This window comes from Atractosteus spatula, chromosome 2 (assembly GCF_055471065.1).
Source record: "Atractosteus spatula isolate fAtrSpa1 chromosome 2, fAtrSpa1.hap1, whole genome shotgun sequence".
Taxonomy (NCBI): domain Eukaryota; kingdom Metazoa; phylum Chordata; class Actinopteri; order Semionotiformes; family Lepisosteidae; genus Atractosteus; species Atractosteus spatula.
Window position 1 is genome coordinate 73,618,002 of NC_142707.1, and position 72,089 is coordinate 73,690,090.

The window sequence follows — 72,089 nt, forward strand, 5'->3', positions numbered from 1 at the left end:
TGGATTGATGCAGGAGTTAAGATAAACTATCACAACAGGAAAATAAAGTAAATGTCGTCATACACATATTTCCTTCAATGAGTGTCCAGATATAATATGGTAGCCAGCAATGAAGAAAAGCAAAAATCACAATTCCTAATGTTTTTGCAGCTTTCCTCTCTGATGCTTTTGACATATTATAATTGTTTTTTATATGTTCCTTTGTAAATAAATTGTTTAATCTTGCATGCCTTTTTGCAACTATGAATATTTTTATGTATAGTGTTGTTATAGTACAGCAAGGAAAAACTAAATAAATGATTATGTCAATTATTCCCCAGGATTCACTGAATACAATTAAGCACTCTCCAAGACAGGAATTGAATGTACCAGTACTAAAAGAAATTATATTTATGTAATTAAAAGCCAACATGTATGAAAATGCTAAAAACCAACTGAGGACAATTAATCCTTGGTTTCTATTAAGGTTTCTAGGTAATAGGTTTCTATTAAGGTTGTCGCAGTTACAGGCAGCACAGTCACTCCTACTAGAAAGTCAGCCACAGCCAGGGACAGCAGCATCAGGTTTGAAGGTGTGTGGAGCTGCTTGAAGTGAGAGATAGAAATGATCACCAACAGGTTCCCACACACTGTTAGTCCAACAGCCACAGCCATCATTGTGTACAGAGCAGCATAGGCTGCTGTAGATCGAATTTCTTTATGACAAGATGCATTGTTAGATGGAAAACAATAATATGCAGACTGAGGTTCTTCTGAATCAGTGAGTTCCATTGCCTTAAGTTAAATCCACACCAAATTAGTGGAGGAAGAATTTCTACAATAATGTACCAATAAATAAAAGATTTTTTAACTTTACCCATAAGTAGATGTGTACCCACTAATAAAACAGTGTAATAAAATTATAAGTATCATATTTCTGTATGTTTGTCTTGCAGTCAAAAAGTAAATGAGATGTTTGTTTATGCTCCTTATTTTATATTTGTGGGTAAGTTGCAGGATATGCTCTAGGGTTCTGTGAGGAGCCTAGAGAAACCCTGCACATCAGAAACAGCAATCACATATTCTCTGAAAAATATTTTTAAACTTGTATTGCAGTTCGTGTGATTAAGTCTGCGTATTGGTACGATTTATTAAATTTTATAAATGAAACTTTCACAGTTCATAATCAGGTCATAATCATCTCACATAATCACAAGCTCACAACCCTTCTATTCTCTCAGAAGGCAGAAGGTCATATTGTTACATCTGCCACTCTGGTGAAAGGGAACCGATGTTGAGAATGGAGGTGTGGCTGGTTACCATGATGGCCCACTTCCCGACACTGACATATTAGTTTAGTAATGAGGCTTCACCTGAGAACATAACAAATTATAGCGACTGTATTCCTTTATAAAACTGTGGTTATTAGGTCAGATCCATCGCCAGACAATGACCAACAAGGGCGGCATCCAGTTTTCACAGGGGAGGAACTAATATTTATATGTTTATGATCTTTAAATGGATGAAATATAGTATCTACCCAATATTTCTAAATAGCACAATATATAGGCTACTATAAGTGAAGTCTTCCTGCCTTCTGGCCAACATACGAATTTCGGCTGCTTCAAAAATCTTTTGAACACCACCACAAACAGAATTCTCAACAAACACTAAGCGCAGTTCTGCGTTATTCCCAGAACAACAGACTCAACCACTGTCCCCTCGAAAACACAAGCACCTTTACAAAGAATGCAGTTAAATAACGCAAATCGCACAAAATAGGTGTTTTACTCCTCCATGGCAGGAGTGACCATCAGGACCATGGCTGGAAGCCTAGCTGATAAAACTAGTCAAGACAACGTGGTCATTTTGACCAGTGATGAATACAAATAACAGTAGAGGCTCATGTTCAGTGGGAAAAAAAAACATCTTCGTTACCATCAGTAAAGCTGAAAGCAATGCATGTGATCTGAGCTGAACTTTTAAGAATGGTGGTCTGAAAACAGTTTTGAGTGTGGAGAAAGAGTTTTCGCATGTTGCTGTCAAAGCACAACAGCACTAAAGTCAGTTTAAGTGTTATTAATAGGCTACTGCAGGTATTGCTTAAATGGTTTTGTGGTGTTCTGACAGCAGTCTTTGAACACTTGAACAGCCTCTTAAGAGGCTTGTTCTTCTTAAATAAGGGACATGAGGAATCGGCATGCAACTTGGTACACTTCAAAAATCAAATCCAATCAAAGATGAACCGGTGCACCGTCGGGCACTCCATGTGAATGAACGAACACACCCATATGCACAATAAAGCACACAGCACATAGCCTACAAAAGCCAATAGCCTATGAAAGTGAAATGCAACATGAAGAAAAAATAAAATATATATTTTTTAAATGGGGTCCCAGTGAACTCCTTCAAAGACTGCACCCTCCTCCACTTTCACATTTCTCAAACTACAAGGGGATTCTTAAATGGAGGAGAAGGGGAGGAGGGAGATGTAAAGACATTGTGTCACGAATCCTAAAAGTTTGTAGTTTATTATCTTTTTAATAAAGACACAGCTGAAGAAGGTTTCACAGCCGAAATGTTGTGTTTTCCCTCTTCTCTTTTCAGCATGGAATAAACCTATTACTTGTTCCTTTGCAGACTACGCATGCTGACGCAGCTACACACCTGAATCATTGTCTTTTTAATGCAACTTTCTTATTTTAGATTATAATTAGAAAAAACAGTATAGCTAGTGGCTTTAATGGTTAGTATTTAAAAGCAAATATGCACGAAAAAACCTCAAATGCGATTTCTGTTTAAGGGCATCTTTAAATTCCCTTACTCTCTCTGTGAAAAACCTGAAGATTGTTATTCTGACTGATAGAACTGTTTTTACTTCAACCACTGAGAGTGTTCATGCCATAATGTTGTAATAGTGTCAGGTTCAAAAAGGTACTTCCTGAACACCGGCAGAGTGCTTATCTTATGCTGGGTCAGGGAGTGAGCGGTGTGTCAGTGTGTATTCATCTGGAAAGGCAATTGTTTTCCGGCATAAGAGAGGATCGAATATGAAAGAGAAGAAATTCTCCGGTTCTAAGCTTTGAACACCGTTCACAAACTCTTAGTTAGGAGTAATTGTTTGTGTTGCCGATGAGGGAAACACATTCGGTCCTAAACTGAATGCCATCTGCAGGGGCTTGGGGATCTTAAAGCGCAGCCCTGATTAGCCTCAGGTGTGGTAGCTGCGCATTCCCATGCGCCGCGGAGTAGGGAGTGCAGTGGGAGGTGTGCTCCACTGTCACAATGTACATTCATGATATTCTTTTATTATTAATAATGTTTGAATATTTATTCTGCTGTGATAATTAAAATATCAAATAGTGTATATATATTACAGCTTTAGGGGACATGAAAGTTTTTCTTTATATAATGTGTGTAATACTTGCAGATTCTACATTTCTAGCTTCAAAGCAAAGGGGGTGTTTGCTCAGATGTAGGGGGTTCAGATCCTATAGTCAAAGTAATCATAACATCAACAAGTATGCCTGAAAAAGTTTCTGCCGTGGAGTCTTTAGTTGTGAGAAAGACAGGGTAGTAAGTAAAGCGGGAAATGTAGAGAGAGAACAAAAGCTGGGAGAGAGGAGAAGTGAAAAGCAGGAGCAGGGGACAGAAAGAGAGGCCAATCAAGAGGTGTGAAGTCAGAATAGGTGAAGAGAGGTGTGAAATGAAACCTTCAATGAATAGAGAGAATTTGGAAGAAAAGTAGTCTGTCGTTGAGCGAAGGGGGTAGGTATAATTCTAGCTGCAGGATAATTTTAGTTTCTGTAGTCTTTCTGATGTATGAGTTAGGAAGACTGTCTTTGAGAACGCAGACGGAGAGATTAGTGTGATCATGGCCGTCAGAGGTGAAATGAGAAAAGTGGGTTTGGAGAGATCTTTAATCTACACAGCCCAGACATGTTCTCTGAGGCGGTCTCCGAGTCTCCTTCCTGTTTCTCCAATGTAGATGGCTGGGCATTTACTGCAAGAGATTCAGTAAATAAGATTGCTGGGGGTATAAGATGCCATCTGGGTGATCCAAATTGTCCTGAGGGGCCTCTCTGAGTCTCATTTCTCTGTGACAATACACTTTCCCTATGACTCTCTCTGTTTAAAGGTTATCTGTGATAACATTTTTATTATGTATAAATAAAAAAACAACAAATGAAATTAATGAAATATTGCATTTTATTGCACCAAAACTTTTTTCTCTTTAACCTCTCTCTCATACAAATAAAAGAAAACACACAAACTTCCACAACATGACAATTTTCTCTTTTTTTTGCGAACTAAACAGTTCTATACACAAAAATGATAGTTTAATATTGCTAGTGTGTAAAACACTTGGTTACAACATCATGTGTGTTGGGGTTAAAAAGCTATTAACTCGTGAACAGCATCTCCCTATCCCAGTGCATAGTGCAACGTTAAATAAAAGCAGGAGAAAAAGAGATTCACAACGCAAAGCTGTGTCAATCTTCTGTGTAACAAAATCGGTTTGAACATCATGGGTTCTGTTTTTTAAAGCTGTTGAGTAAAGAATATGAATCTTTCTGCTGTCAGCAGTATTGTGTATATAGTTGACCCTTACCTGAATGAAAACAGGACATAAAGAAAGAGTTTCAGAAATCAAACAAACCTTTATCTCCTGCTTAAAGGCTAGATAACTAGAGACTACTTTGAGTTTGTTTTGGTGCTGTTCTGTGTAAAAAATGGTTTAAAAACGAGTGAAGGCTGTGACAACATTCAAATGAACAATATATACACAAAGCAAGTGTTTTCGTAACTCTAGGAGGTTTTGTGAAAATGCTACTGGCATGCTAAAATCATTTCGAACTTCAAACCAACTTTACCGCAGTAATTAAACAGAGGTCTGGAACACCCTGTCTCAAAAATCGACTTTTAATAAATTGAAGTTTGTGAAAACAGTGACAAATCACCCCAAACACAATACCATTTTAAAATACAATCAGTTTGAAATTATTAATTGTTATTAATACATCACGTAACTTTGAACATATTGTGATATTAAGAAATATCAAGAACTCATGGCGAGAGCTCGAATCCCTGACCTCCCGCATGCAAGTCATACATCTAACCCATTACACCAACATACCGCTTAAAAGCTTAAGCTGTAGCTTAAAAGGGCAGGCAAAATGTTTCCAAGTAATCGCGGGTGAGTGAGTCAAATTTATTTACAAAGAAAGTGTACTACTGTAATAATTTGAGCTATATGAATATAATTATATTGTTATTAATTTCTTTAGATACACGATTCCATATTATATTCCCTTTAATCAAAATCTAAAAAGTATGCATTTTTTACTGCGATAACAAGCGCAAGTATACATAGAAAAGGTTAAAACATTATAACTTTATATGAAGTATATAAACTTAATATACTCAGAAGGAGCACATAAAAGCTTTTCCAAAATAACTACAGCATGTAACCGAAATAAAGACTTTGATGCTTAAAATGTTAAGGAAGAAAGTGGAATACTGGTGGGTATTTTTTATTTAAACTACCCATACCAGCCATATACAGCTTATATAATATGTTTATGTTCCTAAATTGACATCGTTTATGACTTTCAGACACATTATCCTCCTCTTCTTTTTATGCTGAGCTACTAAAATTTCCCTTTAGTTGTAAAATTCCATACTGTATAAATATTCAATATTAAGCAGCTTTAAACATGCACAATAAAGAGATTAAAAGAAGCAATTGTTTCACTAACAGCCAATGCACCACGAGTGCTTCTTGTCATTCATAGGGCATGAATTTGATACAGCTTTCCCATTTTTACATGCTGTATTGTTGCTTTACATTTGTAGGCTTGAGTTCCGTTTTGCTGTTCTGTAAAAACCTGGGTTCAGGTACCAGCTTGTAAATAAATGTAGTTTTGCTCCATGTTCCTTTTCTGTAAATAGAATTTGATGTTTTTTTTTGGCTGCGTTAGAGTATGTTTACTTGAGTCATCCTATTTATACAGTATATCCCTTTATAACACCCCAACACCCATGTGCAAATGCAGCTCACATCAATGAACCAGTCTCTTTAAGATGAGGTTCCAAAGAACGAGAGGTAGGAAAAAAAGTTAGCTGTAATTGGCTACAACAGAAAAAGGAAGTATTTCCTTCACAGCTTGTACTGTAGTTTTAAAAAGTTGGCCATGTGAATCAAATACATGGGAAAGACTGCAATTCCCAATGCGCATATGTGTCAAACATTTTTTATTACCAAAAATCACAAAATATAGCTTATTTTAACGTCTGCGCAAAACTGAACAAAACCACATCGGGTTCACAGACTATAATAATAAAACTATTGTTTACATGGTATATCTGGCTGAAACAGCCCTACTTTTATTTTTAATATTAATTTAATGTTAAACATATACAAAATTAATAAAAATGTTCATATGATATACAAATTCAATTTTTTATATTCGATAAACCACCTGGAAGTTTTAGAGAACAGCGCACTCCTGCATCAAATTATTTGGAAAAAATAAAAAGATGTTGGACTGTATCAACGTTCCATGGTACGTTCTTTGTATTCTGAGTGGCTGCATCTGTTCTTGGGTGAAGGAACATGAGCTGAGTGATAGAAAGGTTTTTGAGAGAGTTTGATTAGCAATTTGATGTGCAGTATAGGAGGAACAGTGGTGCTAATCCACAATTGGTTTATTTCTTGTTTTTGGTACATATTGTATTATTTTGTATTTTACCTGTCCTTGTCTTGTGAAGCTTTCTTTTTGCCCCTGTTTTGACTATGTGGCCACACAATCATAATAAATCTTTGTAAGTCCTTGAACCTTGGTTTTTGAATCTTTTGATTCTGGTCCAGCTCGGTGGAGGAAACATCCTGGTCTCCACTACCACCACAGACAGGATTAAGTGTTCTAAAATGATTTCAAATAAAATTTGCCATCAATGTGATGGTATTGTTACATGTTTATGCTATTTATATTATAAATTTTCACTCTAATTCTTGTACATAGTCTGTAATTAAAAAAAAAATCAAAACCTTTGTGAATGTGGTCTAGACAGGGGTATACTCTGACAGCATTAAAAAAAAATTGGAGCTATGCCCTAGAAAGAACATCATAAGCACGGTGTGTACAGTAACTCCTTTTCTTGATATGTCCTACATGAAGCATGGGAAAACTGCTTGTCGATTGATGTCACTCATCAAGTTCTGTGTTAAGATACACAGGTTTCCTGAAGTGACCTGAAAATCATTTGCTTTTTATTTCCTGAAGATTTAGTAACCATCGTGTTCCTGAAAAAGAACTAAAATGCGAAGAGCTTGAAGATTCCAGCAACACCTTTGAGGTACTGTATGTTTACACCTGGCCTCATACTACAAAGTAGAAAAGAGGGCTTTGCACTCAAATTTGTTATTTCAGGACAGTGTATCCTGTCTTGCACCCCTTTCTTGCTGAGATAGGATATGATGGAAAAGTACTTCCATGTTTTTACAGAATATAAGTTGTTTCTCTGGTATTCATATGGGTTTTTAAAACTGTTAAGAGCCTATACCAGGTACTTCTCGGGTATGTGTCCTGGACAGAATATCAGTCCCTCACAAAACACACAAACAAGCACAGGGACAATGATTTACCAAACTGGTGCTTTTGGAAGGATGGAAGAAACGGAATCAAGTGACAAAAGCCAATACAAACATGGAGAGTGTCCATGCGTTGGTAAAGACCCTATGTGAGACATTATCATCCGGAACCGTCTAGGGAATGATGTTAGGGAAGGCACAGCGAGGTAGGTTGGGATGACAGATGGTAACTGAACTAATCCATTGTATGGAGGGAGCACAAGCGAATGAGTCCAAAGGAGGTCCAATACTGTTGCTGGGTCACAGTTCACAGACTAAAAAGCCAGGAGATCCATCCGAGACGAACAATTAAAAACCAGGGGAGAGGGAACGGGAACCAGGAACATGGAGGATTAAAAGGATAAAGGTGATAGGCGAGCCCTAGATCCAGAAGTCAGAAGTCAGGATGCCGTGCTGAAACCTATGCCCTCGGGCCACTCCTGGTAGGTGGGCTTCCGGACGTCCGTCTTCCAATGCTGAGCCCGAAACCACGGAGACAAGGGACAAGTGTGTGTAATGAAAGTAAATAATACAAGAAAGGTGGGAGCACCCTCTAGAGGAGGGATGATGACCGTGACAGAGAGTTTCCATGTGGATCTAATGAAAGACCAAGGGGTCTCAATTCCAATTACAACCAGCACTCTAAAAGGAGCTACTCTTGATTTTGGTATATTACCTTTTTATATATTTTATATATTTATATTACCTTTTTTGTTGTTTTTGACTGAAGGAGTAGAATGTGTAAATTCATTTTTTTTGTACTAAATGTAAATTTAGGCCCAAAAGACTTGCAATTGTTCTACACATTTTTTGCTTCCCAAATTGATTTTTTATGTGTACATAATTTATTGTAATTTAATAAAGATTCTTACAAGCTAAATGCAGGTTTTGAAACACGAATATGATGTCAAGTATTTTTATATGCTCCTCCCAGCCAGTTCTGTATAAAAACTGTGCTGATGAGAAAACACATGTAAAATATTAAAAACAGGCAACATTTCTTAATCTGGTGTCATGTAAAGCCCTAATCCGGCAGGTTGTTAATCATATCCCTTAAATCAGAAATTTCTAAATGCAGGAACAATTTAACAACAATGAGTTGTTAAACTCATGTCCAGTGTCCAGGTGTCCAGTGATGAGCTGACCAGGGGTCTCAGGTGGGATAAGACCAGCCTCTCCAGTGTCTTCATGATGTGAGAAGTCAGTGCAACTGGTCTGTAGTCGTTGAGGACAGAGGAGCGCCCTTTCTTTGGTACCGGGACCAGGCATGATGTCTTCCAGATCACCGGGACTCTTTCCAAGCGCAGGCTCAGGTTGAACAGTCGCTGGAGCACTCCGCTCAGCTGATCAGCACAGGCCCTCAGAACTCTGGGGCAGATGTTATCTGGTCCTGTGGCCTTACCCTCGTGCAGCCTCTTCAGCTCCTTCTTCACCTGGTCAGCTGTGATGGTCAGCCTTGCCTGGGGGATGGTGCTCATAGTGCTTTCAGTGCTGCAGGTGTTAATGGTGGAGAGTGGCAGCTGTGGGGGATGGGTGGGTGAGTAGCCGTCGGGGGTTGTGGCTGTAGGTGGCCATGTTTGTGGGGGGATGGAGGAGGTATTGGGCAGTCGCAGCTGTGAAGGGTTAGGGAGCGTGTGGCTGTGGGGGGATGGGTGTTGCGCCACAGAGGACCCAGAATCAAACCTGTTAAAGAACTGGTTCAACTCGTTGGCCATCTCCAGGTTCCCTTCTGTTGCACCCCCAGCCTGTTTGAAGCCAGTGATCTCTCTCATGCTGCTCCATACATCTCTCACCCTATTCCTTTGCAGCTTGTCCTCTATCTTCTTCCTGTATGCGTCCTTGCTCTGTCTTAACTTCTGCTTTAGCTCCCTCTGTACACGCTTGACCTCTTCCTTATCTCCCCTCCTAAAGGCTGGCAACACTGTAAGGATCATGTTTTTCGACTTCTCCAGTGCCTTCAATACCATCCAGCCCTTACTTCTAAGGAGGAAGCTGGAGGAGATGCAAGTCGATGCCTCCACGACCTCGTGGATCACTGACTACCTGACAGGCAGACCACAGTCTGTGAGACTTCAGAACTGTGTGTCTGAACAGGTAGTGAGTAACACAGGGGCACCTCAAGGGACAGTTCTTTCTCCATTCCTCTTCACCCTCTATACTTCGGACTTTAAGTACAACTCAAAGTCATGCCACCTGCAGAAGTTCTCAGATGACTCTGCAATTGTGGGATGTATCAAGGGTGAGCAGGAGGAGGAGTACAGAGGACTGGTCAGCAGCTTTGTGGAGTGGTGTGGGGTGAACCACTTGGAACTGAATGTTACAAAGATAAAGGAACTGGTAGTAGATTTCAGGAGGAAAAAGGTCAAACCTACTCCTGTCTACATCCATGGGAGTGGCGTGGAGATGGTGGACTCGTACAAGTACCTGGGAGTGCACATCGACGATAGACTGGAATGGTCTAAGAACATCGAGGCCATCTATAAGAAGGGACAGAGCCGACTCTACTTCTTGAGGAGGCTCAGGTCCTTCAATGTGTGTAGTAAGATGCTACACATGTTCTATCAGTCGGTGGTAGCGAGTGCCATTTTCTACGCAGTGGTGTGCTGGGGCTCTGAGATTAGAGCAGTAGATTCCAAAAGGCTGAACAAGCTCATCAGGAGAGCAAGCTCTGCCATTGGGTTTGACCTGGACTCCTTGGAGGTAGTGGCTGAGAGGAGAATGATGTCCAAACTAGAGGCCATCATGGACAACTTCTCCCATCCCCTCTATGACAGGCTTGCAGGAATGAAGAGCACGTTCAGCAATAGACTGATTCATCCACGGTGCGACAGGGAGCGCTACAGGAGGTCATTCTTGCCGTCTGCCATAAGACTGTACAACGCATCCACCTTGCGTCTTGGCAGAGGCAACATCGACAGTGACCTGTTTCTGGACTAAACGCATCTACACATCTACTGCTACATCTGTTCTCTTTCTTTTTCTTTTTCTTTTTCCCGTTTACAACCACTTTTTGTGCAATATATGCCAGGGACCTGTGCAATACATTTATATTTATATCTATAGTTACATCTATATTTATATTCATATGTGTGATATGAGTGTGATACGATTTTCTGTGTACTGTTCTGTTCTAGTTTGTTTTTGTGCGTCCGGACTGTGAGTAACTCTTGTATTGTATTGTATGTATTGTACTATTATTATATAATTCGTTACACTGTGGCTGTGTTGTGTGTGTTAAGCTGCTGTTGCACTGCAATTTCCCTCACGGGATCAATAAAGTATCTATCTATCTAAACACATGGCTTTTCAGCCCTCCAAAAATAGTGTTCCTGTATTGAAACATTATTTTCTGAATGAGTTGGTTGCTAAAACAAGCACTCCTAATTTAAAGCAGCAGATAGTTTAGGGTGACCTGTATGACTAACTGAATTGGGGCTTTCTGGGAACATAGTTGGTGACTTTTCCTTTAAATATTTACCCTTTACAATATTACTGTGTTTGTATGCCATTAAATATTTCCCCCCAAAACGAGAGGCTTCTCATATATTTTTATTTTAATATTTTTACTATAAACAGTATATAAATTAAGAATATATCAGAAAAATAAATTATCATCAGAAACACAGATAAGCTTTGCAATTGAAAGTATTAAGCATTTATTTAGACTGCATTATTGCAGCCTCATCTTATCAAAACCTGACAATATACATATGCTGAAATAATCTGAAATCAATCACAAGATCATTTTTTACATCTAATACAGTTTTGTACAGTATTAGATTTATAATAGGACATTTATTTAAAATAATGTAAGAAAATTCCATACACACATTTATGTTACATTCACTCTGAAATTTATACTTTACATATTCAAAATTCAACTTTACAAAAAGTTCAAATGTGATACTTTGACACCCTATATTATGCTGTGATTTGATCATTTCAGAACATTTTACTGATTTTTTATCTGGTCATCGAAATATATTTAAAAACTGATATAAAAGTTTAAATATCTTTCTATTGTGTTAGATTATGTAAATTAAACAGTTAAATATTGTTCGGAAAGAGATTTATGAAAGAAGAATCTGTGTAACATACTTTGAATGTTAAAATGAGCTTTACAGACTTCTGAAACCAAGGATAAAACAAGGCATAAATAATTGGATTGATACAAGAGTTAAGATAAATTATTACAATAGGTGAAAACTGAAATGCTGTTATGGATATGTTAACATTTCCTTCAACGAGTGTCCAGATGTAATATGGCACCCAGCAAAAAAGAAAGGAAAAAACTACAATTCCTAATGTTTTTGCAGCTTTCCTTTCTGATTGTTTTGACATTTTATATTTTTCTACATTTTTCTCTGTAAAAATATTGATAAATCTTGCATGCCTTCTTGCAACTGTAAATATTTTTATGTACAGTGTAATTATAGTAGAGCAAGGAAAAACAAAATTAATTATTATATCAATGACTCCCCATGATTCACTTACTATAACTAAACACTCTCCAAGACAAGCATTAAATGCATCAGCATTATCAAAATTTCCATTAAAATAACCAAAAGCCAATGTATAAGATGGTGATAAGAACCAGGTGAGTAGAATCAATATTTGAATCAAATTTACTGTTATTTTAGTAGAGTAAAGCAAAGGTTCACATACAGCAAAATAACGGTCAATGGCTATTAAAACCAGATTACTGAGAGAAACCGAAATAAGAATGGAGGCAAATAACAAGTAAACAAAACATAGCAAGTCCCCAAAGTACCAACAGCTTTCTATCAGTGCTGTCACAGTTAAAGGTAACATAAACGCTCCTACTAGAAAGTCTGCAACAGCCAGGGACAGCAGAAGCAGGTTTGTTGGTGTGTGGAGCTGCTTGAAGTGAGAGATGGAAATGATCACCAACAGATTCCCACACACTGTGAGCACAACAGCCGCTCCCATTCCTGTGTACAGAGCAGCATAGGCTGCTGTAGATCGGATTTCTTTATGACAAGATGCGTTGTTAGATGGAAAACAATAATATGCAGACTGAGGTTCTTCTGAATCAGGGTTTTCCATTGCTGAAATTTAAGTACACATGCAAATTAAGGAAGAGATTTCTACAATTCAAATGTGCTGAAATGAAATAAATGATTTTCCATAAGCAGATGTGTGCACTGCATAAAATAAAGTAATATAACTAAAGTAATAAGTATCATATCATTTCTATATGTTTGACTTGATGTGAAACAGAATGAGATGTTTGTTATTGCTCATTATTTTATATCTGGGGGTTAATGCCCCCTCCCCGCTCTTAGTACATCTAGATCATTTTTCATTGGTTTGTAGGACATGTTAATGCACTGGAGTTTTGTGAGGAGCCTAGAGAATCACTGCACCTCAGAAAATGATCTGAGTTTGAAAACAACAGTTAAATATTTTCTGAAAATGATATTTTACTTTTTTGAAAAGCATAAGATTTAATGACTGTAGCAGTGCACATTGTTATCACTCATTACACTGATTTTAAGTCTGCTGATGATATATTTTATGTCAGCAGCAGTTTATGTAAGTTTTACATTAACCACAACTTAAGAAACCAGTACAACACAATATTTCAGAAGAAAATATTAATTAGCAGTGGATATGAAATGTCACTTAGTAATGACAGTTTAAATGAATGTGCAATTAGGCTTCTTAGGATGTTCAAAATAAAAAAAATACATCATAATATAACAACAATATGATGTAACTACAATACCTTTCCTCAGTAATGCATAAAAATTATTAAAAGATTTGTGTTTAAAAAATGGCATCTATCCTTCCTTCATCAGAAGGTAAAGGGTTATTTTTATTATTTGAAGTATTCAATGCAAAAAACATGAGGAGCATCAAATTTGAATATATTAAAGGAAACATATTTGTTATTGCTCATTATTTTATATCTGGGAGTTAACGACCCCTACTGCTCTTAGAACATCATGATCAATTTTCATTGGTTTGTAGGACATGTTAATGCACTGGAGTTTTGTGAGGAGCCTAGAGAATCACTGCACCTCAGAAAATGAATCAAATATTTTACTTTTTTGAAGACCATACGATTCAATGACTGTAGCAGTGCACATTGTTATCGCTCATTCCATTTACAGTTAAAGGCAGCACAGTCACTCCTACTAAAACGTCTTCCACAGCCAAGGACAGCAAAAGCAGGTTTGTAGAGTATTATTATTATTATTATTGTGAGTCTCATAATTTAAATCAGTCATATAATGTAACATCCAGGTGACCCAGAGCTCACAGCTTCTGGTCAATCTTTTAATGATTGACAAGTGAGTCTCAGCTAGGGTCCCAGTCCAGATGAGTCATTTCTGGAGACTATAAGACACAGATGTTGGGAGCTTCAGTTTTTTTGCAGTTGTCGAACATGGAGCCAATTCATGATATTCTGGATTGTTTCAGTATTTGCATATTGTGAAACAGTCCATTCTCAGATGCAGTCATTAAGACGTTAATTATGAACATACTGTTTAAACACAGAGCAGGCTAATCAATAAAATATAGTAAATAATTAAAACCCTCAGTTGTCAACGAATATAATGGGTGGCTGGTACAGTTAGTGGCACCTGAGTTCTTTCTTCTCTGGCACAGCTCTGCTGAAAGAGTAATACATGAAAGGAAAACTAGGATAAATCAATATTTATTAAAAATAACACAAAGTAATTATTACACAACACAGCATACAACAGAAGTTACCCTATTTTCACAACAGGGTGACTCATAGGCCTGTGTTTTGAACCACACAGAAAAAGCCAGACTGCTAGCCCAGTACTCAGAAATCATATATAATGCCTTACAGGCTAGAAAGATAACTAATTGTAAAAACACCTGTTAAATTAAATAGCCTTTAAAAAATTAACTGATGTGTGATGTAAAAGGGTGTATATAAGCAATTGCATATGCTTTTGAGTTTTGAAAACTGTTGGTGAAGCAGGTGTCACTGTGATTGTTTTCTAAAATGAATCGCTGACCTGGAGAAGAGTCTTTAGCAATGGTGTGAAGGATCTGTTTTAACTACTGTAAATGTCAGTTAGGATGCAGGTTTCACATTTTGGGCTGTTAAGGAATTTTATTCTGTTTTTAGATTATACAAAATTCTGGATTATTCCAAATCTAAAGGAAATACAGCTCTGAAGTTTACTGAATATAAAGTCAGTAATAAAGTAATTCAAAATGGACACAAAACTATTATTTGAAACCATTTAAATTCCTGAAGTTGTGTCTGTACCTGTTACAATGTATGTAAAAAAAGATTCATTTTGTACACAATTGTAAAGGTTTTACTAAAAATGTAAAATGTAATGTACTTTTTAATATGAAATAATTAATCTTGCATCAGTCAGATTTTACATCACAGTACTTACATAGAAATGTTTGGTATTCTTGCTCAAGTACAGGAAAAAGGTAAAAGACAAAAATTATACATTTAACCTTTGCATTCTTCAAATTCTGTGTACATGTAATAAAATACAATTAAACTCATGCCCTTTATAATTATAAAGTTCAAAGTATTGACAGTAACAGTATACTGTATACTTACAGTATAAATGTTCAGGAAATAAGTTGATCAGAGATGATGCTGTTTTAGAAATTCTAAGTGTTATAATCAGTTTTGCAGACTTTTGAAACCAGGGATAAAAGAAAGCATAAATAATAGGATTAAGGGAAGAATTAAAAAATATCAACCAATTTAGAACATTTTTAATTACTGAAGAAGATGAAGAAGATAGAATTTCATCACCATTAACAAAACTGGACACAAAATATGGCATTAAGCACATGAGAAACACAACAACTAAAATCCCTAACGTTATGGCAGCTTTTCTTTCAGATTTTGTAGACATTTTACTTGTCTTTTTTTTACAAGAATGTGTTTGTTCCTTAACTATACCAATGACTTTTGCATGCCTTCTAGCTACAACAAAAACTTTTCCATACAATAATACTATCACAGAGCAGGGCAGAATAAATTCAATAATTATATCAGCTATACCCCAGGTTTCATGGATAACTATACTGCACTCTCCTAAACAAATATTAGTTTTTTCTGATCCACTAATATTTCCATTAAAGTAAAATAGTGCCAAACTATATAGTACTGCAAACAGCCAGACAAACAGTATGAGCAACCATGTTAAATTTACTGTTACTTTGGTGGAAGGGACACACACAGCAAAATACCAGTCAATAGCGATACAGACAACATTATAAACTGAAACAGAAACTGTGATACAGCCAATTGTGTTGTAAAGCATGCAGAGCATTTTCCCAAAATACCAACAGGTCTCTATTAATAGAATTAAGCAGAAGGGCAACACAGTTACTCCTGTTAGAAAGTCTGCCACAGCCAGAGAGAGCAGGAGGAAGTTAGTTGGTGTGTGGAGCTGCTTGAAATGAGAGATAGAGATGATCACCATCAGGTTTCCACACACTGTCAAGATAACAAACACTGCTACAAAACTATACATCACCACATAGATAGCTGTAGATCGCACTTCCTTAGTACAGGATGAGTTGTCAACCTGAAAACAATACTGCACAGCAGCTTGAAATTCCATTACTTCCATTGAATTGTAAAAGTTAAAAATTTTGACCGATTTTTTACCCACACTTAAAATATTACAATACAACAAACGGCTTCATTCGACAAGAATTAGAAACCTTAATACAAGTGCCTTTCACTAGTGTCTGGAACTGTTTTGATGTTTGTATGCCATTTATATCAACAGTTGCCTGGCCCCTGCCACTAGAAGTGTTGATGACTCTTCTGTGCTGATGACACCTGTTGTCCTGGGTTATGTGAGGAGCCTGGAAAGGAGCTCACATCCTCAGAACAAGCTGAGAATAAACAGAAAAAGAGTACAAACAAGAAGGAAATGTAAAAGAACTTTAGTGAGATGAAAGAAAACCTCAAGAAGAAGGGATCATATAAAGCTCCTGATCTCCCAATACTACTGTGATTTCTAACATTGAACATGTTCATAGTTTGAACGTATGACATACTGTAGTTCTTGTTGCTGACATTCATGTAATATAATCTGAAAAATGTAAAATCATAGCTCCTGAGTTTATTTGAGTTATTTGAGTGGAATATACTAATGAAGGTATTGGTATTTGTGATTATCATATTGCTGGTTTGATCTGATTGCTTTTCTATAACTCTGTAATAAAAATGTCACACAATATCCTAAATGAAATCTCCCTGGTGCATTATGCAGTTATAATATAACATAATGATATGTCAAAATAAAAATCGATAAGAAACACCGAAGCATCCCAGATGCCTGCATCTTCATACTATTGCTAATAATTGCTATTGCTATGTCTGCATCTTCATACTACTGCTAATATTGCTAATATTGCTTTGAAAATTTAGCTAGGTTGGACGTGTGAGATAAACTTCTATTAAAGACTTTCATGGGACATAATGTGTGGAAAATGGAAAAGAAAAATAACAAAACATGTTTTATTTTTGTGTTATGTTTTTGTGCAAGTATTACTAAATTTAAAAACGTTGCTAGCTTGCACATATGAGATAAACTCCTGTTACTGATGTTTTTGGAAAATGGAAAACAAAAAGGCTTGCTTGTTGGCAAAAACAAAACAAAACACTTATTTCTATTAAAATACATACACAAGTTTCATGAATGTTCCAAAACCAAACTTTGTGCAACAAATGGCAAAGTTGGCACCATGAATGGCAAAGTATGTGTGACAACAATTAGAATTCACCAGCACTGCTTTTTATGCAAGCTGTTATGTCTGAACGTACTATGAAACTGTTATATGGAGAAAGAAAATGCATGTGATCAATATAGTACACATGAGCAATAAATATAACACGAACTAAACACATTTTCTTACTATGCAAAATTTGTTAATTAAGCTAGTAAATCTTGTACAATGAGAGAATAAAACTCATAACTACATTAAAGAGCACAATGCTGTCTGATGATATCAATACTGAGCATTTTTACTTCACACCAAAATAAAGTGTTTCACTGAAAGAAACTAAAATGTAACAATCTAATCACTTTATCCAGTACAGGGTCAGTCCATCACAGGTCACACACATAGTTCTGTTATCATAATTAAGATGACAGCAGCCAAGAAGAGCAAAATGGAAGAACAAGCTAAATGTTTGGAGCTTGTATTTGTCACGATCGCCAGCCAGCAAAGATCAACCCACAAAAGAGCTAACCAGTGCCAGCAGCGGGTTAATAATAACAAACACAGCAGCACGTGTTAATCCATCAGCACATGCTCTACCGTGCGGCACGCAGCGCTATTTAAACCATCTTTACTCGCTTCTCGCTGCTCCGTATTGATTCCACTTCTAGAGAGCTCTTACCTCGCTTTTGTTTGAACCCCTCTTGCAATATTTCTCCTGGCTACTGAACTTCCTTTTGCCTTTCGACCACGAACTCGCCTGACGTTTTGGATTGTACGCCTGTTTCACTATCTTCCCTCTCCTTTGTCTGCATAGGATCCTCATACCTTCGTTACAGTATTAATAGAGTATGGTAATTAATATATCAAGAAATGCTGTTTCTATGTTGTTTTAAATTATGCTTTTAAATTAGCAACACAAATTTCTAATTTAAGCTTAGTCTCTTTCATTATCTGATACAGATGGACAATGTCTAAGAAATGTAGAACAATTGAAATCAGTTGGAGTAGCATCTACCTGCCACACAACAATGACATTTGTAAACTAGTTGATCCTTTAAGGTGGTAAGTAATTCAGTGAGGAATGCATCTCTGGGCCAACTGATGCCAGCTCTCCTACACAGCACTTCCAGTAAAACCTCTGAAAACCGATAAAGGAATGAGTTCTTAACCTGGGGCGCCTGCATGTCATTTTTGAATTCCAAACATGACTTTGAATATTCTGAAACAGCTCACAAAAGAAACTACTGTTACAAATGGGGGGTTATGAAAATGGTGAAAAGCAGAAATTGACCGAGCGGTTTAGTCAGTGAGTAAAATAATTATTCATAACTCTCCAACTTGTAAGTGATTTCTCCAGAACATACTCGAGCAGCTGGTATAATCAGAAGCATGTGAATTCTTTGTCCTCTGGCACAGCTTTGGTGAGAGGAATAATAATTCATGCACACTTGCTAAAACAAATATTTATTACACTTGACTTGACCCAAACTACACTACACACAACAAAACAGACTGCTACTAAGCATTATTTTTTAACATAACTTCTAATGCCTACAGATGCCACATGAGAGATAAGCACCCTTCTAACTAAATGCAATATAGCCTGCTCTCTCTTTGCACCCCGGACACAACAAAAATAAATGAGAGTTTATCTCCCTACTCTAGAAATGCACCCACAAGCAGGAAGGATGTTTCTAACCTAGGTATCTTTTACCCTGGAAGCCCAAGTTCCTGAAAAATACAGGATAGCACGCTCTCTCTAACAGGTTTCAAATACTTACAGTAGCTCCAAGTTAGGTTTTGTTTGGATGATCATGAAGTAGGGGGTCTTGCCTGGTGCAAGCTTCAAGTTCCCACTCCTCTTACCTCCTCTGCTCTCTCTTCTCTCTATTCCTGTCATCTTCTTGTTGTTTCTCTGTGCTCTAAATGTGATCTTATATTGTGTGTTTCTGTACTGCTACTTGACAATAACCCACACCCTAGCTAGTTATACCAAGGTAAACTTTAAAATTGTTTTTGCTGTAGAGATCCCCCAGACCTCAGCAAACATTCTCTCTGCTTTGAAGCTAGAAGTGTTTGCTCTTCCAAGGATCAAAAATTGTATCTGTAATTTAAAGGACACTTCTCAGTCTCACTACCAGTGTGTCACAGTGCAGTCAGTTGCTTGTTTCTATTTGGTAGAGTATGTGGACACTGGTACCATGAAAGAAAACTTTCACTTTAGCTAGCCTTCTCCAACAACCACGAAGGCTTAAGACATTCTTGAAAAAGTAAAAGGGTTTATTTACAGTACCCAGGCAGAGTATGTTCCAATGAAGCATCTTTGCTGAGAATGAACTCTGGATTTTCCTTCCTGATGAAGAGAGAACCTCCACAAGTCATTGTGACGCACTGTTTCCTACATTGTGATATTGTGACTTCTTAATTTCTTCCAGAACCTCAAAGATGTCCTGTCAACAGCTGTACAAATAGTGAACTTTACTCATGCCAGACCCTGCACCATTTAACCATTTTTTACTTCTTTACAATTACAATTAAAATTAAAATTAAATTTAATTGAATACTGGAATCATGAAGCAATTTGTAATACATATTTAATTTCACTATACAATCCATTAAACTACTTTTATTTAAGTAACAAAGTAAAATAATTAATATTTGTCATTCTCAGGTAGGCAGCAGCTCACATCCCCAGCTACGGGGGACCGCAGTTCTTCCACACATGAACACATTCCTGATGGTGCTCAAATTGTTACACCCGCGGGTTGTGTTCCGATTCGCCCCTCATTCTATCAAGATGGCTCCTCATCTAATTAAGCCTGACCGTCTATAAAACACCTGCCACGGGGAAGACACTCTGTCATTTGAGATCCCAGAGAGTGATACGCTCTTTTCTGTCATCAAATCTCTTGGTTCTTTCGAATGAAATTTAGAAGAAACCCTGTTCGTGACTTCTAAGCCCAAACGTCTGATTCCTGAATTAGCTCTGACCTTCCCTGTGACTCATTTTCCTGCCAGAACCAGCCTTTTCCATGCCTGGATTCAGCTCTTTAACATTTTCTGCATGAAATTCTTTAACTCAGTCACTTGCTGTGCTTATTTTGGAAATGTTTTAATGTGCTCATTTGAACAAAATGTCCCTTGAACTCTTGCTGTCATTGTTGTTGTTGTTGTTGTTGTTGTTGTTCAAAATGAAATACAAATAAGAGTGACGCATTGGTGATTTAGAGGTCTGGGTGTGTTCAAAGTTGTACTTTTGACACATTGTTCCTTGGGCATAATGGAATAGTAAAGACTCTTTCTATAATAATAAAATATAATAAATAAATACACCATATTGACATTTTGTTAATTCTATATATCACAGTATGTTAAATATTACAATAATATTAATAACAAATTAAACAATAACATGAATGACCCTCCAGACCAAAAATCTCTAGGATGCTTGGAGAGCATAAGGGTATTTAAAGATATCCTTACACAGGAACCACAATTGTAGATTTTATGTGTATTTTATTTTAAATATTAATTTTTGAAGCTACTATATTATTTTTGTAAAATGTATATGTGTTTTGCAGCCCTTTGTTCTTCTTAGTAGTTTCTATAGTTATAATTTTTATCATTATTTGGCTTCACCAAATCGTTGGATGGATGTGTTTTGTGCCTTAGAGGTTGCATTGTTCCTCCTCACAGTGGGGGATAATGGGGGGTATCCCCATTAATATATCCTTTCATTATCCCTAATGCCTGAGGAAGCACAAACCAAAAGCTCTTTATGCTGTAAAGCCAGCAATACTGCAACGATGTTTATTTTCTTTATGATGCCACTTTGATTAGTAATGGAACATAAAACTAATTTTCAACAAATGACTGCTAGGCAAGCTCGACAGATGAATTTTAATAAAATAAGTGTTCTTTTCAGTTTAGTATATGAGACGTCTCAGCAATCTCACAGGCGCTGCACTGTCTCAGGGACTCCAATTCCCATAAATCACACTGGATGCCTAAGTCACAAGTCCCTATGTTGCCTGGCATTGGTGACGTCCTGCAGGTCCCTCTCAGAGCTGGCAAATTCAGCATCCATGGACTGTTTTCACTGGTCCGTGTGCAGATGGAATACACATTGGACCTTTTCGATAAAGTTTATTTTCTAGAAAATAGAAAAAAAGCATGGGAGAATTTCTAGTGATATTCACAAATCAGGAGTCACTGCAAGCTTGTACTGTGGATCTAATAAAAGTACCAGTCTGTTCAAGGACACTACACCTGACTCACCATCTCATCATCTATCATGTGACACCACAGACTTCAAGAACTGGAGGTCAATAACGATGCTCTGCATGACCGTCAAGATCCTGTCCAAGGTACTGGCCAGCAGACTGAGAACCGCCTAGCCCCACATTATCACCAGAAAATCCCTCGATGGTGCTATGATGGTGGTGAGCCTTGACCAGGAGAAAATCTTCGACAGAGTAAATCACAGCTTTCTGTTCAGAGTACTGGAATGCTTCAGTTTCGTAGAGAGATTCAGCCACTGGATTAAGATACCGTACTCTGAAATGGGCAGTAGAGTCAACATAAATAGACACCTGGGGGATTTGATTCCCCAGGAGTCTGGAGTACGACAAGGGTATTCTCTGTCATATCTTCTCTATGTTCTTTTCACAGAGCCATTAACAGAGGTGGTGAGACACAGAGCCCCTCAAAATATTGGGGGTTTTGTTCCAGAGCCAAGACACTGAGACCATCAACTGGACTGAGAGAATCACCAAGGTGAACACGAAGCTGGGTCTGTGGAAGACACGGTCGCTGTCCCTCATGGAGAAAATGATGGTGTTGAAAGCAGACATCCTGCCGGCTTTGGTTTATCTAGCTACCTGGTGTACCTGTTGCCGGCCAGACTCAAACGAGCACTGCAAGAGATGGTCTTCAAGTTTGTAGTTTGTGGCCCATCAGCCACAAGTACCAGTACTTTTTTCAGGCTGTGGTTCTCCATCCTGATGAGGCACCTGGCCCAGTGGACAAACACAGGACCAAAAGCTGAAAAGAGACATGAGACCTACACTCACACTGTCAAGTGGAGTCAGAGCTGTGCCCACAAGACAGTCAGAGCTGTGCACCAACCAAAGAGCCCTGTACAATTTGGGGTAACCGGTCACCGGAGAAAAGCTGAAGGTTCCCAGAGAAGCATGGGAAAGGAAGCAGCCAAAAGCACTAGGCAACAAACTAAAGGACCTTAACTGGATGGCTGTGCACAAGAGACTGGCAATCAGAGTGGTCCTTTACAGACACTTGATCACCAGGAATCCGCATTGCACCCAGGATACATGCTTCACCGAGGAGATGCAGGAGCACGTGTTCTGGAGCTGCCCCTTCGCCACAGCGGTGTGGGGCAAAATGGACAACACCATGCAACTCCTGGGAGTGAGAACAGTGCCAAGCTATCAGGGCATCCTACTGGGGCTAGCACCTACCAGATCAGACAAAGGGACACAGTACTTGCAGGACTGTGGAACGTGAGGAACACTCTCATCCAGCACAACACAGAGTGGGGAGCGAGGGAGCTGGAGGAGAGAATCCTTGCGGACCTCAGAGGGAGAATGAAGCACAACGTTGCCACATGGGGATTCTCCACAGCAAGGGACTTTGGGCCCTGTACAGATACTAAAGTGGAAATCCCTGATCCCATAGCTCCTGCTTCTCAGTTTCAGAGCCGGGACAGGGAAATGACATGGACAAAAGCAAGTGGTAGGGCTTGTAGAGACTCTTTCATTGCACAAATACAGCCCCATCATCCACTTGCACTGATTGATAATAGACAATCTTCTCATTCAGAAAGTTTTTTTATTTGATGATAGTTTGAAAACCTGTTAGAATGTGTACTGATTGTGAAGTATTTTCTTTGAAATAAAGTTTATTTTGATAGAAAAAAATAATACTATGTGAGGTACATTGGTTTTCCTATTTCCAACAGTTGAGTGATTTATTTTGATCTGCAGTATATTTTAAGTTCAAAGTTTATGGATTTTTTGTCTTCACATAGTGCACTTCTTTTTGTTAACTTCATTTGCCAGGTGTTTGCCTTGTCTTGAATTCTGAAATTTTAATCTTTAGTCATATTATGCCCTTCTTCTACAGTTTGTGATGATATAGTACTCCTATTTTTATCATCTGCTAATTTGATGTTTACCAACTATAGCAGACTATAGATCATTTATATAAGGTTGGAAAAGCAATGGACTGCTTCTATTCAGAGCCTGTCTGGAGTAACTTTATAACCAGGTTATAAGGTTATTTGTTTATGAATATTAATCAAATTCTGTTTCCTGATTTTGACGGTTTCATGTCCACATTGTATTAGTTACCTGTTTGGGTGGGTTCTATAATTACACTGGAGAGTTTTGGTATTATAGTTCCCTCATCAGGCAGTGAAGGGGAACTTGGTGAGTGCATGATGGGATAGATGGGAGATATCTTGGACATTAAGTCCTGGGACTTGAGAGGAAGAACGGGTTTATGTACATGTTGTGCATGTGTGCCTGTTCCATGTTTCTCCATCCTGATTTGTGATCTCTGGTTCCCACCCTGACCTGCCTGGCCTGTATTAGTCAGGATGTTGCACCTTCATGCCCGGTTACAATGTTTTTTACTCTTGTTGGCTGGTGAGAGTGGTCTTTTAAGGATATCAATCCCATGCTTTTCTGGTTAATAGAAGAGCACTTCCATTATCACATGTTTGTATGATTATTACCCACATTAACTGACCTGTTATTGAGATTGTGATATTTGATTATGTCAATATTGTGAGATTCTCATTCCATGCTTTGTGAATATGGAGGAGGGAACTGGTGAACGATGCTGAAGGATCAGGTGATGTGCATGTTTGGAGCTTTTTTATTTTTTGTTATTGATTTATGCAGTTAATGGAAATCCAGCTCTAGATTGAAGCCAGCTCATTCACAGTTTGAAGTTGCAGATGACCATTTATTATTTTTGGTCATGTATTTCAATGGACAAATTAGTGATCCCGTTTATTGATCTTTTATTTCTGATTCGTTTTTACAAACCAATTTATATAGTTTTTCTTGTACAAGCCCAGTGATTCTTACAATGGTCGAGTGTAGAGGTTATTGTGTGGGTAGTGATGCCAATGAGAATGCTAATCACGACTCTTTCAAATGCTAGCTGGGTATGGGGAGGAGATTTTTGACAAGGCCCTCAAATACCAGAATACCAGAGCTCATAGTTGGTGGTTTAGGTACACCAGTGCTAACATCGACACATTATATACAGTACATCATAGTATACCAAGTTTAACTGAACAGTGTTCAGACCTAGGTGCACTTATCACACAATCAGCTGAAAAACTAGGTGAATCCATAACAGCTCGTCTTCAGTCCAATAGTAAGAGCAGTTGCAGACATAGCAGTGGAGCAACTGATGCACCTGGAGAGATGACGCTAATGACAAACACAAGCACTCAGATGTGACACAATCTCCTGTATTTAGGGCAACAGTTGTGTTCTTCATCACTGTTTGTTAGTTGTGGTTCTGTAATTCCAATAAAAACATTATTGCAAGCTAAGCTATTTCACCAGACATTTAGGTATAAGCGTTTAATTATGTAATCCTACTGTTGTGTCCAACCAAAGGAGATTGATAAAAAAGGATGCTTTTTTATACAAAATCACAAACAGTAAACCCACCCAGAACAGTTTCAGTACAATTCCAAGCCATATATGGTGTAAAGCCAAGGCTGCTAGGTTTGGTACGTGATAAACTCTAGGAACTGTAAGAACATTGTTGGGTTCCTTTAATCATTCTTTAATATTGGGCTCTCTCAGTTCTGGTCAGACTGCCCGAGGCTGGCTCTGCCATCACGTTCCGAGAGCATAGCCAGCTCACACTTTTTTTCATTCTTCTAGATAAATTGTTGTTGAATATACTTAGTGTTACATTATTTAAGGATAATCCTTAAGATAACCCACTGGTTTACTTTTACTCTTTAATTAGATATTGAAGTCTTTAAATTTATTTTGTATGGAAAGTGTGCTATTCTTGCCGCTGTCATTTATTTCTGATTGAATAATGTTACAAATAGAGTGGTTAAGAAAACTGAAAAGTAGATTTGGGTAAAATAAAAGCTTATTAAGTTCAGGGTCATGGTGGCCCAGAGCTTATCCCAGAAAGTAGGATATATCCTTGACAGAATGCCAGTCCATCACAGAGACCACACAGTCACAAACACACACCAGGACCACATTTAGAGAGGAATTAACCTACCAGCATGTTTTTGGACTGGGGAGGAAACTGTAGCACTAACTGAACCCAGGGCCCAGTGCTGCTAGGCAGCAATGCTAACCACTGTGCCACCATGCCAGTCTGTTAAAAAATAATTAAAATATGTAATTAACCCCTCCACAAATAATACCCAATATGTCAAAGATACTGTATACCTAAGCACTTAGCGTAATTAGAGGTGAAAGAGCAATAAATCAAAGGGAAACTAGAAAAGTGTTAACAATAATACAGTCTAAATAACACACAATGTTACACACATACATACATACTGTAAAATGTAAAGCTATTTAAAAAACAAGGCATCTAAGAGACCTACATTTTACTGTCACAGAAATACTGTTTCATGTCTACATTGTATTAGTTAGCTGTTCGGGTGGGTTCTATAATTATACTGGAGAAGGCTGCAGGGGAGCCGGAGCCTAACTCAGCAAGCAACAGGCTCAATTCTAGCATCCAAGATACACTCTGGATTGAATGCCAGTCCATCACAGGTCACTAGATATAAGTAGTGAAACAAATTTGGATTTTGATTTGGCTAAATTATTATCAATGAAATATATTAGAAATAATATAAAGCTATCCAACATACAAAACAATTTAATGCTTGTCTTGAAACAGATTTATAAAGGAAGATGCTGCACAACATATTTTAAATGTGAATATGAGTTTCAATGACTTCTGAAACCAAGGATAAAGTAAGGCATAGAGAATTGGATTGACACAGGAGTTCAAATAAATTATAACAACTGGGGAGAAAAAAGCTGCAGTCGTAGATACGTTAACACTTCCTGCAATGAGTATCCAGATGTAACATGGAATCCAACAAAGAAGAAAGGCAAGCACTACAATTCCTAACTTTTTGGCAGCTTTTCTTTCTGAACATTTGGAAATTTCACTTGAGTTTCCTTTTATGTGCTTTCTTCGTACTGATGAACTGATTATTTTTGCATGTCGTTTAGCTACAAAAAAAATTTTAACATACAGGGCTATCATTATAAAACAAGGAAAAATGACAGTAATTATCAGATTAATTATTCCCCAGATGTCAGTAACTACAAATGAACACTCTCCAAGACAGGAATTTAGCTTTTCTGCACCATCAAAATTTCCATTTAGATAAAGAAAAGCCAACATGTAAGATGGTGATAACAGCCAGCTAAATAGTATTAATAAATGCATGACATTAACTGTTATCCTAGTAGAATAAAGTAATGGGTCACAAACAGCAAAATAGCGGTCAATGGCTATTAAAACCAGATTACTGACAGAAATTGATATAAGAACAGAGTCAAAAAACTTATAAACAGAACACAGCATATCTCCAAAGTACCAACAAGTTTCTATTAAAGCTGTCATACTTAAAGGCAACACAATCAGTCCTACTAGAAAGTCTGCCACAGCCAGAGAGAGCAGAATGAGGTTAGTTGGTGTGTGCAGCTGCTTGAAATGAGAGACGGAGATAATCACAACCAGGTTTCCACACACAGTTAGGGTAACCTTAATTACCAGGAATGCGTACAGAGCAGCATAAGCTGCTTTAGATCGCATTTCTTTTAGACAAGACGCATTGCTCGAAGGAAAACAATACTGCACAGCCTGAGGTTCTTCTGAATTAGCGATTTCCATTGGACTGAAAAAATCTATTGAAAGTTAAATCCATAACAAATTGTAGACAGAAAACATTTTGCCTTTTTGTTAATTTTATCCATAAATGTATTCAATACACAAAGCAAAAAGGCATAGGAAGGATTACAAAACAATCAAGGTATTTAGGAATATCTCAGAGTTCAAGGAGTTTGATTTTTACTCCTGATCTTGTGTACATTAATAGGTCTCTGCCCCCTCCTACTCCTGCTGTAAGGAGGAGCTGATGACTCTTCATTGGTGAGAAATCTGTGAATTGACAGATTCAGAGCCTTAATGGAGCTTGGAGAACAGATATATCTTGTTTACTAAACCTTGAAAATGCTAATTAAGTCTTTCTGAAGAAAAATAATATTTAGCATTTAATTAAATCTAAAAGTTTGAAAAACAGCCTCTTACAGAAAGTATGACATTTTTCTTTTTCAAATTTTAGATCTAGATTCATTTTCCTCTTGTGAAAAGAACAGAAGCACAGCAAATACAGTATATACTCATAGGTGGCCCTTGTGACTGAAATGTCTCTAGTAAATGTATTTTGGTATTAATGTAATGTACTTCATTCTTGTGTGATTTTTAAATTACCTGACTTAATCCGCATTTCACATAAATTTCTATTAAAAAATGAATCAGAACCTCTACTATGGCTCTTAAAAATGCTAAAAAGGGAACTGATTTTTTCTATCCTTGATATTTTAGAACCTTTAAAACATTAACATGAAAGTTGTTTTTTGATTGCATCGAATTTAGAATGCTCAAATTATTTTATACTACAAGTCATTATGCACAGATGCAGCCACCCAGATTGTGCCACAAAACTCATTACGGCATCAAAATGACTTCTCCACACTGCTGTACACTGCCTAAAGAATCTTCACTGGCCAAAGAAGATCGAAAGGTGGTACTTGAGGTGCTTTAGATCTTATTGAAAACATCAGCATCATTGAATCTGTTGTAGTACTTCTTTAAATCAACTTAATATGGAATATTAATATAGAATCATATAATCGTGGAGCTGAAACTGTTTCTTTTCTTCTCTTTTCAGCATGAAATAAATCCTTTACTTGTTTCTTTGCAGCCTACGCATGCTGACACAGCTACCTACGTGAGCTATATTATTTTTGTATCACAATATGTTAAATCTCACTGTCTGCAGATGAGGTGAGGAGATCTCTGCTAAAAGTGAACACACGCAAGGCTGCAGGACCTGACGGCATACCCAGTTGCGTCCTCAGAGCCTGCGCCAATCAGCTGGAGGGTGCATTCACAAACATTTTCAACATGTCTCTGGCCCAAGTCGTAGTCCCCACCTGCTTCAAGACAACCACCATCATCCCAATACCAAAGAAAACCACAGTGACATGTCTTAATGACTACCAACTGGTGGCACTAACACCTGCCATCGTGAAGTGCTTCGAGAGGCTGGTCATGAAGCACATTAAGGACACCATTCCAAACACACTGGACCCATACCAGTTTGCCTACCAGCCCAACAGATCCACAGATGACGCAATCTTCATTGCCATACACACTGCCCTATCACATCTGGACAAAAAGAACACATACGCAAGGCTACTATTCATCGACTTCAGCTCAGTTTTTAACACTATCATTCCAGAGAAACTAGTCAAGAAACTCAGTGCACTGGGTCTCAACACCACCCTCTGCAACTGGATTCGGGACTTTCTGACAGGTAGACATCAGGCTGTCAGGCTTGGAAACCACACCTCCGACACACTAACTCTGAACACTGGGGTCCCCCAGGGGTGTGTGCCTAGTCCATTACTCTACTCCCTCTATACCCATGACTGTAAGGCCAAACACAACACCAACTCCATCATCAAGTTTGCAGATGACACCACAGTTGAAGGTCTGATCACAGACAATGATGAGAGGGCCTACAGGGAGGAGGTCAATCTCCTTACAACGTGGTGTGAAGACAACAACCTCACCCTCAATGTCAGCAAAACCAAAGAGCTGATCGTTGATTTCAGGAAACTGCAAAACGGACATGCTCCTATCCACATCAACGGGACTGAAGTGGAAAGGGTCAGTAACTTCAAATTCCTTGGCGTCCATATCATCAAGGATCTCACATGGTCTCTCAACGCCACCTGTCTGATCAAGAAAGCGCAACAGTGCCTATACTTCCTAAGACGGTTGAAGAAGGCTAAGATATGTCCCCAGATCCTCACTAACTTTTACAGATGCACTACAGAAAGCACACTGACAGGTTGCATCACAGTGTGGTATGGCAACTGCAGTATTGCTGACTGCAAAGCTCCTACAGCGGGTGGTGAAAACTGCCCAGTCCATCACTGGGGTTGCCCTCTCATCCATCGAGGACATTTATGACAGACAGTGCTTGAGGAAAGCTCTAAGCATCATCAAAGACCCCACAAACCCCAGCTATAGACTGTATGACCCCCTACCATCTGGAAAACAGTACCGGAGCATTAGGGCCCGGACTACCACACTCAGAGACAGTTTTTACCCCCGCACTATCAAACTACTAAACAGCCTCTCTCACCTATGATCTGAACCTCACAGTGCCTTCTTTCTTACCAAAAACTCAAACACACATTGAAATCTACCTCTACCTTACATATCAAAAAGCTCACTCCCCATAATTTCTATACTTTTATTTCATTCTGTTGATGCATGTTTTTGCACATCTGATGTTGTTTTGCACATTACCTGTTACCTTTTTGTTGTTTTGCACATTGCCTGTGGTTGTTTTTGCACACTGTCTGTTGTTGTTTTTGCACACTGCTTGTTGTCTCTGTCTTTCTGTTATTATACAATTGTATTGTTGTTTTTTTGTACTACTTATCGTCTGAGAGCTAGCTAAATAGCATTTCACTATACCATATACCTGTATATGAGTATAATGACAATAAACTTGAACTTAAACTTAAATCACTCAAATTTTATTAATAATAAATTAATATCATGAATGAACATGAATGAGTTAGCAAATATGAACACTATCAATGGTGAGAATAAAAAAGAGTTCTACCAGTTTACAACATGATTTTAAACTTTAAACAAAATTGTATGTACATATTTTAGAATTATAATATTGTGGTGCCCTTGCAGGACGCCTTAGTGGCTACACACCGGGGGAAAGAATGTGCCGCAGGGTGATGGACTGAGTCATGTAAATAGTTGTGTAGAGAGATAGTAAGCACGGCTGTAGTTGTGTTGTTTTTTAGCCCTGTTTCTCCCAAGACCTGTATCAACCCTAACCTTGCGTGCCTGTTCCCATTGCTGCCCTTCTGTATTCAAACCTTTGTTCAAGAAATGTTATGGTGTCTGTTGCTCTTGTTGGCGGACAGATGTCCAAAATAAAGAGGTGCCTGTGCATCCAAATTTCCCGCACAAACCCCCGAGTTGCTACATTGGTGTCAGCAGTGCAATGGGATGGACAGCAAGTGGCACCACCTTCCAAACTCTGAAAAGTGCCAGCTTGTAATCACAGTAAAACACTATGTACTTTTTAGAATCTGCTTAGTAGGGAATATAATATGGAATCGTGTATCTAAAGAAATTAATGACGACATTAATTTACGGATCTAAATATAATATATTTATATAGCTCAAAATCTTACCGTAGTCCACTTTCTTTGCAAACATCTGCATCTATTTGACTCATTCACTCGTGATTACTTTGGAAACATTTTGCCTGCCCTTTTCAGCTATAGCTAAGCAGAACTCACATTCTGGAAGCTGGGGTTCCAATCCTGCTCACGACATGAGTTCTCCTTTAACAAATAAGCATTTCTTTTAAAAATTACTAAAATAGTAAATATTATGGACAAAGTATTGAATTTTCGGGTATTTCTAAATATCACAACATGTTTAAAGTTAAATTAGATCAACAACATAAATGGACAAACGTGTATACTGTCACCATTGGGAGAACAAAATAGATCAAACCGGTTTAATTCAAGTCAATTCAAAATACCTTATTCATTCAAGTGGGGCATTTAAAGACAAACCTTTAAACAAAATCGTATATATAACAATTATAATCAAGAATAACAAAACGGTATTACAAAGACTGTTGAAACTGAACTATAATAATATATCTGATAATTATTAACAATATAAATTTATAAATAACAAATTATAATTTCAAACTGCTTGCATTTTGAAATTGTGTTTTGTTTGGGGTGATTTGCCACTGTTTTCACAGCTGAAAATAAACAGAATGCAACATTATAATAAAAAAAAATCAACAGACCAAGCACAATCTGAACAGAACCCAGGCACCTCTGCACTGATAAGTCACACAGATGTTTTACATTGTAGCTAGTCGACAAATTAAACAGAAAACTCAGTAAGTATAATTTGTATTTTACCATTTGTATATGAAAGTGCTAGTTTTATGTATAGGCTAGAGATATATGTGTAATAACTAAGTTACTCTTAAAATATAAAAATTGGATGTACTATACACATCATGTGTGCTGCGCAACAGCTTCATACACTGACACAGTGAAGATAAAATTAGGTTTTCTTTTGTTCATATTTTATTTTGAAAATATTAAGTAGTTTTTTTGTGTATATGAAAAATTCAGAACATATATTAGACATCAGAAAAGAATGTTCTTTAAGTGCATTTAGCTTGAATTGTCGCTGTGTGTTTACCTTACAAAACAAACATTATTGTGGCCCCAACATTCTGTAGTGCATGCAGGCATTCCTGTGTTTTTTTAGAAGAATGTGTCGAATGAAAGCACTATGACAGACTGGAAGCAAAGCACACATATCACTTTGATATCATGATGCTAGCATGACCATCATTAGTATATCATACTGTATGCTGACCATGAGAGTGGGTGACAAGAGGATAGTTAAAATGCTTTTTGACTATGGTAGTTTTTCTACTCAAATAATATGCTGTTGAAAAGGCTAGTTATCAATAATAATATTACACAATAATAATAATAATAATAATAATAATAATAATAATTGCTAACACTTACAGATGCAGCCATTCAAAGTGAGCGGTACAGACACGTACCGGAGGTAATTGGCTACGGTGTCGCACATTGTGACGCACGATGACGCGCGGTACCGCGGTACTTGATTGGTTGACCGACAGGGGCACTCGTGGTCCGTTGGTCTGTCGTAGAAAGATTTATAGTAAACGTCTTTACTGTGCCCGTTGTAATATTGAATATTTATATGGAATTTTACCACTGATGGGAAATCTTAGTAGCTGAGCATAAAAAGAATAGGAGCATACTGTAACGCGTGTGAAGGCCATAAACGATATTAATTTTGGAACATAAACATACAGTATATGGCTGGTCTTGGTACTTTAAAGAAAAAATACACACCAGTATTCCATTTCTCCCTAAACATTTTAAGCATCGAAGTCTTTAACTAAAGAGATACCGGAGTCAACAAGCATACTTTTAGAATTTGATTAAAAGGGAATATAATATGGAATCGCGTATCTAACGAAATTAATAACGATATAATTATATTCATGTACCGCAACACAAGAATACTACACGCTGTACGATGTCTGTTGATAATGTTTGTGGGGCTTTTTCAGCACTCTGCATGTGACCTTGCTGGTGACGCTGTGGGCTAGGTTCCTGACTCCCATGTCACAAGGTCTGCGATCGAATCCCACTGGAACTATGACTTTTTTTTTAACAAACATTTCTTTGAAAAAATGAAACGTTTCCCTTGGTCAGAGATTAAATAAAACCTCACTCGCACCAAACAAATTTATATTTCTAAATATCACAACATGATCGGATTTAAGTCTTTTTAATAACAATGAATAGTCACCTATGCGTTACAAAATAAACATTTATATTGATTTGAATCGCGTTTTGATTTAAATCGTAAACGCGTGTTTAAATATATGTGTTTAAAGGCGATATACTGTATAAAAGCGCTGATTCGTATGGAATGTGTTCCGCCGGGGATTCAAAATTTTTTTTTTTTTAATCGCGTATCTAAGGAAAATTGCAGTATAACTTTGTTCATGCACAAACAGTGGCATGTTACATTATTAATTTGGGTGTCTCCTCTTGCCAGAAAGCTCTAAATTGCATTTTGAGTGCGGTTTTTTACTTTTTCTAAATTGCAACCCATAAATAAAGCTGATACAGCTTAGACTTACTGTATTCTAAACTGTATTACAGCAGCACATTGGACAATGCAATGTAAATTGCAAAAATGCACTTGGAATCTGTCCAAGCCCTACTACGAAAATTATTTAAACTGCGACACTTATCATTCATCTTTAAATAAACTTTATTTTATATAGCGTTTTAAGCGAATAGGTAATTAGATTGCTCATAAACCTAATCGCTTTTTCTACATAAACACAGCGTGATTGCTCTCTGAAAATGCTTTTCCTTTATATTTAGGCTCAGATTTCAACTATAGATCGTATTATTATAAACTTTCTTGGAAAAATGTCTTTTATGTAAACCATGTTTACTATTAATTCATTTAGGGCTAAAATACGTTCATTGTCTTCCAATCTAGTTGAGTTGATATTGGAAGCTTGCCACGCCCGGACTGTTACACCAATGCATTAGCATGTTAAAGCGATTTCATTGAGGAGCCTAGCTTTTTAACTAGCAAGTACTGTTCTTCCTTTGAAAATACCTGTGAAACTGGTTTAATTCGTCACAGCCAGCACTCCCGCAGAGAGGGGGGTTGTACTCGTTAATGTCCAATGACATACAAGTGGAAAGATTACAGATTTTAATCGTCTTTTTTTTGAACCAGGGAAAATCTGATCATGTTTCTCTATAACAATAATAAAAAACTTAATTTTACATATCACCTTTAAAAGTGGCATCTCAAAACAATACAGTAGATGTAAACCACAGATTACAAGGTAAATACCCAGACAAACGCAAACGCGTTTTTAATAAAATGCTTTCATTCATTCAACAGAGAGAGAGCGTAAAACCTGGGTGTAACAGCTGTTCCTTTTTCTGATCACTCACTCTCTGAGATACATGGGAATCCAGGCTTTTTTATCAACGCTTTCTTTTCCGTATACCAGATCTTATGGAACCACTTCAGAAGGGTGTCAGCCAGTCAGATTCCAGGAATCGGTACTTTAAAGGAAAAATACACACCAGTATTCCATTTCTCCCTAAACTTTTTAAGCATCGAAGTATTTAACTAACATGTGAAATAGCGTGTGAAAAAGTGGTAGTTTTAAGCTTTTCTGCTAATATAATATGGAATCGCATATCTAAAGAATTTAATAACGATATGATTATATTCGTGTACTGCGACAGGGCTGTGTAGGGCTGTTTCGCCTCTCTCTTCATGCGACTGTACCAGGAAGAGGATTTCTTTCTATTCGAAACGTGTATTTTAAAAGTTTAAGAAGTAAAAACCTTACAGCGTACACAGATTTCTAAACTGATCAGGATCGTTATCTTTGTCTTATGCATAATAATGTTCACCGCTCTGTCCAGCAAATTAATACTTTATTTTATATAGCGTTTTAAACGAATAAGTAATTAGATTGCTCATAAACCTAATCACTTGCTTTTTCTTTTTATTTAGGCTCAGATTTCAACTATAGATCGTATTATTAATAACCATAATAACAACCAACCAACAAAAACAACCATATAAACATAATACCAACCAAAAACATAGATAACAACCACAATACAAAATCAAATATATCAAACCATTATACTCTCGCAAATTCCTCCAATTATCATAATCCCGCCCCTTATGCAAAACCAAACCCTCCTCCCATCCCAGTTTATCCTCTTTATCATAAACAAAATCCACCTCAATTTTCAACATAAAGCATTACACAAAATCAATACCTCAACACTCCATACTCAACAACGATAATTCACAAACAGCCAGAACATGTAACTCCACATTCCCAAACAGACCTAATTTCCATAGCCCCGCCCCTTATGCAAAACCAACATCCCTCCCCTGTTCTCTCTCTCCCCTGGCGTTTGTAATCATTTTTATTTTTAAATAAATTTTAGCAAAGTCATGTATTTTAAAAATCTTAAGATTTCTATATCTATGTCTTTATTTAGTGGTTTCATTAGTGACAAAGGCTAAACTTTCTTGGAAAAATGTCTTTTATGTAAACCATGTTTGCTATTAATTCATTCAGGGCTAAAATATGTTCATTGTCTTCAAATGAAAGAAGGGTTCCTTTCGCAGTGGTCGGGTTGAAATTAGAAGCTTGCCACGCTCGGACTGTTATACCAACGTATTAGCATGTTAAAGCGATTTCATTGAGGAGCCTAGCCTTTCTTAACTAGCACTGTACTTACTGGGTTTTTGAGGGGGGGGAGGTGTCTTTCGCTGTGAAACCATTTCAGAAAAAAAAAATTAAATTTAATAAACGATTAAGGGTATTTACCTTGTAATCTGTGGTTTACATCTACTGTATTGTTTTGAGATGCCACTTTTAAAGGTGATATGTAAAATAAAGTTTTTTATTATTGTTATAGAGAAACATGATCAGATTTTCCCTGGTTCAGAAAAAAGACGATTAAAATCTGTAATCTTTGCACTTGTACAGTATGTCATTGGAAAATACAATCAGTTTCTGCTTTGTGTAAGGATGGTTTCAAAAAGTAATCTAAGTGGTGAGAAAGCTGTGCTCCTCAAAGCGCTTTACAGGATAAAAACAATAACAACAATCGTGGCTGGGTAAACGATTTTTTTTATAGAAATACAAAATGAGATACTGTATAATGATGTCCATGAACAAAGTTATACTGCTATTTTCCTTAGATACGCGATTAAAAAAAATAAATTTTTTGAATCCCTAGCGGAACACATTCCATAAGAATCAGCGCTTTTATATATCGCCTTTAAACACATATATTTAAACACGCGTTTACGATTTAAATCAAAACGCGATTCAAAACAATATAAATGTTTATTTTGTAACGGATAGGTGACTATTCATTGTTATTAAAAAGACTTAAATCCGATCATGTTGTGATATTTAGAAATATAAATTTGTTTGGTGCGAGTGAGGTTTTATTTAATCTCTGACCAAGGGAAACGTTTCATTTTTTCAAAGAAATGTTTGTTAAAAAATAAAGTCAATGGGAGTCGATCACAGACCATGTGACATGGGAGTCAGGAACCTAACCCACAGCGCCACCGGCAAGGTCACATGAGGAGTGTTGAAAAAGCCCCACAAACATTATCAACAGACATCGTACAGCGTGTAGTATTCTTGTGTTGCGGTACATGAATATAATTATATCGTTATTAATTTCGTTAGATACGCGATTCCATATTATATTCCCTTTTAATCAAATTCTAAAAGTATGCTTGTTGACTCCGGTATCTCTTTAGTTAAAGACTTCGATGCTTAAAATGTTTAGGGAGAAATGGAATACTGGTGTGTATTTTTTCTTTAAAGTACCAAGACCAGCCATATACTGTATGTTTATGTTCCAAAATTAATATCGTTTATGGCCTTCACACGCATTACAGTATGCTCCTATTCTTTTTATGCTCAGCTACTAAGATTTCCCTTCAGTGGTAAAATTCAATATCTACAACGGGCACAGCAAAGACGTTTACTGTAAGTCTTTCTACGACAGACCAACGGACCACGAGTGCCCCTGTCGGTCAACCAATCACGTACCGTGGTACCGAGCGTCATCTTGCGTCACAATGTGCGACGCCACCTGCAGTACATGTCTGTAACGCACACTTTGAATGGCTGCATCTGTACTTCACATTGTGCAACATAGACTTATGCTTTTTGATAGAATGTTATTGCATGTATGAAATCATGTAATGACACGGTAAAGGGTTCAAATGAGAATATTCAACTATTGTAGTCTCATAGATTTATTCCTCCATGCTCATTGTCAGTTTCGTAGAATAGTTTTCTCTGGTCTTTCATAGATCAGTGTGTTTCTCATGTACTTTGGAATAACAAAAAAGCTGTCTACTCAGTAAAAGCCATTGAAGAGTGTAATTAATCCTTCAATTTCAATTTGTTTAATTGTATGTGTCAGTGTACAAAAGTAAATTAGTTTACTTTTAGTTTACTAATTAGTTTACTTACTTAGTTGACTTACTTATTATATTTTGTTAGAAAAGGTTACCTGTGCATTGCCTTATGTTGCTTGCCTTATGCGATAAGTAAAAAGTTATCACACAACTATAACGCTATCCATTAAGAACACTCTTTATTTTAAATTAAAAAGCACTAAACTTAAGTTTTTTAATATTAAAAAGTTTAGTTACAGGTTATTTTAGTTAAATTTGAACCAAATTAAACTTCATGACAAAAATATGAGAAAACTAATTCAGTTTTATTCAGTCAATTCAGGTGTATTCCATGCTGAGAAGACACAACATTTCGGTGTGAATTGAAAGTGTACGACTAAAATGTGACTGTCTTATGGGCATTTTAGCTGACAAAGACTGTGACTAAAACAAAAACTGATGAATAAATTAACACTGCATCTTTAGCAGCAATTACAGCTGCAAGTATTTTTGGGTCAGTTTCTATCAACTTCGCTTACCAGTTTGGTACATTTACTATTGTTTTTGGAAGATTTGCTCACGTTTTCTCAAGTTGTTTGCAGAATTTTTCCAAAATTCTAGCTCTGAATTGGGTTTTCTTCAAAGATTTTACCAGCACTTTTCTCAAACTATGTTCCCATCAGTTTATGTACATTTCCCAGTCCTTGCTGATGAGAAACAGAACTATAATATAATACAGGTGGATAATTTGTATCTGACTATCTCAACAATTTAAAAGGGATCATTCACCTCACCTCAGACAGGCTCCCAGGAGTTACCAGTTCACCAACAGATTAACAACAGACAGGTAGATTGCAAAATTAAAGTTTTTATTCTATGGTACTTGGTACAACAAGGTATGACTCAAAACCAAACACATTTAAAACTTAGTCCCAAGTAATGAGAAGAAAAATCCATCCCGAGGAGCATTCCTTAATGACCGCACAGTTCCTTTTCTCTCTACCAGGTTGCTACAGACCACAAAAAAGATCTTCCACAACCCCACTTTCCTTAAACAGCTTAGTTCAGCCTTCCAGGCAACACATACATTTGCTGTACCAAAGAAAGAAAAACACACTGTGCACAGTACGCTGGTACTTGTTGGTAATCCCTTCATTTCCAAACCAGACATTCCATTAGACCTCCTTTACCCTGGCCGTCCTCAACAACAAACAGGGTAAGATCAAAAGTTGTAAGAAACCCTGTTCTACTGGGTGAACTCTCTTAATTTTGTGCAACTAGATGTATAACTGGAGTCAACCTTTAATGGTTCTTATAACCCAAACTCTACACTGGCATGAAAATACCCGCTCATTTCAGTACTTTGCAAATTTCCCCACAGAAGACACATTATTTAACACCAGCAATTTCCAAGAGCTTTTTTCAATGGTCTTGATTGTTTTACACTCATACTTTTTGATTTGAGGAGCATTTTCAAATCTGATGGCTGGGGGGCTTCAGGGACAGATTGCAGGATTGCTCTCTGGAAACCCCAGCTGGGTTAGGCTTAGCATTCCCACACTACTACAACATGAACTCTCTACTTCCGCTAGCCGGAACTGACCATAACTCCAAGATTTGAATGTGATGTGAGAACGTCTGGATGTTCAGGGGGAAAAGCTGACATACTGTAAATAACCCAGAGGCTTCTTGCAGGCCCTGTCGGTATGTAGATTGCCGATTATCATGGTGTTACATTTTTTTCATCTCTCGTTTGTTGCTGTCTCTGTCCTTAGGTTTTACGTCCTTACTGGCGGAGCACCTTCACACACCAAACTTACCACCTTTGACTGTGAAGTAATTGACAGTTAGACAGACAAACAGTGTGTCATTTAATTCAACTCAGTGAAGACTACTGTCTACTGTATTGTTAGTTGTCTGCTGTATTGGTCAGGAAGACCAAAAAGAAAAGGGGAGTGGACCATAAAAAACACTGGCCATTACTTACAGATCTCAAGTAAACACAGTCACAGCACTATCCAACATACAAGACATTTTCATGCTTGTCTTGAAACAGATTTATAAATGAGGATGCTGTACAACATTTTAAACGTGAATATGAGTTTCAATGACTTCTGAAACCAAGGATAAAGTAAGGCATAGAGAATTGGATTGACACAAGAGTTAAGATAAACTATTACAGTAGGAGTGAAGAGAGCCGATGTCATAGATACATTAACATTTCCTTCAATGAGTATCCAGATGTAAAATGGAATCCAAAAAAGAAGAAAGGCAAGCACTATAATTCCTAGCTTTTTGGCAGCTTTTCTTTCCGATAATTTGGAAATTTTACCTGTGTTTTCTCGCACATGCTTTCTTTCTGCTGAAGAGCTGATTACTTTTGCATGTCTTTTGGCTACTAAAAAAATTTTCACATATAGAGCTATCATTATAAAACAAGGCAAAATGAAAGTATTTATCAGATTAATTATTTCCCATATTTCACTAACTTTAAACAAACACTCTCCAAGACAGGAATTTAGCTTATCTGCACCATCAAAATTTCCATTTAGATAAAGAAAAGCCAACATGTAAGATGGTGATAACAGCCAGCTAAATAGTATTAATAAATGCATGACATTAACTGTTATCCTAGTAGTATAAAGTAATGGGTCACAAACAGCAAAATAGCGGTCAATGGCTATTAAAACCAAATTACTGAGAGAAACTGATATAAGAACAGAGTCAAAAAACTTATAAACAGAACACAGCATATCTCCAAAGTACCAACAAGTTTCTATTAAAGCTGTCATACTTAAAGGCAATACAATCAGTCCTACTAGAAAGTCTGCCACAGCCAGAGAGAGCAGAATGAGGTTAGTTGGTGTGTGGAGCTGCTTAAAATGAGAGACGGAGATAATCACAACCAGGTTTCCACACACAGTTAGGGTAGCCATCATTACCAGCACTGTGTATAAAGCAGCATAAGCTACTTTAGATCGCATTTCTTTTAGACAAGATGCATTGCTCGAAGGAAAACAATAATGCACAGCCTGAGGTTCTTCTGCATGAGTGGTTTCCATTGGACTGGAAAAATCTGTTGAAAGTTAAATCCACAACAAATTGTAGAAAGAAAACAGCGAAAAGGCATAGGAAGGATTACAAAACAATGAAGGTATTTAGGAATATCTCAAAGTGTTCAAGGAGTTTGAGTTTTACTCCTAATCTTATGTACATTAATAGGTCACTGCCCCCTCCTACTCCTGCTGTAAGGAGGAGCTGATGACTCTTCATTGGTGAGAAATCTGTGAATTGACAGATTCAGAGTCTGAACGGAGCTTGGAGAATAGATATATCTTGTTTACTAAACCTTGAAAATGCTAATTAAGTATTTCTGAAGAAAAATAACATTTAGCATTTAATTAAATCTAAAAGTATGAAAAACAGCCTCTTACAGAAAGTATGATATGCATTTTACCGCATGCAAATTAGATTATGTTAATAGTATCCGGAATCACCTTGTAAAACTGCCAGGTGGAGCTAATAAAGCTTAACCTCTCATATACAGCATTTGAGCTGTCACCAGAAAACACTCGGTTTCAAATCCCGATCACTGATGAGAGATAATCTTTATTCAATTAAGAATTTAAGTTGTATACTCTTTAGACTTTTAAATTTAAACTGTGTATTACAGCATGTTAATCACTAAGAATTAAAAAGTTGGTATATTTGATGAAAGCAAGATTGCTCAGTTGGACAAAAGTACACAACACCTACCACCTTTATCATAAATATTTTAATTATGCAGTAATATTTTATGCATCAAAGTCTTTATGAAGATATTACTAATAGTATTAATAATGAATGACCTTTGACAAGCTGTAAACTCAAAGTATTAGTCTGGTCCACTGAATCTCCTATTCACCATGCCTTTCACATGCTCATAAATTATATTAATTTAGGAACATAAACATATTATGTAAACTGTATATGGCTGGTATTGGTACTTTAAAGAAAAAATACACACCAGTATTCCATTTCTCCCAAAACATTTTAAGCATCAAAGTCTTACATGTGGTTATTTTGGAAACATTTTTATGCGCTCCTTCTGACCATATTACTGTACGTTTATATACTTTGTGAGAAAAGTGATAGTTTTAAGCTTTTCTGCGAACAAAAGCATACTTTTAGAATTTGATTAATAGGGAATATCATATGGAATCGTGTATCTAAAGAAATAAGGATATAATTATATTCATGTACTGTAGCACAAACAGTAGTATAAGACGTTCTATTGATACTGTATGTGTACAGAGTGCTGGCTGGCTGGTTGTGCCAAAAATAAATAAAGTGCCATTTTTCACTCCACAAGGTCTGAGTCTCTGCGGCCGTCCTCGCTGAACCCGAATTCGCTACATTATTAATATCTTCCGTGTCGCATTAACGTTGGAATGTTCCTTCTTTGCAAGTTTCAAGGGAGGCGATACACAAGTGTCCCCTCTTTAACTCTTCAGTTTACAGAGAAATTTCACCAGAGCCTCACAACATTGTCCAGTAGTACTCTTCTTGTGTCTAATTTTTAGTTTAGCAGGATTTAAGCTACAGTATATGAATATATATATAGTTATAAATTTCTTTAGATACGCGATTCCATATTATGTTCCCTATTAATCAAATTCTAAAAATGTCAATATACTGTCCATAATATTTGCTATTTTAGTTTTTCAAAGAAGCCTTTGGCGTCTGTTAAATTGCCCCACTTGATAAATTGTTTGTAAAGAAATCTGTTTTACAACTCTTTTCCTCCCCCTTTCATTTTCAAAAAAGAATAGGCGAACCTTCCAGTGAAAGACAGTCCCCCTTCCCACCACGGACAGACAGACAAATGTTTTCTTAGAAAAAGAGATTCACAATGCAAAGCTGTGATAACAACCACAATACAAAATCAAATATATCAAACCATTAAACTCTCTCAAATTCCTCCAATTATCATAATCCCGCCCCTTATGCAAAACCAAACCCTCCTCCCATCCCAGTTTATCCTCTTTATTATAAACAAAATCCACCTCAATTTTCAACATAAAGCATTACACAAAATCAATACCTCAACACTCCATACTCAACAACGATAATTCACAAACAGCCAGAAATGTAACTCCACATTCCCAAATGGACCTCATTTCCATAGCCCCGCCCTTTATGCAAAACCAACATCCCTCCCCTGTTCTCTCTCTCCGCTGGCGTTTGTAATCGTTTTTATTTTTAAATAAATTTTAGCAAAGTCATGTATTTTAAAAATCTTAAGATTTCTATATTTATGTCTTTATTTAGCGGTTTCATTAGTGACAAAGGCTAAACTTTCTTGGAAAAATGTCTTTTATGTAAACCATGTTTGCTATTAATTCATTTAGGGCTAGAATATTTTCATTGTCTTCCAATGAAAGAAGGGTTCCTTTCGCCGTATTCGGGTTGACATTAGAAGCTTGCCACGCCCGGACTGTTACACCAACGCATTAGCATGTTAAAGCAATTTCATTGAGGAGCCTAGCTTTCTTAACTAGTAAGTACTGTACTTACTGGGTTTTTGAGGGGGGAGGTGTCTTTCGCTGGAAATCTCGCCCCCTTCTACTCTGAAAATACCTGTGAAACCGGTTTAATTCGTCACAGCCAACACTCCCGCAGAGAGGGGGGTTGTACTTGCAGTGTATCGGTATACAGTAGCCTGAGCCGACTGCTACGCCGCCCACGTGTTATGCTCTTCGTTAATGACTAAGCCGGAACACATCATTATATCTCATTTTGTATTTCTTAAAAAAAAAATAGTTTGCCCAGCCTAACAGTATTGTTGTTATTGTTTTAATCCTGTAAAGCGCTTTGAGGAGCCACCTTTAAAGGCGCCATATACAATAAAGTTCATTATTATTACTATTGTTAATTTGCTGGACAGAGAGGTGAACATTATTACGCAGAAGACAAAGATAGCGATTTATGTTGCATTGTGCATTGTGCTGCTGTAATACAGTTTTAAATAATTAAAAGTCTAAACAGTATCAGCTTTATGTATGGGTTTTAAACAAAGGCGATTTAAATGCAATTTAAATCAATATAAATGTTGATATTGTAACGCCTAGGTGACTATTCATTGTTATTAAAATGACTTAAATTTGATCATGTTGTGATATTTAGAAATATAAATTTGTTTGGTGCGAGTGAAGTTTTATTTAATCTCTGAGCCAGGGAAACGTTTTATTTTTTCAAAGAAATAAAAAATAAAAAATTAGATATAATAATATAAACATTTACTGCAATACATTTACTTTGGTTGGTAGCCGCGTCAGCCTGCAACGTTTCGGCTGTGAATCCTTCTTCAGGTGTGAGAGTCTTCAGTTCAAAATGAATCGCTTGGAGTTTGTAGGGCGCTCTGAACGAGTTCAACTTTAATGCAGGAAAAATGTATTTCCCTGAAGCTATACTGATTCTTATGGAAGCCAGTTTCCGCCAGGGAGTAAAAAAAAAAACACACTATGGTATTCTCTCCGATGCAGTGCAGTTAAAAACATATCTCTGATGCTGTTCCAAAATGAATATCGTTTATGACCATCAGACGCTTTATGCTCCTTTTCTTTTTTCCAGTGGATTGAACAGGGAGAGGCATTTCATGATGTACTTTTCACTGATGAAACAACAGTGGCTCTGGAACAGTTTTCAACCATGTCGTTTTATAAAAAGGGGAGATATGTGAACAAGCAAAACCCAAAACAAACATGTATGCCGTATGGCGTACGCGTTACTGAAGCTAAAAGTTTAGCCTTTGTCACTAATGTAACCACTAAATAAAGACATATTGAAATCCCTATGTTACAGACTGTATATGGCAGGTATTGGTAGTTTAAAGAAAAAATACACACCAGTATTCCACTTTCTCCCTAAACATTTTAAGCATCAGAGTCTTACATGTGGTTATTTCGGAAACGTTTATACGTTCTCCTTCTGACCATGTTACTGTTTACTGTTGCCTGTGGGCACTTTTCCTGTCCGTGGGGGTGGACCGTCTTTCTTTAGAAGGTTAGTCTGTTCTACTCTGAGAATGTAGAGGGGGTGGAAAGTGCCCGCGGTCATTTAATTAGTATTAAAATTCACACTGATTCCCTTGCGAAGATATGGACATAGGAATATTCGTGCATGGTAAAAAAAATGGCATAAAAATGACAAAGTGAAGGCTGTGAAAACTGTGAAAACTGTGAAAAGGCTGTGAAAACATTCACAAATGAAAACATTATACACAAAGCAAGTGTTCTCACAACTCTAGGAGGTTTCGTGAAAATGCTACAGGCGTCCCAAAATCATTTTTTTAAATTCAAGGTGACTTTACCGCGGTTTTCATTTTCAGATTGTGAATCAAAAAAGGCATTTAATTAAACACACGATTGCGATTTTAATCAATTACTGTATTGATTGAAACACACATTCTGTACAGATACAGTACAGTAACATTCTCCTGTCGTCCAGTGGTGTAAAACGAATTAGCAGGTGATTGAGATAACAATGCACCGCCCACTGAGTGGAATGTTCTCATTTGTTCTCAAGTGTAAAAAGAGGTGATAATTTTTAATAATTCCGTGTCGCATTAACTAACCTCTTCAGTTTATTCCGCCAGATAGTACATGAATATAATTATATAGTTATTAATTTGTTTAGATACGCAATTCCATATTATATTCCCTGTTAATCAAATTCTAAAAGTATGCATTTGTTAGATAACAAGCGAATTCACAGAAAAGGTTAAAAGACTATCACTTTTCACAAAGTATATAATCCTAATATGGTCAAAAGGAGCACGTAAAAACGTTTCCCAAAGAACAACATGTAAGACTTTGATGTTTAAAATGTTTAGGGAGAAATTGAATACTGGTGAGTATTTTTTCTTTAAACTACCAAGACCAGCAATATACAGTACAGTTTACATACAGTAATATGTTTATGTTCCTAAATTAATATCGTTTATGAGCATGTGAAAGGCATGGTGAATCGGAGATTCTCAAGAATTACTTAGTATGATTGGAAACGAATGCGTGATCGGATCAAGTAAATGCTGTGGTGTTACTTTTTGTTAATGAAAAAATAAACTCTTTTCGTTTACAAAGACGGTTACAAAGAATGTGGACCAGGGTAATACTTTGAGCTTAAAGCTTGTCCAAGGTCATTCATTATTAATACTATTAGTAATATCTTCGGTAAAGACTTTGATGCATAAAATATTCCTGCATAATTAAAATATTTATGATAAAGGTGGTAGGTTGTGTACTTTTGTCCAACAGAACAATCTTGCTTTTATAAAATATACCGCCTTTGTAATGTTTAATGACTAACATGCTGTAATACACTGTTTAATTTTAAAAGTCTAAAGAGTATACAACTTAAATTCTTAATTGAATAAAGATTGTCCCTCAGCAGTGATCGGGATTCAAAACCGACGTTTTCTGGTGACAGCTCAAATGCTGTACAGGAGAGGTTAACCTTTATTAGCTCCACCTGGCGGTTTTACAAGGTGATTCCGGATACTATTAACATAATCTAATTTGCATATGGTATGATGCGGTATACTGCGACACGCCCACCGTGTTATACCGCAGCATACCCCGCTTGTTTAGAATGGCTGCATCTGTAGGTGACTATTCATTGTTATTAAAATGACTTAAATTTGATCATGTTGTGATATTTAGAAATATAAATTTGTTTGGTGCGAGTGAAGTTTTATTTAATCTCTGAACCAGGGAAAAGTTTTATGTTTTCAAAGAAATGTTTGTTAAAAAAAAAATTCATGGCTCCGGCTAGATTCGAACACCCAACGTGCGATGTATAAGTCAGGAACCTAACCCACAGCGCCACTGACAAGGTCACATAAGGAGTATTGAAAAAGCCCTACAGAAACAGTATCAGCAGACATTATACAGCGTGTACTATTCTTGTGTTGCGGTACATGAATATAATTATATCGTTATTAATTTCTTTAGATATGCGATTCCATATTATATTCCCTTTTAATCAAATTCTAAAATTATGCTTGTTGACTCCGGTATCACGTTAAAGACTTCGATGCTTAAAATCTTTAGGGAGAAATGGAATACTGGTGTGTATTTTTTCTTTAAAGTACCGAGACCAGCCATATACTGTATGTTTATGTTCCAAAATTAATATTGTTTATGGCCTTCACACGCATTACAGTATGCTCCTATTCTTTTTATGCTCAGCTGCTAAGATTTCCCTTCAGTGGTAAAATTCCATATAAATATTCAATACTTAAACAGGCACAGTAAAGACATTAAATATACATATACATACTGTATACAGTACAGTTTGCATACAGTAATATGTTTATGTTCCTAAATCAATCTCTTTTATGAGCATGTGAAAGGCATGGTGAATCGGAGATTCTCAAAAATTACCATACTTTGCATGATTGGAAACAAATGCGTGATTGCGAAATGCTGTGGTGTTACTTTTACAAAGACGGTCAATGAAAAAAAGAATGTGGACCAGGGCAATACTTTGAGTTTACAGCTTGTCCAAGGTCATTCATTATTAATACTATTAGTAATATCTTCGTTAAAGACTTTGTTGGCGACAGCTCAAACATGAGAGGTTGAGCTTTATTAGCTTCACCTTGCGGAAATTCCGGATACTATTATTTTACTTGCGGTACTATCCGAGAATTTATGGTAACTCGCGGTAGATTGCGTAAAGCTCACCGCAAAATAATGCGGTATCGCCTGCTCGTTTTGAATGGCCCCATCTGTATGTTGGGCTTTTGGGCTCGGGTGGATTTGCGCCCTACAATTCAACCTGCAGTACCGCTGTGTACTGTGCATACAGTACAGTACGAACGTGTTATTTTGAAATATAAAAATGTCAATATACTGTAGGAGAAATCGAGTATTGGTGTGTATTTTTTCTTTAAAATACCAATAACAGCAACATATAGTTTACATAATAAGTTTATTTTCCTAAATTAATATCGTTTATGACCTTTATGACCTTCGTTATGCTCCTCTGTGTTTTTTGCTTAGCTACTAAAATTTCCCTTTAGTGGTAAAATTCCATATAAATATTTAATACTAAGCGGATTAAAATGCGCACAGTAAAGATATTAAATGATTAAATCTTTTCACTACCGACCAATACACCACATTATCTTCCGTGTCGCATTAACATTGGAATGTTTTTTTAGTACCAAAAGAAGCGATACACAATCTGTCTCCTCTATAACTCTTCAGTTTACAGAGAAATTCCGCCAGAGCCTCACAACATTGTCCAATAATACTCTTCTTGTGTCTAATTTTTAGTTAAGCAGGATTTGAGCTACAGACCATAACAGACCAAAAAACAGAATCCACCTGCGATTTGGGTGTTAACAAAACGTGTTTACAAAGAAAGTGAAATACAGTAATACTACCAGCTATATAGATACAAATATTTAGATATTTAGATCCTTAAATTAATATCATGATTAATTTATTTAGATACGTGATTACATATTCTCGATTATAAAACAGATAATTCCGGTCCTGGAATCTGACTGGCTGACACCCTTCTGAAGCGGTACCATAATCTCCAGTATACGGACACCCCAGAAATTTGACTTTTTACTGTGTGATAAATTTTAAAGACTAATTCTTAGCGTAGATAAGAAAGCATAGATAAAAAAGCTTGGATTCTAATGTATCCGATACAAGTATCTTTTAATACAGACTTTGTTGTGCTCTTGAGGATCCTTGTGATGTTTTGAGCTCTGGTTGAATGATAAGTGTTGCAGTTTAAATAATTTTCGTTGTTAGAAATTATGAAATGCTCTGTTAAGCAAGGGAGTTTTTATGTCTGTTATACTAAAAGAAAATGCCTGACGAACTAGGGATTGGACGGTTTTTCAGTGCTTGTACAATCGATGGAAATGTTCAAATAAATGTGCTAAAAAAATAAACCAAAAAAGTAAGTTATTCCTTTATCCTATTGGCTAGCTAATGTCCCGTCCTTGTTAGTTAGATCAAGGAAATGCTGTGGTGTTACTTTTTGTCGATGAAAAATTAAAGTCTTTTCATTTAAAATGACGGTTACAAATAATGTGGAAAAGTGTAATGCTTGTCCAAGGTCATTCATTATTAATACTATTAGTAATATCTTCGGTAAAGACTTTTATGCATAAAATATTTCTGCATAATTAAAATATTTATGATAAAGGTAGGTTGTGCACTTTTGCCCAACTGAGCAATCATGCTTTCATAAAATATACCAACTTTTTAATGACTGATGATTAACATGCTGTGATACACAGTTTAAATTTAAAAGCTGAAATGCTGAGAGGTAAAACTTTATTGGCTCCTCCTGGCGGTTTTACAAGGTGATTCCGGATACTTTACGATGTGACGTCATATGACGCGTGGTACTGCGTCATGCCGCTTTAGGATGCGACACGCCCACTGCATGGTACCATGGTGTACCTCACGCGTTTTGAATGGCTGCATCTATACACCTTCAGAGTTTACAAAATAATATTACCAATAATAATCATCAACATGTAAAGTACAAAGAATGACCATATAAAGATTATACATAAGCACATGACATTAACTGTTATTTTATTATAATATTGCAGTGGATCACACACAGCAATATATCGATCAATACTTATAAATACAACATTACTAAGAGAAACAACTGAAAATATAGAGACAATTGAGTAGAAAACAGCACAGAATGTCCTCCCAAAATACCAACAGGTTTTTATATATCTGATCATTGCAAAAGGCATAACTATCAGCCCTCTTAGAAAGTCTGCCACAGCCAGAGAGAGCAGGAGAAGGTTGGTTGGTGTGTGGAGCTGCTTGAAGTGAGAGATAGAGATGATCACCAACAGGTTTCCACACACTGTCAGCATCACCAACAATATTAATAAAGCATATAAGATTACATAAACAGCTGTGGATCGAGTTTCTTTTTGGCAAGATGTATTGTCTGAAGAAAAACAGTACTGCACTATTTGATGTCCTTCCCTTTCATTTAACTCCATTATATGAGAAAAAAGAAAATGTTTAATCAAAAACTGCCTTGGAAATTGCAAGACAGAATTCTGATTTCCAGTCCGTATCCTTAGAAATGCCACTAATTCTATTCAAAAATAAAAAAAGCCTGTATTATCTTTCAAGTATCGATAGAATCTTCTGTCCTTCTCCTCCATTTTTAAAGTATTTCTAGTAGCCCCTCCTGCTGTTACTGTTCTTTCCTGTGGGAATGAGTTTATTTCCTTTGGTTAATTCAGATGTTTACAGATGTTTCAGTTTACAGAGAAATTCCGCCAGAGCCTCACAACATTGTCCAATAATACTCTTCTTGTGTCTAATTTTTAGTTAAGCAGGATTTGAGCTACAGACCATAACAGACCAAAAAACAGAATCCACCTGCGATTTGGGTGTTAACAAAACGTGTTTACAAAGAAAGTGAAATACAGTAATACTACCAGCTATATAGATACAAATATTTAGATATTTAGATCCTTAAATTAATATCATGATTAATTTATTTAGATACGTGATTACATATTCTCGATTATAAAACAGATAATTCCGGTCCTGGAATCTGACTGGCTGACACCCTTCTGAAGCGGTACCATAATCTCCAGTATACGGACACCCCAGAAATTTGACTTTTTACTGTGTGATAAATTTTAAAGACTAATTCTTAGCGTAGATAAGAAAGCATAGATAAAAAAGCTTGGATTCTAATGTATCCGATACAAGTATCTTTTAATACAGACTTTGTTGTGCTCTTGAGGATCCTTGTGATGTTTTGAGCTCTGGTTGAATGATAAGTGTTGCAGTTTAAATAATTTTCGTTGTTAGAAATTATGAAATGCTCTGTTAAGCAAGGGAGTTTTTATGTCTGTTATACTAAAAGAAAATGCCTGACGAACTAGGGATTGGACAGTTTTTCAGTGCTTGTACAATCGATGGAAATGTTCAAATAAATGTGCTAAAAAAATAAACCAAAAAAGTAAGTTATTCCTTTATCCTATTGGCTAGCTAATGTCCCGTCCTTGTTAGTTAGATCAAGGAAATGCTGTGGTGTTACTTTTTGTCGATGAAAAATTAAAGTCTTTTCATTTAAAATGACGGTTACAAATAATGTGGAAAAGTGTAATGCTTGTCCAAGGTCATTCATTATTAATACTATTAGTAATATCTTCGGTAAAGACTTTTATGCATAAAATATTTCTGCATAATTAAAATATTTATGATAAAGGTAGGTTGTGCACTTTTGCCCAACTGAGCAATCATGCTTTCATAAAATATACCAACTTTTTAATGACTGATGATTAACATGCTGTGATACACAGTTTAAATTTAAAAGCTGAAATGCTGAGAGGTAAAACTTTATTGGCTCCTCCTGGCGGTTTTACAAGGTGATTCCGGATACTTTACGATGTGACGTCATATGACGCGTGGTACTGCGTCATGCCGCTTTAGGATGCGACACGCCCACTGCATGGTACCATGGTGTACCTCACGCGTTTTGAATGGCTGCATCTATACACCTTCAGAGTTTACAAAATAATATTACCAATAATAATCATCAACATGTAAAGTACAAAGAATGACCATATAAAGATTATACATAAGCACATGACATTAACTGTTATTTTATTATAATATTGCAGTGGATCACACACAGCAATATATCGATCAATACTTATAAATACAACATTACTAAGAGAAACAACTGAAAATATAGAGACAATTGAGTAGAAAACAGCACAGAATGTCCTCCCAAAATACCAACAGGTTTTTATATATCTGATCATTGCAAAAGGCATAACTATCAGCCCTCTTAGAAAGTCTGCCACAGCCAGAGAGAGCAGGAGAAGGTTGGTTGGTGTGTGGAGCTGCTTGAAGTGAGAGATAGAGATGATCACCAACAGGTTTCCACACACTGTCAGCATCACCAACAATATTAATAAAGCATATAAGATTACATAAACAGCTGTGGATCGAGTTTCTTTTTGGCAAGATGTATTGTCTGAAGAAAAACAGTACTGCACTATTTGATGTCCTTCCCTTTCATTTAACTCCATTATATGAGAAAAAAGAAAATGTTTAATCAAAAACTGCCTTGGAAATTGCAAGACAGAATTCTGATTTCCAGTCCGTATCCTTAGAAATGCCACTAATTCTATTCAAAAATAAAAAAAGCCTGTATTATCTTTCAAGTATCGATAGAATCTTCTGTCCTTCTCCTCCATTTTTAAAGTATTTCTAGTAGCCCCTCCTGCTGTTACTGTTCTTTCCTGTGGGAATGAGTTTATTTCCTTTGGTTAATTCAGATGTTGTGAAGAACCAAGAGATCTCATTAGAGATCTCATTAATCTGCTGTCCTACCTTACTTGAAATGTTTTCTTTATGTCAGCTGTCGCTATGTCATTGTCAGTTAACAGCTGTCAGTTGTCGCTGTGTCTCTGCTGTCCTACCTTACTTATTTTTATCAAGTAATGTAATTTGTCCATGTAATTTGTTTTTAAGTTAACTATACCACCTAGCAATTTAAAAAAAAAAATAAAAATTAAATTATTATTATTAAAAATAAAATAAAAAAAATAAAAAAGTGCTAGGACCATTTCTTTTTTGCCACAGTCTCTTTATATGTCTTAAAACCACCAGTGCACCCATGGACCAGGCAAGACACTCCTCCTACAGATGCAGCCATTCAAAACGGGTGGGGTATTTCGCGGTATACCGAGGTGGGCGTGTCGCATCAAAACGCGGTATCATGCGGTGTATCGCGTCATTTGACGTCATGCCGGAAAGTATCGGAATTACCTTGTAAAACCACCAGGAGGAGCCAATAAAGCTTAACCTCTCATGTACAGCATTTGAGCTTTTAAATTTAAACTGTGTATTACAGCATGTTAATCATCAGTCATTAAAAAGTTATTTTGTGAAAGCATGATTGCTCAGCTGGGCAATAGTGCACAACCTACCTTTATCATAAATATTTTAATTATGCAGAAATATTTTATGCATCAAAGCCTTTACCGAAGATATTACTAATAGTATTAATAATGAATGACTTTGGACAAGCTGTAAACTCAAAGTATTACGCTGGTCCACATTCTTTCTAATCGTCATTTTAAACGAAAAGACTTTTATTTTTTTCTTTGACAAACGCCACAGCATTTCGTTGATCTAACTAAGGAGGACAGGACATTAGCTAGCCAATACGATAAAGGAATGACTTTTTTGGCTAATTTCTTTAGCACATTTGTACAAGCACTTGAAATCTGTCCAATCACTACTTTGTCAGGCATTTTCTTTTACTGTAACGGATATAAAAACTCCCTTGCTTTTAACAGAGCGTTTCATAATTTCTAACTACGAAAATTATTTAAACTGCGACACTTATCATTCAACCAGAGCTCAAAATATCACAAGGATCCTCAAGAGCACATCAAAGACTGTATTAAAAGATACTTGTATCAGATACGTGAGAATCCAAGCTTTTTATCTACGCTTTCTTTTCCGATATTCAGAAGGGTGTCAGCCAGTCAGATTCCAGGAATCGGTACTTTAAAGAAAAAATACACACCAGTATTCCATTTCTCCCTAAACATTTTAAGCATCGAAGTCTTTAACTAACATCTGAAATAGCGTGTAAAAAAGTGGTAGTTTTACGCTTTTCTGCTAATATAATATGAAATCGCGTATCTAAAGAAATTAATAACGATATAATTATATTCGTGTACTGTGACAGGGCTGTGTAGGGCTGTTTCACCTCTCCTCATGTGACTTCCCCAGTAGCCTGCTGGTCTACGTGCCTGACTAGTAACCCACAGGTTGTGTTTTCAAATCCAGCTGGCGCCGCGACTTTTCTTTTAACAAACATTTCTTTGAAAAAATAGAATAGCAATATTATGGACAATTAATTGACTTTTTATATTTCTAAATATCACAACATGATCGAATTTAAGTCATTTTTAATAACAATGAATAGTCACCTTCTTTCCTTCTGACAACTGTCCCTGCTTCTGCTTCCTGCTTCTATCGTGTGTGTGTGTGTGTGTGTGTGTGGGGGGGGATCCCTTTAGATCTCCCTTCAGATTTAAAAGGTTATTAATCATATCTTCGGTGTCGCATCTTTCCAGTGTAGCTGATCTTTTGCTGCCTGGGTAAACTATCACAAAGCTTTAGAGAACTTAACATTTCTATCAACAAATTGTAAATACGACGTTTACATTGGCATTATTAATTTTTTACTTGGGTGTATGGAGGATTGTCAGCTGTCACTGAGAGTAGACCCCCCCTCTTAGGCTGCGCAAACGATCTTTTAAATTTTTATAGAGAAATGGAGGCTATACAGTATGCGTTACAATATAAACATTTATATTGATTTAAATCGCATTTTGATTTAAATCGGAAACGTGTGTTTAATTATGTGTTTTTTGATTCACAATCAGACAAATGCAACATAAATTGATATCTTTGTCTTCTAAGTATCTTAATAAACTTTCATCATAGCTTTCTGCCTGTTTAGATTTATTTTTCTTGGGATTTTGGGATCAAATGTGGAAAGATTAGATTGTAATCGTTTTTATTTTTTAAATACATTTTAGAAAAGTGTAATCTATACTAAAAAGCTGTATTTATTTAATACCACTCGATACTTATATTAATGGAGTTTAGTTGATACTGTTTAAACTTTTATTTATTTTAAATTGTATTACAGCATTGTACATATGCTTAAAAGAGAAGAGAGGAAACGCAAGCCTTCTTCAGGTGTGAGGGTCTTCTGCTCAGAATGAAACACTAAAATGTAATGTAGGCTCTGAATGGGTTCAATTATGATTTGGGCTTGATTAAGGTCTCTGCCTTCCATCTAAAATCTTGCTTGAATCCTTCTAAACTAAAAATTAGTGTTAGTCAGTTCTAAATAAAGAGGTATCCAGGTTTCCATGTAAATAGTTCCCTGGTTCCGCACCCCTTGGTGTTTCTCTCTCTCTCTCTCGGGTCACCTGATCATTAGCTCGAAAGATTTCAGTGCTTTGTGTATATTCTAATGGCAGTGGGGGCAGGGTGTGTTGAAATAGGTTTGGTTGAAATTGCATTGGAGATCTATGTTCTTCACACCTGAAACATTTTCTCTGAAAGGATTTTCTTCCCAGTTTAGCTGATCTTGTTACAGCATGTTACAGTTTACTATTATTAACCATATTCATTTTAAGTGCTTAATGCCATTTTTTGACCACGCACGAATATTCTTATGTCCATATCTTCGCAAGGGAATCAGTGCGAATTGTAATACTAATTAAATGACCGCGGGCACTTTCCACCCCCTCTGACAGCAGGAACATTCCTATTCTTAGCTCAGCAGCTCATTACAATATAGGGTTTTTTTACACAGTGACACAGCGTCGCGTTGTGAATCTGTTTTTCCTTGTTTACAAAGAAAGTGGAATACAGTGATACTACCTGCTATATAGATACATATGTTTAGATATTTAGACCCGGCATGGCACCAAGAGAGGAAGGAGGTGCCGAGCTCAGCAGTACAGAATGAACGTTCTGCTGCCTGGACTACTTTTTGATACCATCCTTAGACAAAGCAGAAACGTGTTGTACTTTCTAATGACATTAGAAGTGGAAATATTACAGATTTTAATCGTCTTTAATTTTGTTACGTTATACATTTTAGAAACATTTCATCTATACAAACACCACAAAACTATTCTCGATTGTATTTCTGAATGTTATGTTACACATAGTTCACTGTTTTAAATACATCTAATTAAGAAAGTTAGATGTTAGCATAAACTATTAGTAATCAATAATATTAAATTTAGCACTGTAATAAGTTGTTGCACTTTCCCTCGCATCTTGTAAAAATATATTTTCATTGTTCAAATATACATTAAATCTGACTATCATATAATAAGTTAAATACAAAATTAAAGGAAAAATAGGGTAAAATATAATTCAAAATATTTTGCTAACAATGTTAACTGTTTATAAATAATAAAATGTATTAACTAAGGAGTAGGATGGTACAGTTGTTAGTATGCTTTTTGTTTTGTTTCTTTTTCATAAATACAACAGTAGTACCTGATGTCTCAGTGGCTTTCAAAATTAAATTATGCATGCAAACCTGTGAACTAGAAAGATAACTAAGATATCCATCCATTTCTAATGGTGGCGAAGTGGTTAGCATTGCTATCTTGCAGCACTGAGGTCCTAGGTTCAATTCCTGCCGCCCTGTGTGTGTGGGGTTTGCATATTCTCTCTGGGTTACATGGTGTTTCTCCATATGTGTGATATCACTCCCTCTCGCACTCCAAAACATACTGGTAGGTTAATTGGTTTATGGGAAAACTGGCCCTGGTGTGTGTGTGTTTGTGTCTGTCTGTCCTGTGATGGACTGGCGCTATGTCCAGGGTGTATTCTGCCTTGTGTCCATTGCTTACAGGGATAGGCTCCAAATCCTCTGTACTGGATAAAGAGATTAGAAAATGGATGGAAGTAAAGGCACTGTGTGGATGGAACGATACAAAGTGTTAGAAACCCACTATGAAATGGCAGCATCTCACCGAGAATAAAATATTTTATAGTGCTGGCTTAAGGAAACAGCCTTTCCACCTCTCTTGCACATCAGTATCCATACCTAGTTATTTAAACAAATTGCCTCTAATTATAAACATCTTAATATGCTGGCTCTGTGGATTAGCATCAGCTATGTTTGCCCATTCCTTCAATTCATGTGCATCCAACACACAGTTCAATGCTAGCAACTACACAAAATCTAAAATACAATCCTCATTTCAGTATCTATGTAAACATACAGTCTGTTAACTTCATCATCTTCATCAAAAGTATGCCTAACCCCATTAGGAAGTGTTCTTGTTATCAGTGTATTCCTCAACTTTCCCCAAATTATCTTTTTCTTACCAACATCTCTAGTCTTTTATCCTGCAATAACTCAGCCAACACTTAAATCCCCAAAAGCTGCTTGGGTTAATTTCTTTAAATCACAAATATCATATGTAAATACTGGCCATGTAATACTCTGCATTGTGGAATAATAGTTTATTTTAAAGGGAACTAGAGAAACTAGGAACTAGAGAAATCAAGAAAGGCTTTCTTTCTAGAATTAATAAATGGACATCCTGTTCACTGGGGAAATTAAATCCACACTGAGCAATCTTCAATATGTTCAGAATATGACAGCGAGAATCCTAACAGGGATGCATTACACCTGTCTTCAAGTCCTTGCACTGGCTTCCTATTAGGTTTCGAATCAACTTCAAAATCCTCATCCTCATTCAGCACCTATATGGCTTATTATCTGTCTACTCCCCAACTTTGTCCGTCTGACTCTGGTCTTCTAGCTGTCCTCAAGATCATCTACATTCTGTGGGTGACAGGACCTTCTCTAGCTGCACCCCAGAGCTCTTGATTTGTATCCCCAGTGATATCAGTCACGTACCCTGAGTGTATTTAAATCTAACCTCAAAACCTTTCTTTTCAGAAGACTTAGAGTCTGTATCTGCTTCATTTTCTAATTTTGGTAGCATCTCTAACTGCTTGTCTTTCATATATGTATTTACTTTGTAATCTGTGGTCCTTTTAACTGTTTTTACATCTACTGTATTGCTTTGAGATGCCACTTTTAAAGGTGATACAGATACAGCCATTCAAAACGCGTGAGGTATACCACGGTACCATGTGGTGGGCGTCGCATCCTAAAGCAGTATGACGCAGTGTAACGTGTCATATGACGTCATATCGGAAAGTATCCGGAATCATCTTGTAAAACCACCAGGAGGAGCCAATAAAGCTTAACCTCTCATGTACAGCATTTGAGCTTTTAAATTTAAACTGTGTATTACAGCATGTTAATCATCAGTCATTAAAAAGTTGGTATATTTTATGAAAGCATGATTGCTCAGTTGGGCAAAAGTGCACAACCTACCATTATCATAAATATTTTAATTATGCAGAAATATTTAATGCATCAAAGCCTTTACCGAAGATATTACTAATAGTATTAATAATGAATGACTTTGGACAAGCATTACACTTTTCCACATTATTTGTAACCGTCATTTTAAATGAAAAGACTTTATTTTTTCATCGACAAAAAGTAACACCACAGCATTTCCTTGATCTAACAAGGACGGGACATTAGCTAGCCAATATGATAAAGGAATAAATTACTTTTTTGGTTTATTTCTTAAGCACACTTATTTGAACATTTCCATCGATTGTACAAGCACTGAAAAACTGTCCAATCCCTTGTTCTTCGGACATTTTCTTTTAGTATAACAGACATAAAAACTCCCTTGCTTTTAACAGAACGTTTCATAATTTCTAACAACGAAAATTATTTAAACTGCGACACTTATCATTCAGCCAGAGCTCAAAATATCACAAGGATCCTCAAGATCACAACAAAGACTGTATTAAAAGATACTTGTATCAGATACATGAGAATCCACGCTTTTTTATCTACGCTTTCTTATCTACACTAAGAAGTTGTCTTTTAAATTTATCTCACAGTAAAAAGTCAAATTTCTGGGGCGTCCGTATACCAGAGATTATGGTACCACTTCAGAAGGGTGTCAGCCAGTCAGATTCCAGGACCGGAATTATCTGTTTTATGATCGAGAATATAATATGTAATCACATATCTAAAGAAATTAATAATGATATCAATTTAAGGATCTAAATATCTAAATCTATGTATCTATATAGCTGGTGGTATGACTGTATTTCACTTTCTTTGTAAACACGTTTTGTTAACACCCGAATCGCAGGTGGATTCTGTTTTTTGGTCTGTTATGGTCTGTAGCTCAAATCCTGCTTAACTAAAAATTAGACACAAGAAGAGTATTATTGGACAATGTTGTGAGGCTCTGGCAGAATTTCTCTGTAAACTGAAGAGTTATAGAGGAGACAGGTTGTGTATCGCTTCTTTTGACACAAGTGATTATAAGACGATCTGTCAAAGTGCAATGAAATACAATATGCTGGACAGTATGCTTCTCAAAGCGCTTTACAGGATAACAACAACAATTTACAAGTTCTGGGCAGAAACATATGATCAATATTAATAATAATATACTTTATTTTATATAGCGCCTTTAAAGATGGCTTCTCAAAGCGCTTTACAGGATAACAACTGATGGAACAACAGTGGCTGGGGGTTGAAAATACTTGTGAAACCAGTTTGTTTACAAACAATGTATTGTAGACACAGAGACTCAGTAGCAATAGCAATTAGCAATAGCAAAATAGCAATATTATGGACACTCAATTGACTTTTTTTTTAAACACTGGTACAGCACCCCACCACGCCAGCGCACCAGCATTATATTCTCATATATGGGTAGAATATGTTCATTGTCTTCCAATGAAAGACGGGTTCCTTTCGCCGAAGTCGGGAGACATTAGAAGGTTGCCACACCGGGACTGTTATACCAACGCATTAGCAAGTTAAAGCAATTCCATTAAGGAGCCGGGCGCGATAATTGTTTTGTTCCTAATTTTCTGATCTGCAAGGCCATTTGGCTGCAGCGAATGTGAATTCTGTCTGGCATTGCCAGATTGTGAAAAAATAAAAGTATTTAAATCAAGATGGGGGTTAAGGGAGTCGTTTCTATGACACCCTCCCTTATAAAATTAACGTGAAACAAAACAAAAACTAAAAATAAGATACAATCTACAGACATTCACAACATAGACATATCTTAAAACATTTACATATATTGTTAAATTATTACTTTAAATATATATAAGTTATATAAGTAATATAATATAAGTTACTGAAACAGCCAGTAAATAAAATCATTGCAATTTTGTTCTTGTTTGGAGGTGGGGATATTCTGACAACAATTGATTAAAAGACAATCTGTCAAAGTGCAATGAAATACAATTACAATTATGTCCACTATAACTACGCTGGGCAAACGTCCCGAGGTCAAATTCTTCAGAGGCAGGGGTACCTTTAAAGCGCAGATGACGGCACCGAAAAATGTTGGCGCGCCCTCTCTTTAAAGCCCTGGCCAAATATGAAGACAGTACGTACAGTTATAATCCAAACTGAATTAAAAACTACACATCCCAGTTATCATGGTGGGGCTTGTGATCATTGCGTTTAAATAAAAAAATCATTCAACTGACTTTGGGGCTGAGTTTAGAAAGCTTAACCTCAGCAACAAAGCGAAATTTACACGATAGGCTACCTCAAACTGCCAGTTACACGACTGTGTATGTCGCTTAAGCCACTCCTATTTGGCATTTTAGTTATGGAGGCGGAAAACGCCCCCCTCCCACCTCTGGGTGCCTGACTCGTCGTGATCTTTAACCGTTCCGTGTCCGAGTCGCAGTAGGTAGAGACACGTACGAAAAAAAGTTCACCCCAGCTACAATACATATATATTTTTGTGGTAAGAGGGAGCAAAACATCAGTATTTACTGCTAGTAATTAGTGTATGATTTATAGTTGAACTCTGAGCCTAAATATAAAGTTAAAATCTCGACAAACAAAGCAATGTAGGAAATGCACAAACAGAAATACACAGAAAATAAATCCGTTCTGACATGTCAAATCAGTTTCGATCAAGGTCTCCAAAACGAATAAGAAAAAGAGCATTTTCAGAGAGCAATTACGCTGTGTTTATGTAGAATAAGTGATTAGATTTATGAGCAATCTAATTTCTTATTCGTTTAAAACAGTGAAATGTAAGCTGTAAAAGATCATCCGTTTTTTGCTCATGAAAAGTGGTTATTAACTCTCGAAATCTGTTTTTAGAGGTTTTAAAGTCGTGCAATGTCTAAGCTGGAACACATCATTATATCTCATTTTTTATTTCTTTTTAAAAAAATTTCAAAATCGTTTGCCCAGCCTAACAGTATTGTTGTTATTGTTGTTTTTATCCTGTAAAGCACTTTGAGGAGCCACCTTTAAAGGTGCTATATAAAATAAAGTTTATTATTAATTTGCTGGACAGAGAGGTAAACATTATTATACAGAAGACAAAGATAATGATTTACGTTGCATTGCCAGATTGTGAATCAATAAAGACATTTAATTAAACACGGGTTTGCGATTTAAATGGAAATGGGGGTGACGGGAACTCTTAATCTAAATAAAAATAAAATAAATAAAACAGGTTTCGATAGTTAATAACCACTTTTTATGTGAGAAAAACGGGTGATTTTTCTTTGTCCTGATCAGCTTAGAAATCTGTGTGTGCTGTAAGATTTTTAGTTCTTAATTAAACTTTTAAAATACACGTTTCGAATAGAAACAACATATGCTGTTGTCTTCCTGGTATGTAGAACAGATCAGCAGATCTTTTTTCCCCAATCAGAGGGGTTTCAGATGGTGTCAGCCAATCACCTTTCTAAAGCCATACCATAATCTCTGGTATAGGGACACCCCAGAATTTTGTCGCATAGTTTAAATCATTTTCATTTTAGGAAATTATGAAACGCTCGGTTAAAAGCAAGGGAGATTGTCTGTTATAGTGGACATAAAAACAAGAGTTTGCTGCGGCGTTATTGGAAACCCAATTTTAACGACAAATCGCCGGCATTATATCCTAGAAGACACAGACCGGTGCCAGTGGGAGTATGCCCGGAGCGTAAAAAAAAATGCCTGAAGAACTAGGGATTAAACAGTTTCCAAGTGCTTGTATAATCGATGGAAATGTTCAAATAAATGTGCAAAAGAAATAAACAAAAAAAAAATGTATTCCTTTATCATATTGGCTAGCTAATGTCCTCTCTTTGCTAGTAAGTGGCTGTGTTTCTGCGTTGGGTAGCAATAAGTGACTATATTCTCAGGCGGAGGAACTTAAACAGCTTAATTTTCATGTTAACCAATTTTTTTTTAATTAAAATTCATTCTATACAGCAATCGCATATTTGGGGACCATTTCATAAAACTTAGATGCTTAAAATGTTTAGGGAGAAATGGAAGACTGGTGTGTATTTTTTCTTTAAACTACCAAGACCAGCCATATACAGTACAGTTTACATACAGTAATATGTTTCTAAATTAATATAGTTTATGACCTTCAGATGCATTATGCTCCTCTTCTTTTAATGCTCAGCTACTAAAATTTCCCTTTAGTGATAAAATTTCATATAGATATTCAATACTAAGCAGATTAAAATGTGCACAGTAAAGAAATTAAATGATTAAATCTTTTCACTACCGACCAATGCACCACGAGTGCCCCTGTCGGTCATTTTGGCCAGCCAATCACGTACCACGGTACGGCGCAGTGGCTCGTGCGTAGTTGCCCGCAGTACGGGTTTGTACTTTGCATTTTGAATGGCTGCATCTGTTGTTAATGGCTTTGTTCTGTGTGGATAGGTGGGGAAAATATTTTTTATATATTTATATATGAAGGTATTTTTCTTTCTTAAGTTACACAAGTTTCACATTCCACAGTCACCATCACCTATCAGATCTAATGAGATTTAATAATTCCACACTGATTTAGTATTTCAATAGTCAAAGTCACATGTGCTTCATGGTTAGGCATGAATAATAAGTTAATTAAATACATATAGTCTGATGAGTATATTTACTAGAAACATTAATATATAGAATATATAGAATATTACTCAATAATAAAATGTGAACAGTTATTATTATTTATGTATTATTTTTTTATGTATTCATCTGCCTTCCATTAACATTCTAAAGCCAAATAAAAATTAATTTATCATGTTAATGTATACATTTAATTAAATTAAAATGAAAGAACATATCATTGGAAGAAAACATTTTTCCACGAAAAACCACATGCACATTTGCAAAATGCTGTTTCCATTTCCTATATATTTTTACCTTCATTAGTATGTCTGAATAATGGATATAAACAAATACATTTACATAAGACATGCTAATGTTTATTATGCAAAAATCAGCGATTTTCAGGGAAGAAATTCATTAGATCAGATGCTCCATCACATATCCTGAATTTAAATATTTCTTTCAGTGACTTTTGAAACCATGGATAAAACAAAGCATAAATAATAGGGTTAATTGCAGAGCTAACATTGATAACAAATATTAATGAATTAGTTACCGAAGAAGAGTCACTAAAATCTCCTTGAACTAGACTGCCAATGTAATATGGCAAGTAACACATGAGGAATATAGCCATTACGATTCCTAATGTTTTGGCTGCTTTAATTTCAGATCTTCTGGAAACTTTACCATTGCTTCCATTTTGATAGGTCAGTTGCTCAGTAATCATTTTGATCAATTGTGCGTGCCTTTTGGCAACAATAAATATTTTCATATAGAGAGCTATCATAACAGAGCAAGGCAAAATAAAAGTAGCTATCATGTCAACTATCACCCAGGGTGCACTGATTTCAAAAACACATTCTCCTAGACAGACATTTTCACCTACAGATTTTACAAAATTAATATTACCAATAATAATCATCAACATGTAAAGTACAGAGAATGACCATATAAATATTATACATTGGCACATAACATTAACTGTTATTTTGTTAGAATATCGCAGTGGATCACACACAGCAACATATCGATCAATACTTATGAATACAACATTAATAAGAGAAGCAACTGTAAGAATTAAGAGAACTGAGCAGAAAAGTATACAAAATATCCTACCAAAATACCAGCAGGTTTCTATATATCTGATCATTGCCAAAGGCATCACAATCAGCCCAATTAGAAAGTCTGCCACAGCCAGAGAGAGCAGGAGGAGGTTGGTTGGTGTGTGGAGCTGCTTGAAGTGAGAGATAGAGATGATCACCATCAGGTTTCCAAACACTGTCAGTATCATCACTGATATAAAGAAAAAATATAAAATGACATAAACAGCTGTGGATCGAGTTTCTTTTTGGCAAGATGTATTGTCTGAAGAAAAACAGTACTGCACTATTTGATGTCCTTCCACTTCATTTAACTCCATTATATGAGAAAAAAATAAAATGTTCACTCAAAAACTGCACTGGAAATTGCAGCAAGGAATTATGCTACTAGTTCTACTCAAAGATAAAAAGCTGTAAAGTTTTATCTTTCAAGTATTGCTAGTATCTTCTTTGCTCCTCAATTTATAAAGTATTTCTAGTAGCACCCCCTGCTGTGCTTGCCTGTGGGTATGAGTGTATTTGTTTTGATTCATTAGAATGTTGTGAAGAGCGAAGAGACCTCATTAGAGATCTCATTAATCTTCTGTCTTACCTTACTTGGGTAGTAGCTATAATTGTGATATTTTTATCAAAAACAGCTATCCATAAAAGTTTAACATTAGTAAGGGTGAGAATCCCATACAATTTGTCACAGGTATGTGAACACTACAGATGCAGCCATTCAAAGTGCGTGGCACAGACATGTACCGGAGGTAATTGGCTATGGCCTCGCGCATCGTGACGCCCGTTGACGCAAAATACCGCAGTACATGATTGGTTGACCGACAGGGGCACTCGTGGTCCGTTGGTCGGTCGTAGAAAGATTTAAATGTCTTTACTGTGCCCGTTATAGTATTGAATATTTATATGGAATTTTACCACTGAAGGGAAATCTTTGTAGCTGAGCATTAAAAGAATAGGAGCATACTGTAATAAAATGCTTTTATTCACTCATAATCTGACAATTTCAGGAAGACTAAGGAAGGACTAAGGGAATTGTCATCTGTTGTTGAAGCTCTGTGAGCTCGGTGACTTTGAGACCGCTTGTTATCCCAAGTTGTTTGAATTGCCACAATTCAAATAGAGAAAAAAGAGCTGACTGACAAGATTTAAGATGTGGCTGTCAATGTTGGATTAAAAAAAACACATTGCCCGACGTTAGCTGCATTGCTTGAAAAATAATTTTATTTCGAGAGACTGGATAAGTAATTCAAGTGCTTTTTTAACTTCCTGAAAAACAAGTAATAATTTAACAATATGTGCAAATGTTTTTTGATATGTCGCTGTTGTGAATGTCTGTGGAGTGTATGTTATTTGCCTGTCTGTCCTGGCTGTGCTCTCTCGCTCACCCTCCCCCCCCTCTCTCTCTCAATTCAATTCAATTCAAGGTGCTTTATTAGCATGACAGATGGGTACAATCAGTGTTGGGTATTTACTTTGCTTTAAGATGCCACTTTTAAAGGTGATATATAAAATCAAGGCTTTCACTTCCTTTAACTCCGCAAGTCTGAGTTCTTGTGTCCGTCCTATCCAAACCCGAAAGTATTACAGTATGTATCTGTATAGCAGGTGGTGTACAGCTTTTTAGTATAGATTACACTTTTCTAAAACGTATTTAAAAAATAAAAACGATTACAGTCTAATCTTTCCACGTTTGATCCCAAAATCCCAAGAAAAATAAATCTAAACGGGGAGAAAGCTATGCTGAAAGTTTATTAAGATACTTAGAAGACAAAGATACTGTATCAATTTATGTTGCATTTGTCTGATTATGATTCAAAAAACACATACTGTATAATTAAACACGCGTTTGCGATTTAAATCAAAATGCGATTTAAATCAATATAAATGTTTATATTGTAACGCATACTGTACAGCCTCCATTTCTCTATAAAAATTTAAAAGACCGTGTGTGCAGCCTAAGAGGGTGGTCCACTGTAAGTGACAGCTGACAATCCTCCATACACCCATGTGAAAAATTAATAATGCCAATGTAAACGTCGTATTTACAATTTGTTGATAATAGAAATGTTAAGTTCTTAAAGCTTTGTGAAAGCTTAAAGATATGATTAATAACCTTTTAAATCTGAAGGGAGATCTAAAGGGATCCCCCCCCCACACACACAATAGAGGCAGGAAGCAGAAGCAGGGACCGTTGTCAGAAGGGAAGAAGGTGACTATTCATCGTTATCAAAAATGACTTAAATTCGATCATGTTGTGTTATTTAGAAATATAAAAGTCAATTAATTGTCCATAATATTGCTGTTCTATTTTTTCAAAGAAATGTTTGTTAAAAGAAAAGTCGTGGCACCAGCTAGATTTGAACACACAACCTGTGGGTTACTAAACAGGCACATAAACCAGTAGGCTACTGGGGAAGTCACATGAAGAGAGGCGAAACAGCCCTACACAGCCCTGTTGCGGTACACAAATATAATTATATCGTTATTAATTTCTTTAGATACGCGATCCCATATTATATTTGCAGAAAAGCGTAAAACTAACACTTTTTTACACGCTATTTCACATGTTAGTTAAAGACTTCGATGCTTAAAATGTTTAGGGAGAAATGGAATACTGGTGTGTATTTTTTCTTTAAAGTACCGATTCCTGGAATCTGACTGGCTGACACCCTTCTGAAGTGGTTCCATAATATCTGGTATACGGAAAAGAAAACGTTGATAAAAAAGCCTAGATTCTCATGTATCTGATACAGGTATCTTTTAATACAGTCTTTGTTGTGCTCTTGAGGATCCTTGTGATATTTTGAGCTCTGGTTGAATGATAAGTGTCGCAGTTTAAATAATTTTCGTAGTTAGAAATTATGAAACGCTCTGTTAAAAGCAAGGGAGTTTTAATGTCCTTTGCAGTAAAAGAAAATGCCTGACAAAATAGGGCTTGGACAGATTCCAAGTGCTTGTACAAATGTGCTAAAGAAATTAGCCAAAAAATTCATTCCTTTATCGCAGTGGTTCTCAAACTTTTTGGACCAAGTACCACCCCTAATCCAACCAAAGCATCCAAGTACCACCTATAAGTCATATTCTCATGGGAACCCCAGAAATTCTCAATGACCAACATGAGCGCGCGTGCACACACACACACACTCACACATACATATAATAAATATTATAATAATAAACTTTATTTGATATAGCGCCTTTAAAGGTGGCTTCTCAAAGTGTTTTACAGAAAAAAAAACATTAACAACAACTAATAAAAAAGCACCATTTCAGTGAGAGGGGTGAGCCTGTTTAGTTGAGCAAAGCAGATGTGAATTAATTTTTCAAGCCTTGATACAATTCACAACAGAGTCTAACAGATATTAAATCAGGCATTTTCTTGACGGCAAAGGTCTCGCGGTGGATGTTGTAATGCGTACATTAATTTCTATTTAATTATTATTAAATATTATTTCTATTTAATTAAGTATCTAACGTAAATGAGCAAATTGGCCAAATCGACTACAGACTCATCTAATTGCAGTGAAAAACATCTGCTCATCTTAATGCGCTCTATCAGTGTACTTTTGATATAATCCTTCATTTCAATAATTCTATGAATGACTGTGTCTTTCAGGGAGAGGGGGGCAGCAGGTCAAGCTGTTTAGCAGCTTTTTCTCTACACATAATACGTGTCAGCTCTTTTGCCAACGGTAAATAAGGTTCTTCAAAAATAGTGTAGCTTACCTGCTTTAACAATCCGCAAGCTTGCATTTTTCCGTGTTTCCGTTTTTATTTCTGTATTTATATAAAGTTTTTATTTCATGCGCATGGGAGCGAAACACAGAGATGCTCGGTGTATTTTTCTCAAATTAGAACAGTTCTTAAATATTTTCTGTTATCACGCTTTCGTGTGCTCACAAGATTACCTGCGTTCGTAGCACGTATTTCTATGCATTCCTGTGTTTACAACGTTGGCATTGTTCCAAAAACACACACATTCTCCTTTCTCCCTATTTGCTGGAGATACAGTAGCTTTTTTTAAATACAATTGGTCACTTGCATCCGTAGCACGCATTCCTTTAGAGTGGTATAGAATTACAGAGTATCTCTTGTGTCCACTGAAGTATTAGCGCGCACTGTATCGTAGTACGTAGGCTGCGTATTCGACACGTATTAAAAAACAAAATATGAAAACCCGTCCCGATTTTTCAGTGCACATGACACAGTTCCAGGGTCATTTGGCGTACCACCTGGCGGCACTCCATGTACCACTGCCGGTACGCGTACCACAGTTTGAGAACCACTGCTTTATCGCATTGGCTAGCTAATGTCCTGTCCTCGTTAGTTAGATCTACGAAATGCTGTGGTGTTTGTCAAAGAAAAAAATAAAAATATTTTCGTTTAAAATGACGGTTAGAAAGAATGTGGACCAGCTTGTCCAAAGTCATTCATTATTAATACTATTAGTAATATCTTCGGTAAAGGCTTTGATGCATACATATTTCTGATAAAGGTAGGTTGTGTACTTTTGTCCAATTGAGCAATCTTGCTTTCATAAAATATACCAACTTTTTAATGACTGATGATTAACATGCTGTAATACACAGTTTAAATTTAAAAGCTCAAATACTGTACATGAGAGGTTAAGCTTTATTGGCTCCTCCTATCGGTTTTACAAGGTGATTCCGGATACTTTCTGGCATGACGTCAAATGACGCGATATACCGCGTGATACTGCGTGATACCGCGTTTTGATGCGACACGCTACCGGGATATACCGCAAAATACCCCGCCCATTTTGAATGGCTGCATCTGTATATGCCCTATATGCCTTTGTTTTTTATTCAACTACACCATTAAAGTGTTATGATCATTTTTATTTTCCCCCAAGTTGTTTTTATCTCTTAGAAACAGGAGTGTACCCACAGACCCAGCAAGACACTTCTCCTCCATATAGATTTAGCCATTCAGAACGGGAGTTAAAACTCATTGACACGTTACAGGGGCTGCACTTTGCTTTACTGTGCCACAGTGTACTTTCTTGTACTTGATGTGATTCATTGACCAAAGATGATCGGTATGTGGCCATTTTTGGTACATTAGATGTTTGTGAAAACATAAGGATCCTACAAAAATGTAATGTGCATATATTTTTACAATCAAAATCAAAAATAAAATTATCTATACTTAATTATTGTTTGCTATTTTTAACACCCTTATTTGTAATATTAATTTAATATTCAACATAATGTGATATATAAAATTAATAAAAATGTCAGATATAGGATATAAATTAAACAACGATTTTCCCCACAGGACTAGGCACTGGTGGAGATTCGTACCCAGGCATTTCATGTGAAAGCCTACAGGCCATGTGCCAGTTTCACAAAGTACTGGAGTCTTGCAGTATATTATTTTATAAAATGAAACATCTTTTTGCATTACAACACGATGCAGTGAGGTACAGATGCTAGAACACGCATCATTTCTTCCAACTATGTTAAAAGTAGCGCAGAATATTGTGCCATGTGAATCACAGGCCAAAGATTATCGATAGGAGGCACTTGTGGTGCATTAGATGTTAGTGAAACAATTACTTAATTTAATCTCACTACTTTGCATGTTTAAATCTGCTTAATATGAAATATTAATATGGAATTCTACAACTAAAGCAAAATTATGGTAGCTGAGCATAAAAATAAAAGGAGCATAATGTCTCTGAACATCATAAACAATGTTAATTTAGGAATATAAATATAGTATACATACTGTATAAGGCTGGTTGTGATAGTTAAAATAAAATACACAACAATATTCCACCTTCTTTATAAACAATTTATGCATCAAAGTCTTTAACTCGGTCACTTACTGTGGTTATTTTGGAAAAGGTTTTACGTGCTCGTTCCAACTACATTATAAAAATCTATAATGTTTTAACCTTTGTTATGAAAACTTTCTGTCGTTATTTCAGTAGAAAACCATATACTTTTTAGAATAGGGAATATCATATCAAATATCATAACTAAAGAAATTAATAACAATATTAATGTTTGTAATAACTTTGTAAACATCTGCATTAATTTCTTTGACTCATTCACTCGCGATTACTTTGGAAACATTTTGATCTGTCCATTTCAGCTATGGTTCCAAGTAGCGCATTGGTACATTGGGTTTGGTGCTCTCCCCTCCCTCCCATCTGCAGGTCTGGGTTTGATTCTCATTTAAAAATAATATAGTAAATATTATGTAGACTATATTTATTTACCACAACTTATTCAATGTTAAACAATATTAATAAAAAATATGATTAAGCAAATGTGAACATTGTCAACAGTGGGAGTTTTTAGAATCTGCTTAAAAGGGAATATTAATGTGTAATAATGTAACTAAAGAAATGAATAATGATATTAATTTAAGGCTCTATAATCAAATATTTATACAGCTGATGGTAGTACCGTATTCCACTTTCTTCATAAACATCTGCATCAATGTCTTTGACTTGTTCACTTCTGATTATTTTGGAAACATTTTGACGTGTGTGTTCCAGTTACTGTATGTTAATGAGCGATGGTACAATGGGATACATTTGTTCATGTCACCTAACAGGTCCTGTGTTCGACTCCTGGTCACAGTATGAGTTTTATTTTTAACAAATAAAGACTCCTTCTCTAAAACTCTAATAGTAAATAATATTTACATATAGTGACATTGTTATTATCTTTATACATCACAACATGTTAAACATTAAAATGAAAATTAGCTGACTTGCTGCGGATACTATGGGAAAGTAGTGATGTGCTCCTTTAAATATGTCTTCGGCACAGTGGTAGAGTTCTGCACTATTATGTAAAAGGGTCCTGGTTTAAATCCAGCTGTGACTGGAGCTTTTTTTTATAACTAATTGTTCTTTGGGTATATTAAACACTCTCTGCAATAAAATAATTTGTAAACTATATTCACATTTCTGAATATTAAGTAATAACCTTAATGAATCTCCAGACCAACAGACCAAACATTTGGAGGTTCCTCGGAAAAAAGCGAGAGAATTTAAACATGGCTTTAAACAGGAATCGCAATCGAGTTTTTACATGTGTACAGCATTTAGTTTTAAATACAGCTTTTTATGCACTTTGTATATTTTAAATTGTAGAATTTAAAATCAAAATTTTAATTTTTATATGTTTTTTCTGCTGCCCTTTTTTCTTCCTAGTAGTTGATATGTAGCTCACATTTAATACTATAGTACAGGAAAAACAAGTGTTTTTATAAAACAGGCCATTTGATTGTCGATTGCCTTATGTTAAACTTCACTTGCTCCTTTACAGCCTATGCATGCAACACAGCTCCCTACACCTTTCAACAAACATTGTTTGTAACAAAGGGTGGGGGTAATACCGTACGTACCGCTGTGTTTGTTATTTTGAATAAGCAGTTTTTCTTGGGGGACTGGGCTGAATTTAAAGTCTCTTGCACTCTTCTTCATTGCTTGTTGTGCAGTTCCATGCTAAAAGTTGTCTTATTATATTATACTGTGCAATAATCAACTGTGGTATAATATAATTGGTACATAAATATACCAATATTATACACAGTAAATACAGTATTTAACTGTTTGGTTTTAAAGCCAATATTACACACAGTAAATATAGTGTTTAACTATTTGGTTTTAAAGCCACTACACTACATTCCAAAATGTATGAAATATATAATTTTATAATCAAAATTTAAAGTTAAATTGTTTCCTGATTACTCGTTGCTGAAATTTGCATTAAGACAGAATGTAGATATTCTGAACCTGAATTATAAACCTGAAAGAGGCACATCACATTCACAACAAGCTATAATAATAAACTATTTTATATATCTGGCTATCTAAAAGAAAAACAAAGCAATGGTATCTTGGGGATTTCAACGAGCATGTCAAAATGTTTCCAAAGGATCCACAAATAATATCTTTTGCTGTTTAGATATGTGATTCCATATTATTATTCCCTATCAAGTGGTATTAAATCAGTACAACTTTTTTTTACAATAACAATAAGTATGTGTTCTTATTACGTGTTCTAAGAAAAGGATAAAACATTATAGCTTTTTATGAAGAACAGTATATAAACTTTATATAGTTTGAACAGGCACATTAAAACTTTTCCAAAATACCAACCATAAGTTACCGAGATAAAGATTTTGATGCATAAACTGTTCGTGAAGAAGGTGGAATTCTATTCTGTACTTTTTTATATTTAGTTACCACTACCATCTATAAGAAGACATCAAGAAAGTTCTTGGGAAGCTAGATCTAGATAGAAGGGGAAGCTAGATCTAGATAGAAGCTAGAAAAGATCTGTGTTAATCCCAATCCTGAAGAAAGGTGATCCGACTGACTGTGGAAATGATTGCACAATTGCTTTGATCTCACACGCCAACAAGATTCTACTCCAGATCATTCAGTGGAGACTGCAACGATATTTGGAACAAAAATTGCCCGAAGTGTAAGCAAGATTCAGGAAAGGGCTACAGATGTAGTCATTCAAAAGGAGTGAGGTATGCTGCGGTACAACGCGGTGGGCATGTCACATCATAACGCGTTTTATCATGTCATACCACATTTTACCACATGCAAATATTGTTAAGTTAATAGTATCCGGAATCACCTTAAAAAAACACCAAGTGGAGCTAATAAAGCTTAACCTCTCATGTACAGCTTTTGAGCTGTCACCAGAACACACCCGGTTTCGAATCCCGATCACTGCTGAGGGACAATCTTTATCCAATTAAGAATTTAAGTTGTATACTCTTTAGACTTTTAATTTTAAACTGTGTATTACAGCATGTTAAACATTAAACATTAAAAAGTTGGTATATTTTATAAAAGCAAGATTGCTCAGTTGGACAAAAGTACACAACCTACCACCTTTATCAAAAATATTTTAATTATGCACAAATATTCTATGCAACAAAGTCTTTACCAAATATATTACCAATAATATTAATAATGAATGACCTTGGACAATCTGTAAACTCAAAATATTACCCTGGTCCACTTTCTTTGTAACCGTCTTTGTAAATGAAAATACTTTATTTTTTCATTGGCAAAAAGTAACACCACAGCATTTCGTTGATCCGATCACATATTCGTTTCCAATAATACAAAGTAAGTTTTGAGAATCTCC

At 36.2% G+C, this 72,089-nt stretch overlaps 4 protein-coding genes and 1 pseudogene across 4 annotated transcripts; all 5 read right to left on the bottom strand.

Moving 5' to 3' along the window:
* Positions 1-11,659: 11,659 nt before the first annotated feature.
* Positions 11,660-12,679, bottom strand: LOC148840244 (trace amine-associated receptor 13c-like). Its single transcript, XM_088936881.1, has one exon. It carries the CDS (start codon positions 12,677-12,679, stop codon positions 11,660-11,662), a length of 1,020 nt encoding a protein of 339 aa, XP_088793007.1.
* Positions 12,680-14,375: 1,696 nt separating this feature from the next.
* Positions 14,376-16,224, bottom strand: LOC148840245 (trace amine-associated receptor 13c-like). The gene is made up of 2 exons (XM_088936890.1): positions 15,198-16,224; positions 14,376-14,383 (listed from the first exon to the last, which is right to left on the bottom strand). Exons 1-2 carry the CDS (start codon positions 16,222-16,224, stop codon positions 14,376-14,378), a joined length of 1,035 nt encoding a protein of 344 aa, XP_088793016.1.
* A 10,006-nt stretch (positions 16,225-26,230) lies between these two features.
* Positions 26,231-27,259, bottom strand: LOC148840246 (trace amine-associated receptor 13c-like). The gene has a single exon (XM_088936901.1). The coding sequence runs from the start codon at positions 27,257-27,259 to the stop codon at positions 26,231-26,233; it is 1,029 nt and encodes a 342-aa protein (XP_088793027.1).
* Positions 27,260-39,287: 12,028 nt separating this feature from the next.
* LOC148840247 (trace amine-associated receptor 13c-like) lies at positions 39,288-40,209 on the bottom strand (annotated as a pseudogene).
* Positions 40,210-62,225: 22,016 nt separating this feature from the next.
* On the bottom strand, positions 62,226-63,254 carry LOC148840248 (trace amine-associated receptor 13c-like). The gene has a single exon (XM_088936926.1). The coding sequence runs from the start codon at positions 63,252-63,254 to the stop codon at positions 62,226-62,228; it is 1,029 nt and encodes a 342-aa protein (XP_088793052.1).
* Between the last annotated feature and the right edge of the window lie 8,835 nt (positions 63,255-72,089).

Bases quoted from the DNA above. Each gene is read 5' to 3' on its own strand.
- LOC148840244 (XM_088936881.1), bottom strand. From the start codon at position 12,679: ATGGAAAACCCTGATTCAGAAGAACCTCAGTCTGCATATTATTGTTTT.
- LOC148840245 (XM_088936890.1), bottom strand. From the start codon at position 16,224: ATGGAAGTAATGGAATTTCAAGCTGCTGTGCAGTATTGTTTTCAGGTT.
- LOC148840246 (XM_088936901.1), bottom strand. From the start codon at position 27,259: ATGGAAATCGCTAATTCAGAAGAACCTCAGGCTGTGCAGTATTGTTTT.
- LOC148840248 (XM_088936926.1), bottom strand. From the start codon at position 63,254: ATGGAGTTAAATGAAGTGGAAGGACATCAAATAGTGCAGTACTGTTTT.